This window comes from Manis javanica, chromosome 13 (assembly GCF_040802235.1).
Source record: "Manis javanica isolate MJ-LG chromosome 13, MJ_LKY, whole genome shotgun sequence".
NCBI classification, from domain to species: Eukaryota; Metazoa; Chordata; class Mammalia; order Pholidota; family Manidae; genus Manis; species Manis javanica.
In genome coordinates this window covers 97,494,566-97,565,175 of record NC_133168.1, presented here as the reverse complement: position 1 = coordinate 97,565,175, position 70,610 = coordinate 97,494,566, and the positions used below count along the sequence as shown (strand labels likewise).

The 70,610-nt window shown below is 54.0% G+C and overlaps 1 protein-coding gene and 1 long non-coding RNA gene across 3 annotated transcripts; one reads left to right on the top strand and one right to left on the bottom strand.

The window, feature by feature from the left end:
• Nucleotides 1-28,792: 28,792 nt before the first annotated feature.
• On the bottom strand, nt 28,793-34,559 carry LOC140845338 (uncharacterized). The gene is made up of 2 exons (XR_012124119.1): nt 34,269-34,559; nt 28,793-29,459 (listed from the first exon to the last, which is right to left on the bottom strand). It is a non-coding gene; the product is annotated as an uncharacterized lncRNA (long non-coding RNA).
• A 4,479-nt stretch (nt 34,560-39,038) lies between these two features.
• LOC140845715 (ral-GDS-related protein-like) lies at nt 39,039-53,033 on the top strand. 2 transcript variants are annotated; one of them, XM_073220539.1, is made up of 5 exons: nt 39,039-42,173; nt 42,924-43,136; nt 43,481-44,896; nt 45,238-46,088; nt 52,864-53,033. In XM_073220539.1, exons 1-3 carry the CDS (start codon nt 41,892-41,894, stop codon nt 43,637-43,639), a joined length of 654 nt encoding a protein of 217 aa, XP_073076640.1. In that variant the 5' UTR covers nt 39,039-41,891; the 3' UTR covers nt 43,640-44,896; nt 45,238-46,088; nt 52,864-53,033. The 2 variants fall into 2 exon arrangements, with proteins under 2 accessions (XP_073076640.1, XP_073076639.1); XM_073220538.1 differs by having other exon boundaries at nt 42,924-44,896.
• Nucleotides 53,034-70,610: the final 17,577 nt, after the last annotated feature.

The following is a 70,610-nucleotide window of genomic DNA, read 5'->3' as shown; positions in this document are numbered from 1 at the left end:
CTCTGAGGTTTCTTTACCTTCGTTTTTTGTGGCCTTTTTTCGGCCGCGCGCGCTCTCTGTTTCCCGTTCCGTTTCTGACATGCTCTCTTGGATATCTGTCAATGCTCTCTGACCTTCTTTTATTACCTTTTCACATCTCTCATCTTGCAGACAAGCTCTAATCAGTTTCCAGAGGGGCCTGGTGCCTCCCCTCAGGCTACCCTCCTCCTCCTCTCTATCAAGATCTTTCCCCAGTTTGTCCCAGCTCGGGATTGAGAGGGACCCTGAACAAATGAACCAGGGGGCCACACGGTCTATCTCCTTCACAAAAGATCCTAAGACTTTGCTGGAGACCTTCAAGTTTCGCTCTTTGAGAGCTGTCTGCAGCGCCGTGACTAATGACGGTGCATTCCCCATGGTGCCTCCTTATTTACAGAGAACCATCAACCATCATCCTAAAAAGCAGGGGCCTCTCGGAACTTACCCCTCCGGGCTTTCTTCTGACCTGCAGTTCTGAATCCTCTCCAGATGTCTGAAGGGTCCTCCCTGTGCCGGTGATGTTCTGGTTCCCGGGTTTCGGCACCACTTGTCGCGCGCCCCGTCCTCGCCGGCAAGAACAGCACGCAACAACAGCAGGATTCTTCTGCAGAAAGCTTTATTCTTCAGCTCTTTGTGAAACAAATGAGTTGGGCAGGACCCAAAGGGGAAGGAGAGGCTTGCTTATATAGTTCTCATGCTCTGACCTGGTTGGTGCGGCTCCATATGCCTTATTAGCATAACCATTTGGTGGGTCTCATTGGTCCTTATGCCAAGGCGCAATTAGCATGTAGTTTAGTGGTGTGGGATGATTTGTCATTAGGAAGTTCGGGGCCTTCCGGCTGCCCTGCATGGGGCGCTATTTTCTGAGCACGGCTGCCAACAACCTGTGTGGCCCTGCAGCTGCCGTCCTCTTCCTCCCCCTCCTCATCCTCAGCCTCTGCTGCGGCAGGTCCTCTGGCACCTCCTCCATCAGTCGGCAGACCCGGGCAGCTCCCCAGGCTGCCGCAGCACCCTCAAGGACCTGTACGTAGCTGCAGCCAATCTGGCCTCCTTCGTGCTGGGTCGTCCCCTCTGATCGTGGCCCGTTGGACAGAGGCGAGCTGCCCCACCACGCGGAGGGTGTTACCAATTGTGCACGTGGCCTCCCGTATTGTCAATACCACCTGCTGCCTGGGTGCCATCAGCCACCGAGTTGTAGCCACACGGTTCCAGGAAAAGTTGGGGCCGTCCTCACCAGGCCTGGACATTCCTGGGATGGACACAGACACGGCGCAGTGCTGCGCGGAACCACGACCTCCTGGGTGCCCAGAGGAGCCATCTGAGGATGCAGGGGTGGACAGCGGTCACAGGTTCCCAGGGGTGGCCCTGAGCAACTTCCACCCCTCATCCCTAAGAAACAGCCTCCCTGGGGATAAAAGACGGCGGGGTGAGAGGTGAGACAGAGACCTCCTCCCAAAACCACATATAATATGAAAATATAATTCATACAACACAGCCTGAAAGAATAACAGGAAAGAAGGCTACGCAGACTGCACACACCTAGAGAAAAGAGCAGACCTCGCGGAACAGGGTAAGGTTCCAGAGCTGTGACCCGGCGGGACTCGAGCCCTTCCCCAACCCCAGCGCATCGGCAGGAGTAAGAGACACACACCAGGGACGGGATGGACGCCTGGCACTGCTGAACACCCAGCTCTGGAGATCTGTTCGGAACACAAACCTACATTGCATGGTGCTCTGGTGATTAGCGGGGCTGGAATACCTGGAGAGATGGAGATTCCCGCTGCTTGTGGAGAACAGGGATTCATATCCGGCTGCTCTGGGCGGGCAGTCTCAAAAACTTCCTAAAACCAAGAGGGCTGCTGAAGGGGCAAGGATTGCACAGAGCTTACTGCTCAGGAGAAAGGACAGGTAGACAGAATTGGGTGGGTGCACTCTGCCCAGCAGGTTGGGAACTTAAAACGATCTTCAGGCGCTACATCCCTCTGGCTGGCCACGCAGCTCCGAGGACCCCCACGCTGATATGCAGCCTGCTGTGTCTTCCTCCTGGCTAGACTGTACCTGGCTCGCAAACCGCCTGCCCCTGCCCTGGCATCACGCCAACCAGACGGACGTCCCGCCTACTCCAGGTACAAACACAAAGCACAGAGGCTGACACCTGTGTGTGCGGCCACTGGTTCTGGCCGTGGAGAGAGGCACAGCAGCTGGGAAACAGGGAACAGCTCTGTCCTCCCCGAAGGCACCAGCACCACTCCCCTGCGACCCCCAGCACTTACAAACATGAAACCTCAAAAGAACCTCGTTCAAAGCAAACTCTAAACACCAGAGAAGGGATCGAGTGAGACTGAATTAATAAATCTTCCTGAAAGAGATTTCAAAGTAAAAATCATAAACATGTTCATGGAGGTACAGAAAAATATTCAAGAACTCAGCAATGAATTTAGGAAGGAGATCCAATCGCTCAAGAGCACAATAGAGGGTATTAAAAGCGGGTTGGATACGGTGGAGGAGATGATAAATCACAGAGAAATTAGGGAAGGGAAATACAAAGAAGCTGAACAACAGAGAGAAAAAAGGATCTTTAGTAATGAGAAAATACTGAGAGAAATGTCTGACCAATCCAAATGGAACAACATTCATATTACAGGGGTAGTAGAAGAAGAAGAGAGAAAAATGGGTGGAAAGTGCTTTCAGGAGGTAATTGCTGAAAGCTTCCCCAATCTCGGGAAGGACATAGTCTCTGAGGCCACGGAGGTGCACAGATCTCCCAACACAAGGGACCCAAGGAGGATAACACCAAGACATATAATAATTAAAATGGAAAAGATCAAGGATAACGACAGACTATTAAAAGCAGCCAGAGAGAGAAATTAGATCACATACAAAGGAAACCCCATCAGGCTGTCATCAGACTTCTCAGCACAAACCTCACAGGCCAGAAGGGTGTGGCATGGTACATTTAGTACAACGAAGCAGAAGGGCCTCGAACCAAGAATACTTTATTCAGCCAGACTATCATGTACATTTGAAGGAGGGATTAAACAATTTCCGGATAAGAAAAACCTGAGAGAATTTAGCTCCCACAAACCATCCCTACAGTGTATTTTGGAGGGACTGCTACAGATGGAAGTGTTCTCAGGGTTAAATAACTGTCACCAGAGGTAATAAAAAGGGATGGACAGAGAGTCCAGAATATGATACATAACATATAAAGAATGGAGAAGAAAAAAAGGGACGAAAAAAAGACCTTTATATTGTGTTTGTCATAGCACAATAAGTGAGGTAAGTTAGGCTCTTAGTAAGGAAGTTACCCTTGAACCTTTGGTAACCACGAATCAAAAGCTTGCAATGGCAATGAGGACATACCTACCGATAACCACCCTAAATGAAAATGGTCTCAATGCACCAATCAAAAGACACAGAGTCACTGAATGGATAAAAAAACAAGACCCAACTATATGCTGCCTACAAGAGACTCACTTCAAACCCAAAGACATACAAAGACTAAAAGTGAATGGATGGGAAAAGATATTTCAAGCAACCTATAGGGAGAAGAAAGCAGGGGTTGCAGTACTTTTATCAGACTGAATACACCTCAAAACAAAGAAAGCCACAAGAGACAAAGAGGGACATTGCGTGATGATAAAGGGGTCAATTCAACAAGAGGATATACGCATCATAAATATCTATGCACCCAACACAGTATCACTTACATATGTGAAACAAATACAGAATTCAAAGGGGAACTAGAATGCAATGCATTCACTATAGGAGACCTCAACAGTCCACTCACTCCAAGGAACAGATCCCCCAGACAGAATATAAGGAGACAGAGCCATGGAACAACACATTACAACAGATGGACCTACTGGACGTCTACAGAACTCTCCACCCAACAGCAACAGGATACACATTCTTCTCAAGTGCGGCACATGGAACATTTTCAAGAATAGATCATATACTCGGCCACAAAAAGAGCCTCAGGAAATTCAAAAAGATTGAAATTGTACCTCCCAGATTCTCACACAACAAGGGTATGAAACTAGAAATAAATTACGTAAAGAAAATGAAAAAGCCTACACACACATGGAGACTTAACAACATGCTTCTAAATAACCAACGGATCAATGACCAAATAAAAACAGAGATCAAGCAATATATGGAGACAAATGACAATAATTCAACAACACAAAACTTGTGGGACACAGACAAGGCGGTGTAAGAGGGAAGTACATGGCAATACAGGCCTACCTCAGGAAAAAAGAACAATCCAATATGAACAGCTGAAACTCACCATTAACCAAACTAGAAAAAGAAGAACAAATGAGGCCCAAAGTCAGTAGAGGGAGGGACATAATAAAGATTACAACAGAAATTAAATCGAGAAGAATAAAACAATAGAAAGAATCAATGAAAGCAGGAGCTGGCTCTTCGAGAACATAAGCAAACTAGATAAAACCCTAGCCAGACTTATCAAGAAAATAAGAGTCGACATGCATAAACAGAATCAAAAATGACAAAGGAAAAATCACTACGGACACCACAGAGATACAAAGAAGTACTAGAGAATACTATGAAAAATTATATGCTAACAAACTGGATAACCTAGGAGAAATGGACAACGTTCTCCAAAAGCACAACCTTCCAAGGCTGACCCAGAGAGAAACAGAAGATCTGAACAGACCAGTTACTGGCAACAAAACTGAATTTGTAATAATAAAAGTACCTCAGGACAAAACCCCCGGAATAGAGGGCTTCACCACTGAATTTTACCAAACATTTAGTGAAGAACTAATAATACCTATTTATTCTCCTCAAAGTCTTCCAAAATGTAGAAAAGGAAGGAATACTTCCAAACGCATTCTATGAGCCCAGCTGATGAACATAGATGCAAAAATTCTCAACGAAATACTAGCAAACCGACTGCAAAAATGCATCCAAAAGACCATCCATCATGATCAAGTAGGATTTATTGTGGGGAAGCAAGGATTGGTACAGTATTAGAAAACCCACCATCATCATCCATATCAACAGAAAGAAGGACAAAAACCAGATGATCATCTCCATGGATGCCAAGAAAGCATTTGACAAAATTCAACACCTATTCATGATAAAAACTCTCAACAAAATGTGCACAGAGGGCAAGCACCTCAACATAATAAAGGCCATAGATGACAAGCCCACAGCCAACATCATATTGACAGCGAGAAGCTGAGAGCCTTTCCTCTGAGATCTGAAACAAGACAGGGATGCCCACCCTCCCCACTTTTCATCAACACAGTACTGCAGGTCCTTGGCACAGCAATCAGAAAGCGCAAAGAAATAAAAGGCATGCAGATTGGTAAGGGAGTCAAACTGTCCCTGAATGCAGATGACATGATATAGTACATAAAAAACCCTAAAGAATCCGCTCCAACACTACGAGAACTAATACCTGAATTCAGCAAAGTAGCAGGATACAAAACTGGGAAGCACGGGGGAGGGCTGCTCTGGGCCCAGGCACGGGGCTCTGGGCACAGCCCGTCATCAGAACCCACAGAGAAGCCATGTGGCAGAAGCTGCCAGCACCATCCATGCCCGCAGCTGCTGCTCCAGGGGCAGGGACATCAGGAGCCTGTCCCATCCTCTGCTGCAGTGGGCAGATCCTCTGGGTGCCCAGTGTATGGACACAGCCCCGGCCCCTCCCTTCAGGGGAGGCCTGTTGCCCACCACTGAATTTTCATGTGAAACCTTCATAAGAGTGTATATCAATAATACCTTAATAATAATAAAAAAAAAAAGAAATAGCCTCCCTGAGGGCAGTGTGATGTGGATGTTGTTCCTGGGGGTCACCCCTGTGCAGGTGGGATGCAGTCAGTGAGAGGACTGCCCCCACACTGCTCTTTCTTCTCAAAGCTCTGCCCCACAGGCAGACATCGTGTGCCCCCCGACCCACCCCGGCCCTCAAACTCTCTGACGCAGGGGCGCCCTGACCTCCGCCAGGTTGCCCTTCATCCTCTGTCCTCCCCCATAAGGTGCTCAGGAAGAGCGGAGCGCTCTAAGCCCCAGGCGGGCACACCTTGGCAGCACTGGGGAGGGCTGCCCAAAAAGAACCTGGGCCTTACTGCCTGTCACCTATAGATTATGATCAGACATGAAAATCTATTGATTAGAAGCCCCGGGGTGTCTCCTCACGTCTGGGACACCAATGCCCATGTAACCCAAGTAGATCCCAGGGCTGCAGGCCACCAGTCTAGCTGTGTCCCATTGATGAGACACAGCTGCCCCACACGTTCCAGAAATTCTGTTGCCAAAAACATTGAACTTGGACTCTGAATGCACCTTCAGGAGGTGCGTGCCTTCCATTGGGGGGGCTTTCTCTGAGCCCAATTTCTCCACGCTTCACAACTCACAGCACCCCCCAAAACTCCCCGGTCCCCAGTCCTACCCCATGGTGCCCCTCAGCCGCCCATCCCCAGAGCAGGCTGATGTGAGGCCCCTGGTGTCCTGCTCCTGGGTCCTGGCTGAGTGGCCTGAAATCTGTGACAAATGGCTGGGGAGGCTGAGCAGAGGCACATGGCTCTGATTCTCCCCACACGCTCCCCCAGGGCTCTCAGGATGTGTTCACCCTCCCAGGAGGGGAGGCCTGGCCTGGAGGGGAGTTCCAGGATCAGCACAAGCACCCCTTTGGGGGACTCCAGGCTGGAGACAGTCTCCAGGCCTTATGCTGCAGGGGGAGCCACAGATTGGGCACTGCGGAAGCGGGCGTGGGCCCTACTGACAACCTCAGGTGACCAGGTGACAGGAGGTAAAATCGGGACACCCAGGCCAACTTCCTTTCCCTGGTCCTGCCCACAGCACCCTCAGAGCCATCTGCCTGCACGGTGGTCCCAGGGATGACCTCAGGCTCCCCAGCCACATAGGGAGGGAGGTTTGGGCAGGAGGACGGGAGACTGGCCCCTAGCAAGGCAGGCGCCCAGGTCAGACCTGTCATCCTGCACGGACCACCAGCCTCAACCTGACACAGAAGAGCTCTGGGCCCAGAAACAAAGCAGCAGCCCTGGGCCTGATGGTTGGTCACTGGGCCAGCGGTCCGTCCTGCCCAGGGTCTGTGCGTTACAGCCTAGACCGCTGGTGCAGGGACACCAGGATCACACGGCGGCGTGGCCACCCTGACTGTGGGCTGCAGCCCACCTTCTCCACCCGGCGTGTGCTGGGGAGGTGGCTGGGCCCTCTGGTCCCTGGTGCGCTCCTCTGCACCCAGGCACGGGCTCTGGGGGCTCCCCGTCTTTGGGCTCTTCCGAGAAGCTGATGCTGGTGTTCTTGTTCACAGGCTCAGAGAATGAACTTTGCAAGCACTCAAGGAAGGTGAGCATGGGCGAGGCTTCTATTTACAGATAACGCAGAGGACAGAGCTCCTGGCTTGCCCCTGCCCGAAGGGGACAAGAGAGCCCTGGGGTGATGCACTGTCTAGGGGATGTAGAGGCAGGTGAGAGACAAAGGGCCAGGGATGCAGACCTGCTGAACGGTCCCCAAATGCTTATCTTTGAAGAGACAGTTAACTTTCCTACTTGCCTACATTGCACATCATTTGGTTAGGGCTACAGGAAGAAAAGCAGCATCTGGGTAGTTAAAGAAAATGAGATGGGCCTTTGAGCAGCTACGGTACATTTTACAACAGCCTCATTGAATGGACACAGTGAAGACATGGGCGATGCTGCGGTCTTTTCGTATGTGGGGGATATTCAAACATTTCAGGCCAAGTCACTCCTGGCTTCTTAGTTTTATTTAATCTCACACAACAACGCTTATATTACTTCAGAGAATGAATGTGACTGACTTTGCTTAATTGTCTGATACGGAGTTTCAGTAGGGGTTTTATTCCGGAGGCCCTCACCCAGCTCTGTCTGCACCCACGGTCCCTGCCTCGCCAGCACTCATGCCCCGTGGCTTCCCTCCCCACCTGCAATTCCCTCCGAGTTCCTCCTCCAGGCTTCCCTTCCACACTCCCCAAGCTCTCTGCTCCCATGCTCGCACCCCTCTCCCCCCGCCCTACCAGCCTTCCCCTTCCCCCACCCCTCCCCTGGGCTGGGACTCCTGTTAGGAGGGCTTGTGTGTTCTCCTGGGTTCTTGTCCCCTTGCCCCGCTGCAGCAAAGAACTGAGCGGCAGAGACACAGTAGTGAAGGAGAGTAAAAGTTTCATTTAAAGAGAAAAAGTGTGCCCTCAGAGAGAGGGGACTGTGGGCTACCTCAGAGAGAGGCACACTGAAAGGGTGAGGGTTCCCCGTTTTAAGGATTTTTCAGGAATATGACAGAGGGCTAGGGGTGTGGACTTCTTAAGTGGTCTCAAGATGAGACATGAAGTTTCTTATCAGTCCTCCGGGTAATTCTGCAAAATTAACTTAACACAAGAAATGCACTGCTCGGATTCCCTCCACAATAGCAGCTTCCTGGTTGGGGAGCATATCAATTAAGACTGCCTTTCCTGCCTCCAAGGTGGGCTGAGTTACTGTATGTTCGCTGAAGAGTATGCTAAGTGTGGATAAAATGAAAATTCCTGGGGCCAGGATTCTCACCTGGGCCTAGTCGGCTAGCTCACTACTCATGTGGGCAATCGGTTGCTGCTGACTCTATATAAAAGTGCTCCCACCCAGTGCTCTGGGTGACACGGTGACACGGCTGCGAGGCTGCAGGAGAGCAGAGCAGAGGCTGGAGTGGTGGCAGCGCTGAGGTCAGAGGCCTAGAGGATGTCTGCAGGACGGCTGTGCAGGCAGAGAGGCCCAGGGGCAGAGACCGGCTTGCTGCATGCAGACTCGCTCTCATTGGATGGCATGTTAGGGATTGACCTGCCACGGTGGAAATAAAGTTGGGTATAGCCCTTCCACCCCGAGAACGGTTTACTGTCATTGCTTTGATCACATTGAATCCATAGCGAACTTGCCTGGGGTTGAAATCGATCAGCAGGACATTAAAACTCTTACTTCTTCACTTCCTGGGCTTTGAAATGCAATCTTAGCTTTACGATTGACTCTTTCCTGTCTTACTGTGCTGCGATGGCTGGGCTGGCGTGCTACGTGAACTGTCCAGTCCGCAAATTACTTGAATATACGGGGATGGAGGAGGAGAAAGAGCACATAGGTACAGGTAAAAAAATAAGCTGGGCCTTTAAGCAGGCTACGTGAGTCTCACCATGACATGATTCACTAAACACAATCAAGACAAGGGTGTGCCGAGAGACCTTCCTTTGTCTGGGGAATACTCAAGCATTCCAGGCCAGTTACTCCTGGCTTCTGGAACTTTAAGTGATCTCACTGAAGAATGCCTATATTCTTAGTTTGCTCTTTTTACCCTAGAGAAGGCACAAGCACAAGGTGCCAAAGAGCCCCGTGCACCTTATTAAGAAGTGCAGACTCTATTTCATTGGCCATACAGGGTCAGAGAAGGGTTCTGAGCAGTGAAATATGATCACTTTCTGATAGGTAGGTCATCTACACTAGTGAGGGGGAAGAATTTAAGTGGGAGGCACTGAAGGCTTGGGGGTCAAGTAGGAGGCCACTGCACAGCTTAGGGGAGAGACGGTGAGGGCTTGGAAACCCAGTGTGGTGGTGAGAACTGAGAGGAGACACAGACGTGAGAAAGAGCAAAGTCACTGGAACTGGGCCTGACTCGCTATGCGCAGGACGGAAGGGGAAGGCGTCCCCTGGCCCTGGGATGGCTGGGGGACAGGTACCGATACTGGTAAGAAAGTTGGGGCACAGGAAGATAATGGACTAACTTTGGAAGATTTTAGGTTTGAGATACTTGTGAGTAACCAAGGTCGGTAATGTGTAACAAGAATTTGAATTCATGAGTCTGAAGGTCAGAAGAGTCAGCACGGGCAGCTGACCACTCGAGCAGATGGCTCACCTACGCAGGCTGCAGGAAGAAAGGAGCAGCAGCCCGTGGGGACAACCTTGGGTTTTCCCAAAATTCAGGAAAATCTTGATGCTTTTTGGAATAAGCAAAAACAATTCTACACGAAAATGTAAAGCAGGTCTCATATCAAATCCTGAGAGCCAGCTAAATGTCAGAGAAAAACAGAATGGTTAACTTAATACGATATATCCACACCCGAGAATGTTGACTATTTTAAATGATGTGTAGGAAGAGTTGACAGAAAGATAACACGTTTATGATGAAATGTCAAAAGTTTTTTACCTTTATTTTTAAGACTGTGTGTTGTGTAAACCTTTAACAATATGCATAACAAAGCCTATAAATAAATATATAATTATATTAAAGTAACTTTTCAGATTATTCCAGATTGTCCGCATAATATTTTATAATGGGGAAACAACTGTTAAGAGTACACTTCCCCACTACGAGATGACAGCTCACATCGTAGGTGTCACCTATTGTAGGGTGGCTATATCAAAAAGAGACAGTGGCGAGGATAGGAGAAACTGTGACCCCCATAAATTGCTAGCAGAGACGTGAAATGGTGCAGCCACTTTGGAAAATGGCTTGACAGTTTCTTAAGGTTAAACGCAGAGCTACCATGTGACCCAGCAACTCCTAAGGATATACCCAAGAAAAATGAAAACATACATCCACACAAACACTTGCACAGGGCTGTTCATTCACAGTAGCCAAAGAGTCCAAACAGCCCAAACATTTATTCAAATGGTGACTTAAAATGCAGGACAGCCATACAATGTAATATTATTCAGCAATAAAAGGGAAGGAAGTACTGACATGTGCTCCAAGTTGGACGAACCTTGAAAGCATCATGTTAAGTGAAAGAAACCATGCTTCAAGGACCCCAGATTGTAAGGCTCCATTATATGAAATGTCGAGAGCAGCCGTATCTTATGGACACAGAGGACGTGGGGAGGTGGGGAGAGGAACTGGGGTAGACCAGTAAGCCGGATTGGATTTGTTTTGGGGGTGATGAAGTCCTAAAATTAGATATTGATGGTGACTGTGCAACTCTGTAAATACACCAATATCCATTGCACTGTATACTTTAAGCAAACCATCTGGTATATGAATTATAATATCTCAATAGAGCCTTAAAGAAATGTTTCCTCAACAACAAAATGAAAAGGTAACTTACTGTATGGAAGGACATATTTGCAAATGACAAAGGGCTAATATTTACCAATATGGAAGGAACTCATACAACTCAACACCAAAATAACAACAAATAATCCTATTGAAAAACGGCCAGGGGTCCGGAATAGACATTTTTCCAAAGAAGACATACAGATGGCCAACCGACGCTTGAAAGGATGTTGCACATGGCTCATCTTCAGGGGAACGCAAATCAAAGCTGCGCTGACGTATCACTTTCACACCAGTCAGAATGAATGGCCACCATCCAAAAGACAAGAAAATAACAAGTGTTGGTGAGGGTGTGGAGAAAAGGGAACCCTTGGGCGCTGCTGGTGGGAGCGTAAAGTGGCGCAGCCACTATGGGAAACAGTATTTAGATTCCTCAAAAATCTGGAATAGAAACACCACACAACTAGGTAATTCCACTTCAGGGAATTTACTCAAAAGAAAACAAAACCACTAATTCGTGAAATCGTATTTGCGCAACCGAGTGACAATGCGGCCCCCTGTGCCTCCACGCTGTATTCGTCTCCTCTGCTGCCTTAACCTTTGGGCCAAAAGGAGAAAGGACGAAGGGCTTCTGCTCAGGCTGCAGCCCTGCACACAGGCTTGTTGATCTTTCAAAGCAATTCGGCTGACAGGGTGAGATTTCTGTCAACAGCCCCTTACCTGAAGCTTGCCTCCCACAGGACATACGGAAATTATGTATCAAAATAATGACTGTCTTGTCAAGGAGTTTTAGGAACATCCGGCCAGATCTAAGTCGGCAAGAGTCACCTAAGCAAGGACACAGAGTTGCTCAGCTCTCCGTGGAGCCTCGCTGGCACCCAGATGTCTGCAGGCTTCTCACGCCCAAACCTGCTCCCCCTCCCGTTCCCCCTCCCGTGAGCACAGAAGCAGCTCGCAAACAACCCTTAGTTAAGGTGGGGCTTTAAGACACGAGTGCCCCGTCTTCTTGGTCGGCTGGCTCTCCGAACAAAGCTGCTTTCCTTGGCCCGCCGCTGCTCCCCGTCCGGCCCCGCTGCTGCGGCGCCTCCTCCTCCAGCCCCGCGGCCGCTGCTCAGTGTCGATGCTCCTCCTCCCCCTCCTGCCCCGCCGCTGCAGCCCCTCCTGCCCCGCCGCTGCAGCCCCTCCTGCCCCGCTGCAGCCCCTCCTGCCCCGCCGCTGCAGCCCCTCCTGCCCCGCTGCGCCTCCTCCTCCATCCTTTCAGCCGACAGGGGGAGAAAAGTATCTCAGCAGTGCATCGCATCTCCAGACCGAGGTTGTCATTCCGTCAGAAGGAACCTTCCTGTCCTTTCCCTTCCAGAAGCCGTCCCGCTGGCCCATCCCATTGACGGCACCACGACGCCTGCACCCAGGGATCAGGAAGCACACCCTGTCTGAGCCCCCTGATAGAGCGGTCACGGGTCAGAAGGTGGGAAATAAACGAACACAAATTCAGGGGCCTTTTTCTTTTCTTTCATTTACCATTTATTTTGGTATTATTAATCGACAGTTACATGAAGAACATTATGTTTACTAGGCTTCCTTCCCCCTTCACCAAGTCTCCCCCCCCCCACAAACCCCATTACACTCACTTTCCGTCAGCATAGTAAGATGCTGTAAAATCACTACTTGTCTTCTCTGTGTTGCACAGCCCTCCCCATGCCCCCCCCCATAGTATACATGCTAATCATTCTCCCCCCTTTCTTTTTCTCCACCCCTATACCTCCCTTCCCACCCGCCCTCCCCAGTCCCCTTCTCTTTGGTAACTGCTGGTCCATTCTTGGGTTCTGTGATTGTGCTGCTGTTTTGTTCCTTCAGTTTTTCCTGATTCTCATACTCCACATATGAGTGAAATGATTTGGTCCTTGTCTTTCTCCTCCTGCCTTAGTTCACTGAGCATAATACCCTCTAGCTCCATCCATGTTGCTGCAAATGGCAGGATATGTTGTCTTCTTACGGCTGAACAATATTGCATTGTGTATATGTCCCACTTCTTTATCCATTCACCAACTGATGGACATTTAGGTTGCTTCCATTTCTTGGCTATTGTGAGTAGTGCTGCGATAAACATAGGGGTGCATCTGTGTTTTTCACACTGGGCTACAGTATTCTTAGAGTAAATTCCTAGAAGTGGAATTCCTGGGTCAGATGGTGTTTCTATTTTGAGCTTTATGAGGAACCTCCATACTGCTTTCCACAATGCTTGAACTAATTTACATTCCCACCAGCAGTGCAGGAGGGTTCCCCTTTGTCCACACCCTCGCCAACATTTGTTGCTGTTTGTCTTTTGGATGCTGGCGATCCTTACTGGTGTGAGGTGACATCTCCTTGTGCTTTTAATTTGCATTTCTCTGATGACAAGCGATGTGGAGCATCTTTTCAGGTGTCTGTCGGCCATCTGAATTTCTTCTTTGGAGAACTGCCTCTTCAGCTCCCCTGCCCATTTTTTAATTGGATTATTTGCTTTGTGTTTGTTGAGGTGCGTGAGCTCTTTATATATTTTGGATGTCAACCCTTTATCGGGTTTGTCACTCATGAATATATTCTCCCATACTGTAGGATACCTTTTGTTCCATTGACGGTGTCCTTTGCTGTACAGAAGCTCTTCAGCTTAATAGAGTCTCACTTACTCATTTTTGCTTTTGTTTCCCTTACCGGGGAGATATGTTCATGAACAAGTCGCTCATGTTTATGTCCATGAGATTTTTGCCTATGTGTTTTTCTAAGAGTTTTATGGTTTTATGACTTACATTCAGGTCTTTGATCCATTTCGAATTTACTTTTGTGTATGGGGTTAGACAACGCTCCAGTTTCATTCTCTTACATGTGGCTGTCCAGCTTTGCCAGCACCAACTGTTGAAGAGGCTGTCTTTTCCCCATTGTATGTCCATGGCTCCTTTATCATCTATTAATTGACCATATATGTTTGGGTTAATGTCTGGACTCTCTATTCTGATCCACTGGTCTGTGGCTCTGTTCTTGTGCCAGTACCAAATTGTCCTGATTGCTGTGGCTTTTTAGTAGAGCTTGAAGTTGGGGAGCGAGATCTCCCCCACTTTGTTCTTCCTTCTCAGGATTGCTTTGGCTATTTGGGGTCTTTGGTGGTTCCATATGAATTTTTGAACTACTTTTTCCAGTTCGTTGAAGAATGCTGTTGGTAATTTGATAGGGACTGCATTGAGTCTGTATATTGCTTTGGGCAGGGTGGCCATTTTGACAATATTAATTCTTCCTAGCCAAGAGCATGGGATGAGTTTCCATTTGTTAGTGTCTTCTTTAATTTCTCTTAAGAGTGTCCTGTAGTTTTCAGGGTATACGTCTTTCACTTCCTTGGTTAGGTTTATTCCTAGGTATTTTATTCTTTTTGATGCCATTGTGAATGGAATTGTTTTCCTGATTTCTCTTTCTATTAGTTCATTGTTAGTGTATAGGAAATCCACAGATTTTTGTGTCTTAATTTTGTATCCTGCAACTTTGCAGAATTCTGGTATTAGTTCTAGTAGTTTTGGAGTGGAATCCTTAGGGTTTTTTATGTACAAGATCATGTCATCTGCAAATAGTGACAGTTTAGCTTCTTCTATACCAATCTGGGGTTCCTTGTATTTCTTTGCTTTGTCTGATTGCCGTGGCTAGGACCTCCAGTACTATGTTGAATAACAGTGGGGCGAGTGGGCATCCCTGTCTTGTCCCCGATCTCACAGGAAAAGCTTTCAGCGTCTCGCTGTTCAGTATGACGTTGGCCGTGGGTTTGTCACATATGGCCTTTATTATGTTGAGGTACTTGCCCTCTATACCCATTTTGTTCAGAGTTTTTATCATGAAAGGATGTTGAATTTTGTCGAATGCTTTTTCACCATCTATGGAGATGATCATGTGGTTTTTGTCCTTCTTTTTGGTGATGTGGTGGATGATGTTGATGGATTTTCGAATGTTGTACCATCCTTGCATCCCTGAGATGAATCCCACTTGGTCATGGTGTATGAGCCTTCTGATGTATTTCTGAATTCGGTTTGCTAATACTTTGTTGAGTATTTTTGCATCTACATTCATCAGGGATATTGGCCTGTAGTTTCCTTTTTTAGTGGGGTCTTTGCCTGGTTTTGGTATTAGGGTGATGTTGGCTTCATAGAATGAGTTTGGGAGTATTCCCTCCTCTTCTTTGTTTTGGAAAACTTTAAGGAGAATGGGTATTATGTCTTCTCTGTATGTCTGATAAAATTCCGAGGTAAATCCATCTGGCCCAGGGGTTTTGTTCTTGGGTAGCGTTTTGATTACCGCTTTAATTTCGTTGCTGGTAATTGGTCTGTTTAGATTTTCTGTTTCTTTCTGGGCCAGTCTCGGAAGGTTGTATTTTTCTAGGAAGTTGTCCATTTCTTCTAGGTTTTCCTGCTTCTTGGCATAGAGGTTTTCATAGTATTCTCTAATATTTCTTTGTATTTCTGTGGGGTCCGTCATGAGTTTTCCTTTCTCGTTTCTGATTCTGTTGATGTGTGTTGATTATCTATTTTGTTTATTTTCTCAAAGAACCAGCTCTTGGTTTCACTGAGTTTTTTCCTTTTGTTTCATTCTTCTCGATTTTATTTATTTCTTCTCTGATCTTTATCATGTCCCTCCTTCTGCTGACTTTAGGCCTCATTTGTTCTTTTTCCAATTTTGATAATTTTGACTTGAGACTATTCATTTGGGATTGTTCTTCCTTCTTTAAATATGCCTGGATTGCTATATACTTTCCTCTTGAGACTGCTTTCGCTGCGTCCCACAGCAGCTGGGGCTTTGTGTTCCTGTCATTTGTTTCCATATATTGCTTCATCTCTATTTTAACTTGGTCATTGATCCATTGATGATTTAGGAGCATGTTGTTAAGCCTCCATGTGTTACTGAGCCTTTTTGTTATCTTTGTACAATTTATTTCTAGTTTTATACCTCTGTGGCCTGAAAAGTTGGTTGGTAGAATTTCAATCTTTTGGAATTTACTGAGGCTCTTTTTGTGGCCTAGTATGTGGTCTATTCTGGAGAGTGTTCCATGTGCACTTGAGAAGAATGTGTATCCTATTGCTTTTGGACATAGAGTTCTGTAGATGTCTATTAGGTCCATCTGTTCTAGGGTGTTGTTCAGCACCTCTGTGTCCTTATTTATTTTCTGTCTGGTGGATCTATCCTTTGGAATGAGTGCTGTGTTGAAGTCTCCTAAAATGAATGCATTGCATTTTATTTCCTCCTTTAATTCCGTTAGTATTTGTTTCACATATGCTGGTGCTCCAGTATTGGGTGCATATACATTTGTAATGGTTATATCCTCTTGGTGGACTGACCCCTTTATCATTATGCAACGTCATTCTTTATCTCCTGTTACTTTTCAGGGGCCTTTTGTCTTAGAGAACGTTCTAGAAGTCTATCGTGTGGGCCTGCCAAGCTCTCCCTTCTAAGGTGGTGAATGAGGTGCTGCATCTGGTCTCTTCTCCCCGCCCCCGGCACACACACACATAAAAGGGCACAGCAGCCTGGTGGACCACCTCGGATTCCAGAGGCAGCACAGACCTCATTTCCAGTGGGCTACTCTGACCCATTCACTGATTGGTCTGAAAAGCACCTAGTTTGAGAGCAGCCTGGACCTTTGGTAGGTGGATGCCACTAGGAGACACAACCTGGAACTCCTCCCATTGCCATCCCTTCAAGGTGCACACCTGAAAATGGCCTACCGGGGGACTGACCTGCCCAAGATCACAAGGCCTGAACCAAGGCCTGACTTGCGTGGTGTTCCACGCTCCATGCCAAGCCTGGTTGGCATTCTGCCATCTCTGAGTCTGTGCATCAGACACATGTGACACCAGCCCCCAGGAGATGGAGGGGTCATCCATGTATTCCTGGGGACGTCCCTAGGGAGGAAGGTCTGGTGTGACCCTGCCTGTGCAGGTTGGGACATTGGGCAGCTCCTGGGGGGTACCGTGGCCTCAGAGGGACAGGGAACTGGGGAGAAAAAGAGGCCTGAGCTCAGCTCTTGTCTCCTCAGAGCTGGGACCCTGGTGTCATTGCCAAAGAGAGAGGGGAGGGCTCTGGTGGAGATCTGTGCACTCATGCATGGCAAGGGCCAGGAGGGTAGGCAGTCAGCAGCCCAGAGGAGCATGTGGGTGTGTCTGAATGCAGGGAGGGGCCCCGGAAATGGACCCTTGAAGAAGTGATGTCACTGAAGACACGCCCAGTAGAACCTGAATTGTGACCCGGACGGAACCCAGATCCTGGCCGCAGACCCCAGTCCTGCTCACTTGACCGGAGGCGCTCAACAGAGCAACATGCGGTCTTGTTTTGCGGAGCCTTCTGAAGGCGTGGGAGTCAGGGAAGCCGAGACGGAGAGTCCTACTGCTCGCTGTGGGCGCTGGCTCAGTGACCTCCTCCACCGCCTGTGTCCGTGTCTCCCGAGGAGCCCCGAGGTAACACAGGGCGGCCCAGAGCGGGCCCCTCCAGGGCCAGGTCACAGTGTGACCCATCCCGGGCTGAGCTTCCAACGGCCCTTCCTGTGTGTGTGTGTGTTGGGCGTGGGACATGGGTGGGACTGAACGCTGGGGATGAGGGGAGCTGTTGTTCCTGGGTGGCAGCACGTCCTGAGTTGGTGGAACCCTAGCGGGGCAGTCAGTGTCACAGCTCTGGTCTCAGCATTCAGGACGTGGAGGTGAGTGTTCAGACCCGGTACTTCCACCCACATGTTAGTCCTGAGCCCGGGAGTGTCCTCTCCTTCCCTCAGGGACTGGATGTCTAGGCAGATGGCCCCGTGTGCCTGATCTCGGGGGCACGGTTTGGGGCCCACACTTCCCCCTGCAGGGAGGTCCAAGCAGCCCCGGATGCCTCCTCCGCACCTACGAGGCGCCAGCTTTGCAGAGCTCCACCCTGGGGTGCGACGTGCAGCTGGTGGATGGATTCACCTACTCCATCTCCCAGGACCCGGGGCAGGCTGTCTACACCCAGGACCCCGTTCCAAACCTGGCAACCTGCCAGGGCCCTCCCAGGGCTGCCCCACGAGAGTGGCCGACAGGCCCACTCCAGAGGGTCTGCAACCTTGTCCCCGGGGGCACCCCGTGCCTCTCCTTGCTCGCACTGGAGGGGGCTGGAGGCTCTCCGGTGAGCTGCGAACCTCCCTCACCCTGGTGGTACCTGGGTTTCCCACTGACTATATCCCTGCTGCCCCCCTCAGCCTGAACATGAGCCAACTGTCCCTGGGACTGAGGTCCCCAGGCTCAGGGCTCCCCGGACTCGCGTGAGGAGGAAGTGGAGAAAGCGCTCGGCACGAGTGGGACAGGCTCCAAACACCAGCCGGAGCACTCCTGAGGTCACCCTCCCTCCCGAGGAAGCCGAGCAGCCGACCACGGGACAGCGGCTCCCCTGGTGAGCACCCAACCCCTCCTCGGCACAGTCGGGCCTCTGCCCACAGCCCGCGGTGTGTCTTCAGTGTGCCCACATGTGTCTGAGCCATGGTGTGTTCCTCTGATGGGTAGGGTGGCTGGTGATCAGCCTGTTAGGGTGCCCATGGGGAACACGGGAGGAGCCTCAGAGGGGCTCCCCAGGCACTGGGTGCTGCAGAAAGGACTCCCGGCCAAGCTGGGCCACTTTGGGGCTATTACTTCTCTGTACCTGATGAAAAGCCTTTGGCTTCACCCGTCAGTGGCCTCAGTTTGGAAAAGCACAAGGAAAGCAGCCTTGGCAGCAGAGGCTCACGATTCCCTGTGGCTGGGCCCGGTCCTTGTCCTCACTGAGGCCACATGAGGGGCCTCTGGGGGCAGCAGAGGGGTACCTGGACAGGTTCTGGGGGGACTTCCTTCAGCAACAATAGGTGTGCAGCACCCACTTGGTGCAGGCCCTTTGGGCACACTTAGCATAACTGCGTGAAGGAAGCAGGCACAATACTGGGACCCCGTCCCGGGGGGAGTCGGGCAGTCACCTCAGGCGTCATCCGCAGGTCATGGCCGGGGAGCGTCATGGGCGATGCCCTCACAGCCTCCTCATGTGATGGAGGGCATGACAAGCGGCCAGAGGAGGAAGTGAGAATGTGAGTTTTCACCAGGCCCAGAGGGGGCACTGCCCGTGTGCACAGAATGGGCAGGGGAGGCGTTTGGGGCTTGGGGCAGGGGGCGCCCAGCAGAGCCCAGCAGGTCACCCATCTTTGGATTCCCACGGGCGGGCTGACGACTGGGGACTTCCTACTCGGAGGACGGGAGAGGATGGGGACCCAGGACAGACACGCAGGGTCAGGAAGGGGGGTGGCAGGTGCCTCGGCAGGCAGGGGAGGGCAGAGCGGCTGGAATGACCAGGCTTCTCACTCTGCCACCCCCCGGTTATATCCTCTTGGTGGACTGACCCCTTTATCATTATGCAACCTTCCTAGGCGCCTTCCCTGGGAGCCCGAGAGTGTGTCCAGCGTCCTCCACTGCACCCAGCCTTCAATCACCCTGAAAGGCCAAGTCCTCCACCACTTGGGCCAGAAGGAGCACCTGCAGCCCACGGTGGCTGAGCTCAAAGGTGAGGGGCTGGACCCAGGGAACCGTCTAGGGTGTGCTTCCCGGACTGGGGTTCCCTTCACCCCAGTGAGGCGCGGGGAATCGGGCACGGGTTGACGCTTCCTCTGTGTCCTGCTCCAGCACAACGGCAGATGCAGCTGGGTCCAGAGACACAGAGAAGACCGTCCTCAAGGCTAGAGCCCATCCCGGAGCTCCCTGACACCCCTGAGCTGGAGCTACGACCGGTGTCACCTGCTTCAGCCCGTGGAGAGCCGGAGGATGTCCCAGCAGTGGCCTCAGCCCCGGCTCCAGGACCCAAGCTGGAGCCCCATGAGCCCTCAGGCGTGGGGCCCGGAGCACCTGTCGGAGTGGCACCGGGCCTGCCAGAGCCAGAGGTGGGCCTGGACCCCACCAGACACTGTGCCGTGAGCCCCTGGGACATCCCAGGAGGGGTCTCATGCCCCGAGCTGGAGCCCCGAGAGCCCTCGGGCCCGGGGCACGTAGCACCTACCGGAATGGCACCATGCACGGCAGAGCCAGAGGCAGGGCCAGTGCCCACCAGCCCCTGTGCCGCGAGCACCCCCTGTGCCATTAGGGAGGAACCGCTCACCATCCTGCAGTTCCCTCCCCACCTGGTGGCCAAGCAGCTGACCCTGATCTGTGCGGTGAGTGGAGCGGGCTCTCGGGGTCGGGGCTGGGCCTTCCCTGTGTCACGGGCTGCCCTCGACCTCCCCTCCCCTGACGTGAACTCCAATGATGTGCGCCCACGTCCCAGCTTCCCCACGGACTCAGCCTGTGCCCTGAGAGACCCTCCCCACGCCCAAGACTGCACTGAGCACAGGGGGACGGTAGGGCTGGCCCTTAGGGTTCCTTGCCGACCAACGAGGAGGAGTGGAGGGAAGGTGGGCAGGGCCTGGCCGGGCTGGGAGGGGCAGGGCAGGGGAGGGGTGCTCAGGGAGGTGTTGCCAGGGCCTGAGGTCCTCCAGCCATTGGCCTGGCAGTCCTCCACAGCCTCGGCACTTCAGAGGCCCCTGCCATGGACCTGATGGCGTGGGAGACACAGACACCACCAAAGGCCCAGGGTGGAATTGTTTTGGGGGAAACTGTACCTGACTGGGTACCAGCATCCACGGGGTGGCAGAATGGGAGGCAGATACCCCAGGATGGTAGGGTGAGCGGCCTTGTGCTGCAGGGAGGAGGTGAGCGAGGGTGCCTGCGAGCAGAGCCCCTCCGTTCCCCACCACTGTGGGGCCCTGTGCATCTGGTCCTGGGTGCCTCAGTGGACGGGCTGCAAAGCCCGGATGGCCACAAGGCTCACAGCACACCCCCAGCTGCCTGGGCTCCAGTTCCGACCGGTGGCTGCCTGGCACAGCGGCACCAGGGGCAGAGCTGGATGACACCCCTTGTCATCTCCAGGAGCTGATCACCAAGGTCACCCGTGATGAATGCGAGGCCTACGTTGCATACAAGCCACAGATGGGAAGAAGGTACCAGCCAGGGAAGGCAAGCATTGAGCACATGGCCCCCACCATCCATAAGGTCATGAAGAAGTTTGAAGCCACGGTTAGGTTGGTCACCACCTCCTGCCTCGGGACCCCGAGCATGACAGCCCAGGACAGGGCCCGAGTGGTGGAGTTCTGGATCCGGGTGGCCAAGGTGAGTCATGGGACGGCCCCCGGGGTCCATCCTGGCGTCTTGGGACCTGCTCCCCCCCTTTGCCAACTCTCATGATGAATGCCTGCGGTCTGCCCTGCACTGTCCCTGGGCCCTCCTGCCAGGGGAGTGCGGACCTGGACTCACAGGCCCCAGGGGGGGACAGCCATCCCTGCCCCTTCTTTGGGTTGAGCCACCCAGGAGGGCTGCTCACCAGGTACCAGGTGTGCTGGGCTTCAGGACAGGAGTTCATGGGGGGACAGAGCAGAGAAGCAGGCCACGCTCTCAGCTCTGTCTTCCCTCCCAGGACTGTGAGACCTTCCTGAATTTTGCATCCCTCCACGCGATTCTCTTGGCCCTGCAGTGCCCTCCTGTAGGTCGTCTTCAAACCACCTGGGGACATGTTTCCTGGTGGGTAGTCCTGTCCCCGGGACCAGGGCACCTGAGGGGACACGGATACCCCTAGGGCCTGGGAGTGTCCCCTCAGTCGGCTGGGACTTCCTGGGTGGCAGCAGAGCCTAGGGACAGGGGTGGTGGGCTCTTGAAGCCCCTGTGGGTTAGGGCAGCGATACCCCTGGAGGAATCAGTTTCCCGCAATGTCAGGTGTGGGGTGAAGCCAACGGGAGATCTCGAGCATGCGTTCTGCAGCAGGAGGTCTCTGCCCCAAGGACAGCGACCTGGCCCAAAGCAGATTCGCCCCCAGGACACCTGGGAATGGAGGCCCCGGGTGGAAACACGCAGCCCCCTCCCCAGGCCACGGAGTCCCCAGGGCTCAGGGCTGTGCTGGAAAGCCTCCTGCAGGCTAGTTGATATCTGGGGTCTCCAGGAAAACGGGTCTGCACCCAGACTCCCCACCTGCTGGCCACATGTCCCCTCCTCCTCTCCCCGCCCCTTAGGAAGAGCGCCTACATGTTTAAACAACTTAAAAAGATGGACAAGAAGGCTGACCGGCAGTGGTTCCACGCGGTAAATGGAGGCTAGAGGTCTGGAAGGGAGGGGTCCTTGGGGCAAGTCCTCTGCCGTACGGGGGCCCAGCCTTGGGGCAGACTTGAGGTGTGCAGGGTGAGAAGGGGGAGCTGATGGGGGAAGTAGGGTCCCCCAGGCCCCCAACGGCCTCGTCTGTCTCCTTCCCTGGCCCCAGTTGACTGGGTTCCTGGCATCCTGTGAGGACCCAGAGGACAGGTCCCTGGTCAGGACTGGGGCTGGCGCGGGGTCGGCAGCAGGGGTGGGGCCCGTGGCTGAGCAAGGTCGGCCTCTCCCTGGGTCCTCTGAGACCGTTACCCTGGGGTGCGGACCTGCCAGGTGAGCAGGGTTCAGGGAGCGCAAGACGTGCTTCAGCTTGGTGCCCATCCCACCTTATGGTGTGAGGGGAGCAGTGGTGATAGCCAGGTGACAGTGGGTGCTCAGGGCACCCTGGGACGCAGGGACCTCCCCACACACTGTGCAGGTGAGGAGCCTCTCATGGCGGCTGGCCGCGGCCCAAGGACACAAGAGAGGATGAGTGTGTGCCGGAGCTGGGGTCGCTCTAGGCTGAGAGCCTGCTGGAGGTGGGGACAGCATAGGTGCCAGGGGACGCGCGCAAGGCACCCATCAACCAAGGCCTGGTGGTGGGAGGCCGCGTGGGAGGGGAGCACGAGCACCTGAGTGTTCTGGACCTTGCAGGCGGGGAGATACCTGTTGCTGCGATGGCGGTGGGGTCGCACGGTATCCCACTACCAGGAGAACCAGGTGAGAGTTGTGTGGCACAGGTTATGGGCAGTGCGGGCGGGCCTGCACCTGCTCCTGGTACCAAGAGCCCTGAGCTGCCAGCACTGGGGTGACCAGGAGGGCGATAGCAGCTGCGTACAGGGAGAAGTTGGAGGACAGGTGCAGGGACCATAGGTCCTGGGATTGGCCAAAAGCCAGCCCTGGGAGGGACCGGGAGAGGAGCGCAGGGTGAAGGGAGGGGAGGAAGGCAGCACAGGGTGGTCCAAGGTAGCCGGGGCTGCGGGTGTGGGGTTAAAGAGAAGCTCTGTGGGCGCCCCTGAGGTAGGCGGGGACTCATCACCTCCGCACCCCCGTGGCATAGGGCATGGTCCCCTTCCTCGGATATATTCTCGATGACGTGCCCATGGAGCAACTCCCGGAATATAATGATGAAGTAAGTGAGCCCAGCGGGACACAGGGGGGCAGGATGGTGAGCTTTGGGGAGGAGAGAGCCCCAGTGAGCCCACACCTCTCAGCACCTGGCCACCCCGACTTCTGAGAGTCTCCCCTCCACACCAGGAGCTGGACCTCTAGGAGAGGACGCACGTAAGCCCCCCGGTCCTGGCCCCAGGGAAGGCGGGGCTGAGGGCTAGAGGGGCAGCATCTGGGCAGGACTGTCCTCCGCCTCAGGCCCTGCCCAGGGGGAGGCGTGTTGCTCCTTCAGGGCAGGAAGCACATCAGGGGGCTGGCAGTGCCTGCCCGCCTGAGGCCCCGTCTCCCTGTCTGCCATCACGGAGAGTTGCGTGGGAAGCTTGGCCTCAGCTCCCCAGTCCATTCCCCGCCTCTCGGTAGCCCCGATCCCGGGCCAGGTCCGGGTGCTGTTTCTGGGCAGGCCGCCCCATGGAGGGCCCTGGAGGTCCTCCACCTTGAGAAACGGTGGGGACGTTCCAGCATCGTTCTGGGCTCAGGGGGCTGCTTCCGATGCACTTTGGCTGCCTTGCTGCCTTGCAGGGTGATGGTATAAAATAAGAGTTGAGTGCCCAGCCATGAAAGGTGAGGGACAGAGTCAAGAAGCCCTGGGTGGGACCTTGTCCACCCCATCCCCTGGGTCTAACGTGTCTTGAGAGAGTTAAGCCACCCAGAGCTGAGGACACTGAAGGCGTTGTCAGCTGGGGGGTAGGGGCAGCATCAAGGCCGCCTTCCTGGAGGAGGAGCTGGAGAATCAACAGTGGGAACAGGCAGGCCTGGATGGCACTGGAGGGAAGGCGGGTTTCCGTGTGAGCAAAGATCCGGGACCATCCCAGTGCCCCCACTCCTCACCCCCCTCCTCGTCTGCATCCTGTCCTTCCTCTGCCCCAGGTCATCTCCATCCTAGACGAGATCTGGATTCAAAGGTACGCAGCCAGGAAGTACGACCTGGATCCCGATGAGCGCTTCCAGTCCTTTCTCAAGGCTGTGGAGCCCCTGGATGAGCAGCAGAGGTGAGGCCGGCCGGAGTCAGGCGTGGGCTGCAGCTGCCCGCAGGCTCTGGGAGAAGGGACCCTGACATGTGCCTCCAGGGGCTCACAGGTGTCCCTCTGTCCTGCAGCTACATCCTGTCCTGCCAGCTGGAGCCAGAGGGCCAGAGGGCCGGCAGAAAGGGGCTGTCGCAGCTCTTCAGGCGCCAGAAGATTTAAACTTCCTGGCCAGGGCCAGGTGAGTTTCCAGGCGGGGGCGATCGGCAGGGGGTGGGCTGCTCCACAGCCTCAGGGAGGCTTCGGGCCACATGGGGTGTGGGGGCGTCCTAAAGACAGGTGGGGCTGGGATCCCCCAGCTCCTTGGTGGACCAGTCCTGCCAGACTGAAGGGTGGTACCCCTCCCCCTCTGAGACCCAGCCTCCTCCTCTGTGACTAGGTGACGCTCAGGAGACTTCCCGTGACAGGGACGCCCCGGGTGCTTGTGATTGACAGGACCCTCCGTGCAGGGCCAGGGGCCCAGAGGGCAGTGGGGACGGGGTGCAAGCAGGATAACGGGGGGAACCCGGGATAACCTGCCTCTTCTGTGCACCTGTGTGGCCCTGCAGCTGCCGTCCTCGGGCTCGCAGCCCTGGTGGTGCCCTGGCTGCGTGCGGACGAGAGCTCCCCCTTCGGGCAGGCGGCACCCGGCACTCCCAGGCCCTAGCCTGCTTCCTGCTCCTCTTCCTGCCCCTGCTCATCCTCAGCCTCTGCTGCGGCAGGTGCTCTGGCACCTCCTCCGTCGGTCGGCAGACCCGGGCAGCTCCCCAGGCTGCCGCTGCACCCCAAGGACCCGTACGGAGCTGCGGCCAATCTGGCCTCCTTCGTGCTGGGTCGTCCCGTCTGATCGTGGCCCGTTGGACAGAGGCGAGCTGCCCCACCACGCGGAGGGTGTCACCACTTGGGCACGTGGCCTCCCGTGTTGTCAACACCACCTGCTGCCTGGGTGCCATCAGCCACCGAGTTGTAGCCACACGGTTCCAGGAAAAGGTGGGGCCGTCCTCACCAGGCCTGGACATTCCCGGGATGGACACAGACACGGCGCAGTGCTGCACGGAACCACCACCCCCTGGGTGGCCAGAGGAGCCATCTGAGGATGCAGGGGTGGCCGGCGGCCACAGGTTCCCAGGGAATGCTCCCAGGGGCGACCCTGTGCAACTTCCACCCCTCATCCCTGAGAAACAGCCTCCCTGGGGATTAAAGACGGCAGGGTGAGAGGTGACACAGAGACCTCCTCCCAAAACCACATATAATATGAAAATATAATTCACACAACTCAGCCTGAAAGAATAAAAGGAAAGAAGGCTACGCAGACTGCACACACCTAGAGAAAAGAGCAGACCTCGCGGAACAGGGTAAGGTACCACAGCTGTGACCCGGCGGGACTCGAGCCCTTCCCCCACCGCAGCGCATCGGCGGGAGGAAGAGACACAGACCAGGGACAGAGTGGACGCCTGGCACTGCTGAACACCCAGCTCTGGAGATCTGTTCGGAGCACAAACCTACATTGCATGGTGCTCTGGTGATTAGCAGGGCTGGAATACCTGGAGAGATGGAGATTCCCACTGCTTGTGGAGAACAGGGATTCATCTCCGGCTGCTCTGGGCGGGCAGTCTCAAAAACTTCCTAAAAGCAAGAGGGCTGCTGAAGGGGCAAGGATTGCACAGAGCTTACTGCTCAGGAGAAAGGCACAGGGCTCTGGGGACAGACCATCATCGGAACCCAGAGAGAAGCCATGTGGCCGAGGCTGCCAGCAGCATCGATGCCGGAAGCTGCTGCTCCAGGGGCAGGGATGTCAGGAGCCTGTCCCATCCTCCGCTGCGGTCGGCAGATCCTCTGGGTGCCAAGTGTATGGACACAGCCCCGGCCCCTCCCTTCAGGGGAGGCCTGCTGGCCATAGGGGCAGCTGGCCACCGGAGGAGGTGAGGCCCTGGCCCTTGCTGCCCCCCCCACTGTTTTTTCAGAAGATATATTTAACTTTAATAATAAAAATAAAGAAATAGCCTCCCTGAGGGCAGTGTGATGTGGATGTTGTCCCTGGGGGTCACCCCTGTGCAGGTGGGATGCAGTCAGTCAGAGGACTGCCCCCACCCTGCTCTTTCCTCTCATAGCTCTGCCCCACAGGCAGTCATCTTGTGCCCCCCGACCCACCCCGGCCCTCAAACCCTCTGACCCAGGGTGGTCCCGACCTGTGTATGCCAGGTTGCCCTCCATTCTCCGTCCTTGCTCATAAGGTGCTCAGGAAGAGCGGGGTGCTCTAAGCCCCAGGCGTGCACACCTTGGCAGCACTGGGAAGAGCTGCCCAAAAAGAACCTGGGCCTTACTGCCTGTCACCTATAGATTATGATCAGACATGAAAGTCTACTGATTAGAAGCCCCGGGGTGTCTCCTCATGTCTGGGACACCAATGCACATGTAACCCAAGTAGATCCCAGGGCTGCAGGCCACCAGTCTAGCACTGTCCCACTTGATGAGACACAGCTGCCCCACACATTTCAGAAATTCCATTGCAAAAAGGTGGAACTTGGTCTCTCAAAGCACCTCCAAGAGGTGCATGCCTTCCATTGGGGGGCTTTCTCTGAGCCCAATTTCTCCACACTTCACACCTCAAAGCTCCCAGGACCCCAGTCCTCCCCCATGGTGCCCCTCAGCCGCCCATCCCCAGGCCAGGCTGGTGTGAGGCCCCTGGTGTCCCGCTCCTGGGTCCTGGCTGAGTGGCCTGAAATCTGTGACAAATGGCTGGGGAGGCTGAGCGGAGGCACTTGGCTCTGATTCTCCCCACACGCTCCCCCAGGGCTCTCAGGATGTGTTCACCCTCCCAGGAGGGGAGGCCTGGGCTAGAGGGGAGTTCCAGGATCACCACAAACACCCCCTTGGGGGGCTCCAGGCTGGAGACAGTCTCCAGGCCTTATGCTGCACGTGGAGCCACAGACTGGGGACTGGGGAAGCAGACGTGGGCCCTCCTGACAGCCTCAGGTGACCAGGTGGCAGGAGGTAAAATCGGGATACCCAGGCCACCCTCCTTTCCCTGGTCCTGCCCACAGAACCCTCAGAGCCATCTGCCTGCATGGTGGTCCCAGGGATGACCTCAGGCTCCCCGGCCACATAGGGAGGGAGGTTTGGGCAGGAGGACGGCAGACGGGCCCCTAGCAAGGCAGGGGCCCAGGTCAGACCTGTCATCCTGCACGGCCCACCAGCCTCAACCTGACACAGAAGAGCTCTGGGCCCAGAAACAAAGCAGCAGCCCTGGGCCTGCTGGGTGGTCACTGGGCCAGCGGTCCGTCCTGCCCAGGGTCTGTGCGTTACAGCCTAGACCGCTGGTGCAGGGACACCAGGATCACACGGCGGCGTGGCCACCCTGACTGTGGGCTGCAGCCCACCTTCTCCACCCGGCGTGTGCTGGGGAGGTGGCTGGGCCCTCTGGTCCCTGGTGCGCTCCTCTGCACCCAGGCACGGGCTCTGGGGGCTCCCCGTCTTCGGGCTGTTCAGAGAAGCTGATGCTGGTGTTCTTGTTCGCAGGCTCAGAGAATGAACTTTGCAAACACTCAAGGAAGGAGAGCATGGGCGAGGCTTCTATTTACGGATAATGCAGAGGACAGAGCTCCTGGCTTGCCCCTGCCCGGAGGGGACAAGAGAGCCCCGGGGTGATGCACTGTCTAGGGGATGTAGAGGCAGGTGAGAGACAAAGGGCCAGGGATGCAGACCTGCTGAACGGTCCCCAAATGCTTATCTTCGAAGAGACACTAAGTTTCTGACCAGTCTTCCAGATTATTTTGCTTACTTGCCTGTATTACTTGCCTCCATTGCACATCATCTGATTAGGGCTAGAGGAAGAAAAGCAGCATCTGGGAAGTTAAAGAAAATGAGCCGGGCCTTTGAGCAGCTACGGTACATTTTACAACAGCCTCATTGAATGGACACAGTGAAGACATGGGCGATGCTGCAGTCTTTTCTTATGTGGGGGATATTCAAACATTTCAGGACAACTCACTCCTCCTGCCTTTTTAGTTTGAATTAATCTCACACAAGAACGCTTATGTTACTTTAGAGAATGAATGTGACTGACTTTGCTTAATTGTCTGATACGGAGTTTCAGTAAGGGTTTTATTCCGGAGGCCCTCACCCGGCTCTGTCTGCACCCACAGTCCCTGCCTCGCCAGCACTCAGGCCCCGTGGCTTCCCTCCCCAGCTGCCATCCCCTCCGAGTTCCTCCTCCAGGCTTCCCTTCCACACTCCCCAAGCTCTCTGCTCCCATGCTCGCACCCCTCTCCCCCCGCCCTCCCAGCCTTCTCCTACCCCCACCCCTCCCCTGGGCTGGGACTCCTGTTAGGAGGGCATTGTGCATTTTTCTCACTTCTTGTCCCCGCTGCAGCAAAGAACTGAAACGCAGAGACACAGTAGTGAAGTAGAATAAAAGTTTTATTTATGGAGAGAAAGTGCACACTCAGACAGAGGGGAGTGTGGGCTACCTCAGAGAGAAAGGCGCATGGAAATGTAGGGGGATCCCGCTTTTAAGGATTTTTCAGGAATGTGACAAAGGGCTAGGGGTGTGGACCTGTGAAGTGGTCTCAAGATGAGACGTGACGTTTCTTATCAGTCCTCCGGGTAATTCTGCAAAATTAGCTTAACACAAGAAATGCACTGCTCAGATTCCCTGCAGAATAGCAGCTTCGTGGTTGGAGAGCATATCATTTAAGACTGCCTTCCCTGCCTCCAAGGTGGGCTGAGTTACTGTATGTTTGCTCAAGAGCATGCTAAGTGTGGATAAAATGAAAATTCCTGGGTCCAGGATTCTCACCTGGGCCTAGTCGGCTAGCTCACCACTCATGTGGGCAATAGGTTGCTATTGACTCTATATAAAAAAGCTCCCACCCAGTGCTCTGGGTGACACGGTGACAGGGCTGCGAGGCTGCAGGAGAGCAGAGCAGAGGCTGGAGTGGTGGCAGCGCTGAGGTCAGAGGCCTAGAGGATGTCTGCAGGACGGCTGTGCAGGCAGAGAGGCCCAGGGGCAGAGACCGGCTTGCTGCATGCAGACTCGCTCTCATTGGATGGCATGTTAGGGATTGACCTGCCACGGTGGAAATAAAGTTGGGTATAGCCCTTCCACCCCGAGAGCGGTTTACTGTCATTGCTTTGATCACATTGAATCCATAGCGAACTTGCCTGGGGTTGAAATCGATCAGCAGGACATTAAAACTCTTACTTCTTCACTTCCTGGGCTTTGAAATGCAATCTTAGCTTTAAGATCGAATCTTTCCTGTCTTACTGTGCTGCGATGGCTGGGCTGGCGTGCTACGTGAACTGTCCAGTCCGCAAATTACTTGAATATACGGGGATGGAGGAGGAGAAAGAGCACATAGGTACAGGTAAAAAAATAAGCTGGGCCTTTAAGCAGGCTACGTGAGTCTCACCATGACATGATTCACTAAACACAATCAAGACAAGGGTGTGCCGAGAGACCTTCCTTTGTCTGGGGAATACTCAAGCATTCCAGGCCAGTTACTCCTGGCTTCTGGAACTTTAAGTGATCTCACTGAAGAATGCCTATATTCTTAGTTTGCTATTTTTACCCTAGAGAAGGGAGAAGCACAAGGTGCCAAAGAGCCCCGTGCACCTTATTAAGAAGTGCAGACTCTATTTCATTGGCCATACAGGGTCAGAGAAGGATTTTGAGCAGCGAAATATGATCACTTTCTTATAGGTAGGTGATCTACAGTAGTGAGGGGGAAGAATTTAAGTGGGAGGCAGTGAAGGCTTGGGGGTCAAGTAGGAGGCCACTGCACAGCTTAGGGGAGAGACGGTGAGGGCTTGGAAACCCAGTGTGGTGGTGAGAACTGAGAGGAGACACAGACGTGAGAAAGAGCAAAGTCACTGGAACCGGGCCTGACTCGCTATGCGCAGGATGGAAGGCGAAGCCGTCTCCCAGGTTTCTTCCTGGGATGGCTGGGGGACAGGTAGCGATACTGGTAATAAAGTTGTGGGCAGAGGAAGATAATGGACTAAGTTTGGAAGACTTTAGGTTTGGGATACTTGTGAGTAACCTAGGAAGAATTAATATTGTCAAAATGGTAATCCTACCTACGGCAATCTACAGATTCAAATGCAAACCCTATCAAAATACCAACAGCATTCTTCAACGAACCAGAACCAATCGTTCTAAACTTCATAGGGAACCACAAAAGACCCCGAATAGCCAAAGCAATCCTGAGAAGGAAGAATAAAGCCGGGGGCATGTCACTTCCAAAATTTCAACTCTTAGTAAATCTGCATAAAAAGTCAAGATCTACTACAAAGACACAGTAATCAAGACAATTTGGTACTGGCACAAGAACAGACCCACAGACCAGTGGAACACAATAGAGAGTCCAGATATTAACCCAAACATATGCGGTCAATTAATAGGCGATAAAGGAGCCATGGATTTATAATGGGGAAATGACAGCCTCTTCAACAGCTGGTGTTGGCAAAACCGGACAGCTACATGTTATAGAATGAAACTGGATCACTGTCTAACCCCACACACAAAAGGAAAGTCAAAATGGGTCGAAGACCTGAATGTAAGTCATGAAACCATAAAACACTTAGAAAAAAAACATAGGAAAAACTCTCCTGGACAGAAACAGGAGCAACTTCTTCATGAACATATCTCCCCAGGCAAGGGAAACAAAAGCAAAAATGAACAAGTGGGACTATATCAAGCTGAAAAGCTTCTGTACAGCAAAGGACACCGTCAACAGAACAAAAGGACATCCTACAGTATCGGAGAATATGTTCATAAATGACATATCCGATATGGGGTTGACATCCAAAATATATAAAGACCTCACGAACCTCAGCAGACAAAAAGCAAATAATCCATTTAGAAAATGGGCACAGGATTAGAACAGACACTTCTCCAACGAAGAAATTCAGATGGCCAACAGGCACATGAAAAGATGCTCCGCAATTGCTAATCATCAGAGAAATGCAAATTAAAACCTCAATGATACATCACCTCATACCAGTGAGGATGACCACCATCCAAAAGACAAACAACAAATGTTGGCGAGGATGTGGAGAAAGGGGAAGCGTCTTACACTGCTGGTGGGAATGTAAATTAGTTCAACCATTGTGGAAAGCAGTATGGAGGTGCCTCAAAAATCTCCAAAGAGAAATACCATTGACCCCGGAATTCCACTCCTAGGAATTTACCCTAAGAATGCAGCAGCCCAGTTTGAAAAAGACAGATGCACCCCTGTTTATTGCAGCACAAATTACGATAGTCAGGAAATGGAAGCAACCTAAGTGTCCCTCAGTAGATGAATGGATAAAGAAGATGTGGTACATATACACAATGGAATATTATACAGCCAGAAGAAGAAGAAAATCCTACCATTTGCAACAACATAGCTGGAGCTAGAGGGTATTATGCTCAGTGAAATAAGCCAGGCAGAGAAAGACAAGTATCAAATGATTTCACTCATCTGTGGAGTGTAACAACAAAGAAAAAAAACCTGAAGGAACAAAACAGCAGCAGACTCGCAGAACCCAAGAATGGACTGACAGTTACCAAAGGGAAAGGGACTGGGGAGGATGGGTGGGAAGGGAGGGATCAGTGGAATAAAAGGTGCATTACTATTAGCAGACATAATATAGGGGGGCCACGGGGAGGGCTGTACAACACAGAGAAAACAAGTAGGGATTCTATAGCATCTTACTATGCTGACGGACACTGATTGTAATCGGGTATGTGGGGGGTACTTGATGATGGGGGGAGTCTGGTAAACATAATGTTGCTCATGTAACTGTAGCTTGATACCAAAAAATAATCATAATAACAACTTAATAAAAAATTGAAAAAAAGATTATCATTTAAATTTGAAGGAGGGATTAAACAATTTCTAGATAAGCAAAAGCCGAGAGAATTTAGCTCCCACCAACCATCTCTACAGTGTATTTTTGAGGGACTGCTACAGATGGAAGTGTTCCTAACATTAAATAGCTGTCACCAGAAGTAACAAAAGGGGATAGACAAAGAGTACAGAATATGACACCTAATATATAAAGAATGAGGAGGGAAAATTAAAAAAACAGCCTCCCTTAGATTGTTTGTAATAGCATACTTAACTGAGTTAAGATAGATTCTTAGATAGTAAGGAAGGTAAGGCACCCTTGAACCTTTGGTCACCACGAACCTAAAGCCTGCAGTGGCAATAAAGACATACCTACTGCTAATCACCCTAAATGTAAATGCTCTGAATGCACCAATCAAAAGACACAGAGTCACTGAATGGATAAGAAAACAAGACCCATCTATATGCTGCCTACAAGAGACGACTCACTTCAAACCCAAGGACATACAAAGACTAAAAGTCAAGGGATGGAAAGAGATATTTCATGCAACTAATAGGGAGGAAAAAGCAGGTGTTGCAGTACTTGCATTAGACAAAATAGACTTGAAAACAAAGAAAGTCACAAGAGACAAAGACAGACGTTACATAATGATAAAGGGGTCAATCCAAAAAGAGGATATAAGCATTATAAATATCTATGCACCCTACACAGAAGCACCTACATACGTGAAACAAATACTCACAGGATTCAAAGGGGAAATAGAATCAATGCACTCATGTTAGGAGACTTCAACACTCCACTCACTCCAAAGAACAGATCAACCAGACAGAAAATAAGTAAGGAGACAGAGGCCCTGAACAACACATTGGAACAATGGACCCGACAGACATTTACAGAACTCTCCACTCAAAAGCAGCAGGACACACATTCTTCTCAAGTGCACATGGCACATTTTCAAGAACAGATCATATACTAGGCCACAAAAAGAGCCTCAGGAAATTCAAAAGGATTGAAATTGTACAAACCAGCTTCTCAGACCACAAGGGTATGAAACTAGAATTAAATTACACACAGACGAAAAAGCCTACAATCACATGGAGGCTTAACAACATGCTCCTAAATAACCACTGGCTCAATGACCAAATAAAAGCAGAGATCAAGCGATATATGGCGAGAAATGACAACAATAATTCAACAACAAAAAATCTGGGATGCAGCAAAGACACCGCCGAGAGGGAAGTATATTGCAGCACAGGCCTACCTCGGGGAAGAAGGGCAATCCCATATGGACACTGCAAACTCACAACTAACCAAGCCAGACAAAGAAGAAAAACTGAGGCCCAAAGTCAGTAGAGGGAGGGACATACTAAAGAGTAGAGCAGAAATAAATAAAATAGAGAAGAATAAAACAATAGAGGGAATCAATGAAAGCAGGCGCTGGTTCTTCGAGAAAATAAACAACATAGTAAACCCCTAGCCAGACTTATCAAGAAAAAAAGGGAGTCAACGCACATGGACAGAATCAGAAATGAGAAAGGAAAAATCAGTACTGACAGACGCCACAGAAATATGAAGAATTATGAGAGAATACTATGAAAAATTATTTGGAAAGAAACTGGATCACCTAGAAGAAATGGTCAACTTTCGAGAAAAACGCAACCTCCCACGGCTGAGCCAGGAAGAAACAAAACCTGAACAGACCAGGGGCCGCAGGGACGCTGACCCGGGGACCCCCGACGGCAAGGCCGACAGGCACCTCGGGAAACACTTCTGATTCCGAAGGCGCGGCCCCCGGCGGCCCGTCCCCCGCCGCCCCGACGCGGGCACCGCCGGGCCCCTCGGCGCGACCGGCCCTCGCCCTCGAGGCCGCCGCCGAGAACCTCCACACGCGGCAGGACGCCCTCCGGCCTCCCGCCTGCGCGGCCCCCGGCCGGGCCCAGCGAGGACCCACCACCCGCGCCGCCCGCCGAGCCCTCGCGCGGCCGCCCCCTCAGCGGCGCCCCCGCGCCGGCAGGCGGAGGCACAGGTCCACGCGGACACCTACCCTTCGGCCCGCAGAGCCGTCGCTGTCGCCTTCACCCCTGAAGCGCGGCCCGCCGGGACGCTCGGCCGCAGGTCCGCCGGGAGGAAGGCGCCGCCGAGCACAGCGCGGGTCCACCCTCACGCGGTCTCCGCGGGGCCCGCTGCGCGGACGGGGCGGCGGCCCGGAGCATGGACGGAGCCGCGGGAGCTGCCTGGGCCTACGGCGCCCGCGAGGCTACCGACTCTTGAATGCGGCGGCGGCGGCGCCTGCAGCTACTCAGCAGCCGCCGGGCTCACTGGTTCCGCGCGCTCGCCCAATGGCTGCCGGCTCCGCGGCGCCGCCTGGCTTATTGGCCGCGAGTGCCGTCAGTCGGAGGCGGGCCTTCTCGAGACCTGCGCGCTCATTGGCCGCCAGGGCAGTCCCGCGCCGGCTGTCATTTTCTTCGATAGACTTTCTGGTTTTTCATGAGATGACCCACGCGTTAGTTTTTTAAAAAATTAATCAATTAATTAATTTAGGTGTCCTTAATACACAATCACATGAGCAACAATGTGGTTACTAGATTCACCCATTAAGTCCCCCCCACCCCATTACAGTCACTGACGATCCGCGTAGTGAGACGCTGTAGAGTCACTACTTGTCGTGTCCGTGTTGTACCGCCCTCCCCGCGCCCCCCCTGCCTTCCGTGCGCTGACCCTGCTGCCCCTCATTGCCCTTGTCCCTCCCTCCCGAGTCCCTTTCCCGCTGGTAACTGTCAGTCCGCTCTTGGGTTCTGTGCGTCTGCGGCTGTTTCGTTCCTTCAGTGTTTGCTTTGTTCTTATGCTCCACACGAGTGAAATCATTTGGTGCTTGTCTTTCTCCGCCTGGCTTGTTTCACTGAGCGTAATACCCTCTAGCTCCGTCCATGGTGTTGCAAATGGTAGGAGTCGTTTTCTTCCTATGGCTGAATAATATTCCATTGTGTATATGCACCACATCTTCTTTATCCATTCATCTACTGAGGGACACTTAGGTTGCTTCCATTTCTTGGCTATTGTAAATAACTCACCTGTTATTAAGTTATTTAATTTTCAAGGGACTGGGGATTTTCTACATATCTTTGTATTACGGATTTGTAACTTAATGCACTACGGTCAGAGAACAAATATATTTTGTATGATTTCAATTCTTTGAAATTTAGTTCAGTTTTGTGATCTATGTGATCAATATGTTATATGCTCCTGAAAATTCTGTTGTTGTGGAGTGGGATGTTCTATTAGTGTTGACTAGATCTAGTTGGTGGATACCATTCAGTTTTTCTGCATCTTTGCTGAGTGTTTTATCTACTTGTCCTATCGGTTACTGAGAAAAAAAGTGTTGACATATCCAAGTAGATTGATGGACTTGTCTGTGCTTTCCCTTGAGTTACATTAGTTTTTCTTTTCTTTCTGTTAGCATTTTGGGATGCTTTTAGGAGGTGCTGTAATATATCCTCCTGGCGAGTTTATACTTTCCTCATGATGTTTGGAGATGGGTGTGAGCGCGCGGCCCGGTCCCGCTGCCTCTGCGTGTCTTCGGCGCGGGCGCCCAGGCACTTGCACAGCGCACCTGCTGTTGCGGGAGAGCAGCGCGGGACGCGCGGCAGCAGGGTGCCCAGGGCGGCACGTGGCCGGCGGCGGGCGACCCGGTCCGTGCCCAGGGTGGGGGGCGGGGCTCGAGGCCACTGACACCACCCTCGGGCGACGGGCGCGCCCAGGGACCCAGGGACGGTGGTCCCCTCCTGTGGGGCCGGGCCTGCCCTACCTCCCTACCGTGGCCAGGAGGGGAAAAGCCCTGCCTCCGGGAGCGCAGCACGGGCCCGGGGACGAGGGGTCTAAGGCCGGCGCTGGCCGGCTGGTGGGCGCGAGTGGAGGCGATCAGAGCGCAAGGCTTATGGGCTACCGCGCTGCGGAGGGAGCCCGGAGGGAGCCCAAGGCCTGCCTGCCTGCGGGGTGGGGTACCCGCCCGCCTGCCCGCGGGTTGGCCCTGCCTCTGGGCGGGGATGCCAGGCTGAAGGCGGGTGTGCCCACCGCCACCCCCAGTCCCGGACGCGTGTGGGGGTGGGGGACGAGGCCCGGCAGCCGCAGGTGGTCACGGTGGGGCGGGGAAGGGGCTGGGCGGGGGGGGGCACCCGCGGTCAGCGGGCAGGAGGGGCAGGTGGCCGCGGACTCTCTTGTCCCCCCCCCAACCCCCACTGGCCACAGGAGCTCTTTTCTCCGACTTTCTCTCTAAATAAAAGCCTCCCTGGCTTTCTTTCCTACCTTGATCAGTGTTTGCCAAGTTCAGTCTTTGACTCTGGGAACAAGAACCCCGGTATCATTTTAGTCTTTTAAAATTCCCCGTTCTGCCCCCTCATTGTTTCTGTGTCCCATCAAGTATTTTATCAGACCTGTCCTGTTTTATATTCCTGTGAATTACTTCCCTTTCCCCTTGAAGTCGCAGACCCTCACCCCTTCTCCTTGGTTCAGGATGACACACAGACCTCATTCTCCCCACGTAACCCCAGGGAGGGGAGATCCCAGGGCAAAACACATTTGCAAGCCAAATCAGGCAAAGGGAGAAATAGTGTTCAAAAGCCGTTTATTGCCTACAAGCAGTCGCCCTGCGTCTCCCTCCCTCTCTCTCCTGCTGCAGTGGAAGAGAGCCAATACTCCCACCAAGCTCTCCGGTCCAGGGAAGCCCTCGCTCGCCCATGGAGACGGAATACCTCTCTCCACCCCTTGGGAACCCCTGTGGATGCGGACACGCACTAAAGCCAGCCCAAGAGAGTCGGCAAATACTGCAATTTTACCCACACCCTGTCTGTGGAACAGATGTCTATGGCTTCCCTGGATGTACTTGACTAAATTTTGTTACTTTTCCTCCTGTTCATCTGTTTCCTGTCAATCTGTTTCTTACTCCAGCTAAGGGAACCTCAGGGAGAGGAGAAATTCTTCCTGCCACCACCGGTCAAGTAGCTGTTTACCAAGGGCTGAACCAGGACCTCCACCTTTTTGTTGGAAGGAGCAGGATCGTGTGGAGAAAATGGAAATTATAGCCAGGCTTCTTGCCTGGGTGTCACACGTTGTAGACCTGAAGGGCCTGTTAGCACGTCTATGGGATGTTCACAGAGAGGCTGGTCAGTCTTTGGAGTGTTAGGCAGAAAGTCAGCTATGAGCGGGATGAGAGGGAATTAAGGCCAGTAAAGCCCACTAAAAAAGGGACTCAAAGAGCATTCTGTCCCAGGGGCTGAGGAGGAGCAGAAAAGAAAAACAAAACGCTAGGGAAGTGGCGCAGGAATGTCTGCTTTGGACCCTTGCAAGCAGCTACTTCATGTGTCTGCACCCCAGCCTCTCTCCTACCATTTCCCCTTGAAAAGCCCTGACCCCTTGCGTGTCAGGAGGACGGCGGTTCTCTAAGGCAGGAGCCTGCCACTCCCTTATTTGCTAGCAAGTCAATAAACTATTCTTTCCTTTCCTCAAAACGTTGTCACTGTGTTTTGTGATTTGACCTCAGGGACGAGGACCGGGTCTTGGTATCACGAGCAGCACCCCCGACCCCGACCAAGTGCCCGCAGGGCCGCTCCCTCAGTGTCAGAGGCCACAGGGCCGAGCTGTCAGGGACGCAGAGCTCCCGGCTTCCTCCTTGCTAGCCACAGGGGACTGTGCCGGCCAGGAGTGCCTGCTGTGTGGTGGGTCAAGCACAAGCCTCTAGAACTCCCTGTAAAGTATACATTGAAAGCAGTACTGCCTTCCAGGAGAGCTTACAGACTGGAGTGACCACCAAGGCCTTGGAAGATGTCGGCGTGGTGATTTCCGCAGACCCTTATTGAAGTCACTCGTTTGGCCTACTCAGAAAAAGGATGAATCTTGGAGATGACAGTGCATGATGGTCACGGTGATCGGAGTGTCTCAGATTGCAGTCACTGCTGCACATGGGGCTTCATCACTTGGTCCCCAAGCACCCAGTGTGTAAGTATTGGTCAGGAAAATGCTCTTTGTTCTCCTCCTGTGAGTAAAGACCAGCAGGGCAGTTATCTTTGAGCCGGCAAGGAGAGAAAACTATGTCAGAGGTATGTCCAATCTCCAGACTTAGGTTGTCCCTTAGTTCGAAGGAACCTTCCTGTCCTTTTCCTTCCAGAAGCCGTCACACTGGCCAATCCCATTGATGGCACTACGCCCACTGGACCCAGGGATCAGGAAGTACAACTTGTCTAAGCACCCTGATAGAGCAGTCACGGGTCAGAAGGTGGGAAATAAATGCAACACAAATTCAGGGGCCTTTCGTCTTCGAGAAGTTTCTACAAGTCTATTGTGTGGGCATGCCTACCTCTCCTAAGGTGATGAATGAGGTGCTGTACCTGGACCCTCCTCCACCCCCCACACACAAAGGGCACAGCAGCCTGGTAGACCAACTTGCATTTCAGAGGCAGCACAGACCTCATTTCCAGTGTGCTACTCTGACCCATTTACTGATTGTTCTGAAAAGCATCTAGTCTGAGAGCAGCCTGGACCTTTGGAAGGTGGATGCCAGTAGATGGCAACACCTGGAACGCCTTTCATTGCTGCACCTTAGAGGTGCACACCTGAAAACGGCCTACCGGGGGACTGACCTGCCCAAGATCACAAGGCCTGAACCCAAGCCTGACTTGCGTGGTGTTCCACGCCCCGTGCCAAGCCTGGTTTGCATTCTGCCATCTCCGAGTCTGTGCATCAGACACACGTGACACCAGCCCCCAGGAGCTGGACGGTCATCCATATATCCCTGGGGATGTCCCTAGGGAGGAATGTCTGGCGTGACCCTGCCTGTGAAGGTTGGGACATTGGGCACCTCCTGGGAGATACTGTGGCCTCAGCGGGACAGGGAACTGGGGAGAAAAAGAGGCCTGAACTCAGCTGGACTCCTCAGAGCTGGGACCCTGGTGACACTGCCAAAGAGTGAGGGGAGGGCTCTTGTGGAGATCTGTGCAGTCGTGCTGGGCAAGGGCCAGGAGGGTGGGCAGTCAGCAGCCCAGAGGGGCATGTGGGCGTGTCTGAATGCAAGGAGGGGCCCCGGAAAAGGACCCTTGAAGAAGTGATGTCACTGAAGACACGCCCAGTAGAACCTGAATTGTGACCCGGACGGAACCCAGATCCTGGCCGCAGACCCCAGTCCTGCTCACTTGACCGGAGGCGCTCGACAGAGCAACATGCGGTCTTGTTGTGCGGAGCCTTCTGAAGGCGTGGGAGTCAGGGAAGCCGAGACGGAGAGTCCTGCTGCTCGCTGTGGGCGCTGGCTCAGTGACCTCCTCCACCGCCTCTGTCCGTGTCTCCCGAGGAGCCCCGAGGTAACATAGGGTGGCCCAGAGCGGGCCCCTCCAGGGCCAGGCCACAGCGTGACCCATCCCGGGCTGAGCTTCCAATGGCTCTTCCTGTGTATGTGTGTGTGTTGGGCGTGGGGCATGGGTGGGACTGAAGGTTGGGGATGAGAGGGGCCGTTCCTGGGTGGCAGCATGTTCTGAGTTGGTGGACCCCTAGCAGGGCAGTCAATATCACAGCTCTGGTCTCAGCATTCATGACATGGAGGTGAGTGTTGGGACCAGGTACTTCCACGCACATGTTAATCCTGAGCCCGGGGGTGTCCTCTCCTTCCCTCAGGGACTGGATGTCTAGGCAGATGGCCCCGTGTGCCTGATCTCGGGGGCATGGTTTGGGGCCCACACTGGCGCCTGCGGGGAGGTCCGCGCAGCCCCAGGTGCCTCCTCCGCAGCTATGAGGGGCCAGCTTTGCAGAGCTCCACTCTGGGGTGCGACGTGGAGCTGGTGGATGAATTCACCTACTCCATCTCCCTGGACCCGGGGCAGGCTGTCTACACCCAGGACCCTGTTCCAAACCTGGCAACCTGCCAGGGCCCTCCCAGGGCTGCCCCATGAGAGTGGCCGACAGGCCCACTCCAGAGGGCCTGGAACCTCGTCCCTGGGGGCACCCCGTGCTTCTCATTGCTCGCACCGCAGGGGGCTGGAGGCTCTCGGGTGAGCTGCGAACCTCCCTCATCCTGGTGGTGCCTGGGTTTCCCACTGACTATATCCCTGCTGCCCCCCTCAGCCTGAATATGAGTCAACTATTCATGGGACTAAGGTCCCCAAAGTCAGGGATCCCTGGACACGCGTGAGAAGGAAGTGGAGAAAGCGCTCGGCACGAGTGGGACCAGCTCCAAACACCAGCCAGAGTGCTCCCGAGGCTACACTCCTTCCCGACCATGCTGACCACCCTACCACAGGCCAGCGGCTCCCCTGGTGAGTACCCAACCCCCTCCTCAGCACAGTCTGGCCTCTGCCCACAGTCCGTTCTGTGTCTTGAGCGTGCCCACATGTGTCTGAGCCATGGTGTGTTCCTCTGACAGGTAGAGTGGCTGGTGATCAGCCTGTTAGGGTGCCCATGGGGAACATGGGAGGAGCGTTAGAGGGGCTCCCCAGGCACTAGGTGCTGCAGAAAGGACTGCCGGCCAAGCTGGGCCACTTCGGGGCTATTACTTCTCTGTACCTGACGAAAAGCTTTCGGCGTCACCCGTCAGTGGCCTCGATTTGGAAAAGCACAAGGAAAGCAGCCTTGGGAGCAGAGGCTCGCGATTCCCTCTGTCTGGGCCCGGTCTTGTCCTCACTGAGTTCACATGAGGGGCCTCTGGGGACAGCAGAGGGGTACCTGGACAGGTTCTGCGGGGACTTCCTTCAGCAACAATAGGTGTGCAGCACCCATTTGGTGCAGGCCCTTTGGGCACACTTAGCATAACTGTGTGAAGGAAGCAGACACAATACTGGGACCCTGTTCCGGGGGGAGTCGGGAAGTCACTTGAGGTGTAATCCGCAGGTCATGGCCGGGGAGCGCCATGGGCGATGCCCTCACGGATTCCTCATGTGATGGGGGGCATGACGAGGGCCCAGAGAATGAACTGAGAATGTGAGTTTTCACCACGCCCAGAGGGGGCACCGCCCGTGTGCACAGAATGGGGGGAGGAGGCGTTTGGGGCTTGGGGCAGGGGGCGCCCAGCAGAGCCCAGCAGGTCACCCATCTTTGGATTCCCACGGGCCGGCTGACGACTGGGGACTTCCTACTCGGGAGGACGGGAGAGGATGGGGACCCAGGACAGACACGCAGGGTCAGGAAGGGGGGTGGCAGGTGCCTGGGCAGGCAGGGGAGGGCAGAGCGGCTGGAAACACCAGCCTTCTCACTCTGCCACCCACCTGCCTTATCGCAGCCCGAGGACAGGACTGGCTAGGCGCCTTCCCTGGGAGCCCGAGAGTGCGCCCGCGGTCCACCATGACAGCCAGCCTTCATCCACCCTGGAGGGCCAAGTTCTCCACCATTTGGTCCAGGAGGAGCACCTGGGGCCCACAGTGGCAGAGCTGGAAGGTGAGGGGCTGCAGCCAGGGGACCTTCTAACGTGGGCTTCCCTTCAAAGCCATGAGGGCTTTTCTGTCATTGTGGGGCGTGGGGAATCAGGCCCGGAGTGACCCTTTCTCTGTGTCCTGCTCCAGCACTACGTCAGAATAAACAGAGATGGCGCTGCCGGTACCTGTCGTGCCAGCTGTATCTACAGCCACTTAAGGAGCTCCCTGAGACCCCTGTGCTGGAGCTACACCCGGCGTCACCTGCTTCGGTCCCTGCAGAGATGGAGGACGTCCCAGCAGTGTCCTCAGTCCCGGTGCTAGCTGTGAGCACCGGGGACATCCCAGGAGTGGTCTCAGGCCCCGAGCTGGAGCCCCTTGAGCCCTCAGGCCCGGGGCTCAGGGCACCTGCAGGAATGGCACCAGGCCTGATAGAGCCAGAGGCAGACCCGGAGCCCACCAGCCCCTGTGCCGCGAGCACCCCCTGTGCCGTGAGGGAGGAGCCGCCCACCATCCTGCAGTTCACCCCCCGCCTGGTGGCTGAGCAGCTGACCCTGATGTGTGCGGTGAGCAGAGCGGGCTCTCGGGGTCGGGGCTGGGCCTTCCCTGTGTCACGGGCTGCCCGAGACCTGCCCTCCCCTGACGTGGACTCCTGTGATCTGGGCCCACGTCCCAGCTTCCGCACGACTCACCCTGTGCCCTGAGAGACCCTCCCCACGCCCAAGACTGCACTGAGCACAGGGGGACGGTAGGGCTGGCCCGTAGGGGTCCTTGCCGACCAACGAGGAGTGGAGGGAAGGTGGGCAGGGCCTGGCTGGGCTGGGAGGGGCAGGGCAGGGGAGGGGTGTTCAGGGAGGTGCTGCCAGGGCCTGAGGTCCTCCGGCCATTGGCCTGGCAGTCCTCCACAGCCTCGGCACTTCAGAGGCCCCTGCCATGGACCTGACGGCGTGGGAGACACAGACACCACCAAAGGCCCTGGGTGCAATCGTTTTGGGGAAACTACACCTGAGTGGGTACCGGGATCCACGGGGTGGCAGAATGGGAGGTAGATCCCCCAGGATGGCAGGGTGAGCTGCCTTGTGCTGCAGGGAGGAGGTGAGCGAGGGTGCCTGCGAGCAGAGCCCCTCCGTTCCCCACCACTGTGGGGCCATGTGCATCCGGTCCTGGGCGACTCAGTGGACGGGCTGCAAAGCCCGGATGGCCACAAGGCTCACAGCACACCCCCAGCTGCCTGGGCTCCAGCTCTGAACGGTCACCCTGCCTGGGCATGGGGGCACGAGGGGCACACCTGGATGACACACACTTGTCATCCCTAGGAGCTGTTCACCAAGCTGACATATTCTGAATGGAAGGCCAACCTTTGGCACCAGGCACCGACAAGAACCATTGAGCACCTAGCCCCCACCATCCATCAGATCAGGCAATCTGGTGCCACAGCTAACGTGGTCACCTCCTCCTGCCTTGGGGCCCCGAGCATGACGGACCGGGACAGGGCCCGAGTGGTGGAGTTCTGGATCTGGGTGGCCAAGGTGAGTCATGGGACAGCCCCTGGGGTCCATCCTGGCATCTTGGGACCGGCTCCCCTCCTTGGTCTGCTGTCAGGATGGGTGCCTGGGGCTGCCTACACAGTATCTGGGCCCCTCCTGCCTGGGGAATGTGGACCTGGACCCACAGGCCCCAGGGGGCGGGGGGCAGGGACAGTCATCCCTGGCCCCTTCCTTGGGTTGAGCTACAGTCCTCCACCCAGGAGGGCTGCTCAGCAGGTACCAGGTGTGCTGCGCTCCCTGGGTGTCTGTCTCCTTAAGGACAGGAATTCATGGGGGGACAGAAGCAGAGAAGCAGGCCATGCGCTCAGCTCTGTCTTCCCTCCCAGGAGTGTCTGGCCCTCAGGAACTTTGCTGCCCTACATGCCATTCTCTTGGCCCTGCAGTGCCCTGCTATTCGTCGTCTGGAGAGCACCTGGAGACATGTGTCCTGGTGGGTAGTCCTGTACCAGGGACCAGGGTACCTGAGGGGACAGGGATACCCCTAGGTCTGGGAGTGTCCCCTCAGTCGGCTGGGACCTCCTGGGAGGCGGCAGAGCCTAGGGACAGGGATGGCGGGCACTTGGGGCCCCCTGTGGGTTAGGTCAGCGATACCCCTGGAGGAATCAGTTCCCCGCAATGTCAGGTGTGGGGTGAAGCCAACTGGAGACCTCGAGCATGCGTTCTGCAGCAGGAGGTCTCTGCCCCAAGGACAGCGACCTGGCCCAAAGCAGATTCGCCCCTGGGAGAACTGGGAATGGAGGCCCCGGGTGGAAACAGCAGCCCCCTCCCCAGGCCACGGAGTCCCCAGGGCTCAGGGCCGTGCTGGAAAGCCTCCTGCAGGCTAGTGGGTCTCGTGGATGCCCCAGGAAAAGGGGTCTGCCCCCAAACTCTCCTTCTGGCCATGTTTCTCCCTGCTCCTGTCCCCTCCCCGTAGGAAGAGCTCCTGGATCTACAAAAAACTTAAAAACACGGACAAGGGGGTTAACAGGAAGCAGCACCTCAAGGTAAGTGGGGGCTGGGGGTCTGGAAGGGACGGGTCCATGGGGCAAGTCCTCTGCCGTGCTGTGGCCCAGCCTTGGGGCAGACTTGAGGTGTGCGCGGTGGGAGGGGGAGCTGATGGGGGAAGTAGGGTCCCCCAGGCCCCTAAGGCCCTCGTCTTTCTCCCTCCCTGGCCCCACTTGACTGGGGTCCTGGCATCCAGTGAGGACCCAGAGGACAGGCCCCTGGTCAGGGCTGGGGCTGGCGCGGGGTCGGCAGCAGGGGTGGGGCCCGTGACTGAGCAAGGTCGGCCTCTCCCTGGATCCTCTGAGACCGTTATCCTGGGGTGCGGACCTGCCAGGTGGGCAGGGTCCAGGGAGCACAAGACGGGCTTCAGCTTTGTGCACCCCACCTGCTTGTGTGAGGGGAGTCATGCTGATAGCCAGGAGACACTGAGACCTAAGGGCACCCTGGGAGGCAGGGAACTCTCCTGACACTCGGCAGGTGAGGAAGCCCCTTGGGGCATCCAGACGCCTTCTGAGGACACCTGTGATTATGGGTAAGTTCTGGAGCTGCGATTGGCCTACACTGAGAGCCTGCTGGAGGTGGGGACAGCATAGCTGCCAGGGGGCTCAGGCAAAGCATCCACCCACCACGGTCTGCTTGTGGGAGGCATGTGGGAGGGGAGCACGAGCACCTGAGTGTCCGGGGCCTTGCAGGAGGCGACAGCCACCATGATGCAACAGCTGTGGGCCCCCAAGGGATCCCAGGATATGAAGAAGCAGGTGAGAGTGGCGTGGCGCGTGTCACGGGCGGTGGGGGTGACCCTGCACCTGCTCCTGGTCCCACCAGCTCTGAACTGCCAGCTCTGGTGTGACCAGGAGGGCGAGAGCAGCTGGGTACAGGGGGAAGGTGGAGGACAGGTGGAGGGACCACAGGTCCTGGGATTGGCCAAAAGCCAGCCCTGGGAGTGCCCGGGAGGGTACAGCAGGGTGAAGGGAGGGGAGGGAGGCAGCACAGGGTGGTCCACAGGAGATGGGGGCTGCGGGTATGGGGTTCAGGGGAGGCCCTGTGGGATTCCCTGGTGCAGGTGGGGACTCATCAACTCCCCACCCCGGTGGCACAGGGCATGGTCCCGTTCCTCGGAGTGTTTCTGGATGACCTGCTCGCAGACAAACTCCTGAAACATAGGGAAAACGTGAGTGAACCAGCAGGGCACAGGGGGTCAGGATAGTCAGCATTAGAGAGGAGACAGCGCCCACTGAGCCTGGACGTCACAGCACCAGCCTCACCAACCTCCTTAGTGCCCCCAACTCTACCCCAGGAGCTGGGCTTCTTGGAGAGGGATGGAGTCAAGAACCCATGGGCAGGACCCTGTCTGGCACATCCCCTGGGTTTAACGTATCTTCACACAGTTGAGACATGCAGAGCTGAGGACACTAAAGGCTTTGTCAGGTGGGGGGTGGGGGTGGCATCAAGGACACCTTCCTGGAGGAGGAGCTGGAGACCCAATACAAGGAACAGGCAGGGTTGGTTGGCATTGGAGTAAAGGCAGATTCCAGTGAGCAAAGATCCAGGACCATCCCAGTGACCACTCCTCACCCCCCTCCTTGTCTACATCCTGTACTTCCTCTGCCACAGGTCACTGACATCCTAGATGAGATCATGGCATACAAGGGTGTGGCCACGCTGTATGACCTGGATCCCGAGAAGCGCTTCCTGTCCTTTTTCCGGTCCGTGGAGCCCCTGGATGAGCAGCAGAGGTGAGGCCGGCAGGAGTCAGGCGTGGGCTGCAGCTGCCCGCAGGCTCTGGGAGAAGGTACCCTGACGTGTGCCTCCAGGGGCTCACAGGTGTCCTTCTGTTCCGCAGCTACAACCTGTCCTGCGAGCTGGAGCCAGAGGGCCAGAGGGCCGGCAGAAAGTGGCTGTTGCAGTTCTTCAAGTCCGACAAGATTTAACCTTCCTGACCAGGGCCAGGTGAGTTTCCGTGCAGGGGTGATCGGCAGGGGGTGGGCTGCTCCACAGCCTCAGGGAAGCTTCTGGCCACATGGGGTGTGGGGGCGTCCTAAAGACAGGTGGGCCTGTGATCCCAGCTGCACGACAGACCAGTCCTGTCAGACTGAAGGGTGGTTCCCCTCCCCCTCTGGGACTCAGCCTCCTCCTCTGTGAGTAGGGAACGCCCAGGACGCTTCCCGAGACACGGACACCCCGGAGGCTGGTGATTGACAGGACCCTTCGTACAGGGCCAGAAGCCCAGAGGGCAGTGGGGACGGGATGGAAGCAGGATAACGGGGGGAACCCGGGATAACCTGCCTCTTCTGTTCACCTGTGTGGCCCTGCAGCTGCCGTCCTCTTCCTCCCCCTCCTCATCCTCAGCCTCTGCTGCGGCAGGTCCTCTGGCACCTCCTCCATCAGTCGGCAGACCCGGGCAGCTCCCCAGGCTGCCGCAGCACCCTCAAGGACCTGTACGTAGCTGCAGCCAATCTGGCCTCCTTCGTGCTGGGTCGTCCCCTCTGATCGTGGCCCGTTGGACAGAGGCGAGCTGCCCCACCACGCGGAGGGTGTTACCAATTGTGCACGTGGCCTCCCGTATTGTCAATACCACCTGCTGCCTGGGTGCCATCAGCCACCGAGTTGTAGCCACACGGTTCCAGGAAAAGTTGGGGCCGTCCTCACCAGGCCTGGACATTCCTGGGATGGACACAGACACGGCGCAGTGCTGCGCGGAACCACGACCTCCTGGGTGCCCAGAGGAGCCATCTGAGGATGCAGGGGTGGACAGCGGTCACAGGTTCCCAGGGGTGGCCCTGAGCAACTTCCACCCCTCATCCCTAAGAAACAGCCTCCCTGGGGATAAAAGACGGCGGGGTGAGAGGTGAGACAGAGACCTCCTCCCAAAACCACATATAATATGAAAATATAATTCATACAACACAGCCTGAAAGAATAACAGGAAAGAAGGCTACGCAGACTGCACACACCTAGAGAAAAGAGCAGACCTCGCGGAACAGGGTAAGGTTCCAGAGCTGTGACCCGGCGGGACTCGAGCCCTTCCCCAACCCCAGCGCATCGGCAGGAGTAAGAGACACACACCAGGGACGGGATGGACGCCTGGCACTGCTGAACACCCAGCTCTGGAGATCTGTTCGGAACACAAACCTACATTGCATGGTGCTCTGGTGATTAGCGGGGCTGGAATACCTGGAGAGATGGAGATTCCCGCTGCTTGTGGAGAACAGGGATTCATATCCGGCTGCTCTGGGCGGGCAGTCTCAAAAACTTCCTAAAACCAAGAGGGCTGCTGAAGGGGCAAGGATTGCACAGAGCTTACTGCTCAGGAGAAAGGACAGGTAGACAGAATTGGGTGGGTGCACTCTGCCCAGCAGGTTGGGAACTTAAAACGATCTTCAGGCGCTACATCCCTCTGGCTGGCCACGCAGCTCCGAGGACCCCCACGCTGATATGCAGCCTGCTGTGTCTTCCTCCTGGCTAGACTGTACCTGGCTCGCAAACCGCCTGCCCCTGCCCTGGCATCACGCCAACCAGACGGACGTCCCGCCTACTCCAGGTACAAACACAAAGCACAGAGGCTGACACCTGTGTGTGCGGCCACTGGTTCTGGCCGTGGAGAGAGGCACAGCAGCTGGGAAACAGGGAACAGCTCTGTCCTCCCCGAAGGCACCAGCACCACTCCCCTGCGACCCCCAGCACTTACAAACATGAAACCTCAAAAGAACCTCGTTCAAAGCAAACTCTAAACACTAGAGAAAGGATGGAGTGAGACTGAATTAATAAATCTTCCTGAAAGAGATTTCAAAGTAAAAATCATAAACATGTTCATGGAGGTACAGAAAAATATTCAAGAACTCAGCAACGAATTTAGGAAGGAGATCCAATCGCTCAAGAGCACAATAGAGGGTATTAAAAGCAGGTTGGATACGGTGGAGGAGATGATAAATCAAAGAGAAATTAGGGAAGGGAAATACAAAGAAGCTGAACAACAGAGAGAAAAAAGGATCTTCAGTAATGAGAAAATACTGAGAGAAATGTGTGACCAATCCAAATGGAACAATATTCATATTACAGGGGTAGTAGAAGAAGAAGAGAGAAAAATGGGTGGAAAGTGTCTTTCAGGAGGTAATTGCTGAAAGCTTCCCCAATCTCAGGAAGGACATAGTCTCTGAGGCCACGGAGGTGCACAGATCTCCCAACACAAGGGACCCAAGGAGGATAACACCAAGACATATAATAATTAAAATGGAAAAGATCAAGGATAACGACAGACTATTAAAAGCAGCCAGAGAGAGAAATTAGATCACATACAAAGGAAACCCCATCACGCTGTCATCAGACTTCTCAGCACAAACCTCACAGGCCAGAAGGGTGTGGCATGGTACATTTACTACAACGAAGCAGAAGGGCCTCGAACCAAGAATACTTTATCCAGCCAGATTATCATGTAAATTTGAGGGAGGGATTAAACAATTTCCGGATAAGAAAAACCTGAGAGAATTTAGCTCCCACAAACCATCCCTACAGTGTATTTTGGAGGGACTGCTACAGATGGAAGTGTTCTCAGGGTTAAATAACTGTCACCAGAGGTAATAAAAAGGGATGGACAGAGAGTCCAGAATATGATACATAACATATAAAGAATGGAGAAGAAAAAAAGGGAGGAAAAAAAGACCTTTATATTGTGTTTGTCATAGCACAATAAGTGAGGTAAGTTAGGCTCTTAGTAAGGAAGTTACCCTTGAACCTTTGGTAACCACGAATCAAAAGCTTGCAATGGCAATGAGGACATACCTACCGATAACCACCCTAAATGAAAATGGTCTCAATGCACCAATCAAAAGACACAGAGTCACTGAATGGATAAAAAAACAAGACCCAACTATATGCTGCCTACAAGAGACTCACTTCAAACCCAAAGACATACAAAGACTAAAAGTGAATGGATGGGAAAAGATATTTCAAGCAACCTATAGGGAGAAGAAAGCAGGGGTTGCAGTACTTTTATCAGACTGAATACATCTCAAAACAAAGAAAGCCACAAGAGACAAAGAGGGACATTGCGTGATGATAAAGGGGTCAATTCAACAAGAGGATATACGCATCATAAATATCTATGCACCCAACACAGTATCACTTACATATGTGAAACAAATACAGAATTCAAAGGGGAACTAGAATGCAATGCATTCACTATAGGAGACCTCAACAGTCCACTCACTCCAAGGAACAGATCCCCCAGACAGAATATAAGGAGACAGAGCCATGGAACAACACATTACAACAGATGGACCTACTGGACGTCTACAGAACTCTCCACCCAACAGCAACAGGATACACATTCTTCTCAAGTGCGGCACATGGAACATTTTCAAGAATAGATCATATACTCGGCCACAAAAAGAGCCTCAGGAAATTCAAAAAGATTGAAATTGTACCTCCCAGATTCTCACACAACAAGGGTATGAAACTAGAAATAAATTACGTAAAGAAAATGAAAAAGCCTACACACACATGGAGACTTAACAACATGCTTCTAAATAACCAACGGATCAATGACCAAATAAAAACAGAGATCAAGCAATATATGGAGACAAATGACAATAATTCAACAACACAAAACTTGTGGGACACAGACAAGGCGGTGTAAGAGGGAAGTACATGGCAATACAGGCCTACCTCAGGAAAAAAGAACAGTCCAATATGAACAGCTGAAACTCACCGTTAACCAAACTAGAAAAAGAAGAACAAATGAGGCCCAAAGTCAGTAGAGGGAGGGACATAATAAAGATTACAACAGAAATTAAATCGAGAAGAATAAAACAATAGAAAGAATCAATGAAAGCAGGAGCTGGCTCTTCGAGAACATAAGCAAACTAGATAAAACCCTAGCCAGACTTATCAAGAAAATAAGAGTCGACATGCATAAACAGAATCAAAAATGACAAAGGAAAAATCACTACGGACACCACAGAGATACAAAGAAGTACTAGAGAATACTATGAAAAATTATATGCTAACAAACTGGATAACCTAGGAGAAATGGACAACGTTCTCCAAAAGCACAACCTTCCAAGGCTGACCCAGAGAGAAACAGAAGATCTGAACAGACCAGTTACTGGCAACAAAACTGAATTTGTAATAATAAAAGTACCTCAGGACAAAACCCCCGGAATAGAGGGCTTCACCACTGAATTTTACCAAACATTTAGTGAAGAACTAATAATACCTATTTATTCTCCTCAAAGTCTTCCAAAATGTAGAAAAGGAAGGAATACTTCCAAACGCATTCTATGAGCCCAGCTGATGAACATAGATGCAAAAATTCTCAACGAAATACTAGCAAACCGACTGCAAAAATGCATCCAAAAGACCATCCATCATGATCAAGTAGGATTTATTGTGGGGAAGCAAGGATTGGTACAGTATTAGAAAACCCACCATCATCATCCATATCAACAGAAAGAAGGACAAAAACCAGATGATCATCTCCATGGATGCCAAGAAAGCATTTGACAAAATTCAACACCTATTCATGATAAAAACTCTCAACAAAATGTGCACAGAGGGCAAGCACCTCAACATAATAAAGGCCATAGATGACAAGCCCACAGCCAACATCATATTGACAGCGAGAAGCTGAGAGCCTTTCCTCTGAGATCTGAAACAAGACAGGGATGCCCACCCTCCCCACTTTTCATCAACACAGTACTGCAGGTCCTTGGCACAGCAATCAGAAAGCGCAAAGAAATAAAAGGCATGCAGATTGGTAAGGGAGTCAAACTGTCCCTGAATGCAGATGACATGATATAGTACATAAAAAACCCTAAAGAATCCGCTCCAACACTACGAGAACTAATACCTGAATTCAGCAAAGTAGCAGGATACAAAACTGGGAAGCACGGGGGAGGGCTGCTCTGGGCCCAGGCACGGGGCTCTGGGCACAGCCCGTCATCAGAACCCACAGAGAAGCCATGTGGCCGAAGCTGCCAGCACCATCCATGCCCGCAGCTGCTGCTCCAGGGGCAGGGACATCAGGAGCCTGTCCCATCCTCTGCTGCAGTGGGCAGATCCTCTGGGTGCCCAGTGTATGGACACAGCCCCGGCCCCTCCCTTCAGGGGAGGCCTGTTGCCCACCACTGAATTTTCATGTGAAACCTTCATAAGAGTGTATATCAATAATACCTTAATAATAATAAAAAAAAAAAGAAATAGCCTCCCTGAGGGCAGTGTGATGTGGATGTTGTTCCTGGGGGTCACCCCTGTGCAGGTGGGATGCAGTCAGTGAGAGGACTGCCCCCACACTGCTCTTTCTTCTCAAAGCTCTGCCCCACAGGCAGACATCGTGTGCCCCCCGACCCACCCCGGCCCTCAAACTCTCTGACGCAGGGGCGCCCTGACCTCCGCCAGGTTGCCCTTCATCCTCTGTCCTCCCCCATAAGGTGCTCAGGAAGAGCGGAGCGCTCTAAGCCCCAGGCGGGCACACCTTGGCAGCACTGGGGAGGGCTGCCCAAAAAGAACCTGGGCCTTACTGCCTGTCACCTATAGATTATGATCAGACATGAAAATCTATTGATTAGAAGCCCCGGGGTGTCTCCTCACGTCTGGGACACCAATGCCCATGTAACCCAAGTAGATCCCAGGGCTGCAGGCCACCAGTCTAGCTGTGTCCCATTGATGAGACACAGCTGCCCCACACGTTCCAGAAATTCTGTTGCCAAAAACATTGAACTTGGACTCTGAATGCACCTTCAGGAGGTGCGTGCCTTCCATTGGGGGGGCTTTCTCTGAGCCCAATTTCTCCACGCTTCACAACTCACAGCACCCCCCAAAACTCCCCGGTCCCCAGTCCTACCCCATGGTGCCCCTCAGCCGCCCATCCCCAGAGCAGGCTGATGTGAGGCCCCTGGTGTCCTGCTCCTGGGTCCTGGCTGAGTGGCCTGAAATCTGTGACAAATGGCTGGGGAGGCTGAGCAGAGGCACATGGCTCTGATTCTCCCCACACGCTCCCCCAGGGCTCTCAGGATGTGTTCACCCTCCCAGGAGGGGAGGCCTGGCCTGGAGGGGAGTTCCAGGATCAGCACAAGCACCCCTTTGGGGGACTCCAGGCTGGAGACAGTCTCCAGGCCTTATGCTGCAGGGGGAGCCACAGATTGGGCACTGGGGAAGCGGGCGTGGGCCCTACTGACAACCTCAGGTGACCAGGTGACAGGAGGTAAAATCGGGACACCCAGGCCAACTTCCTTTCCCTGGTCCTGCCCACAGCACCCTCAGAGCCATCTGCCTGCACGGTGGTCCCAGGGATGACCTCAGGCTCCCCAGCCACATAGGGAGGGAGGTTTGGGCAGGAGGACGGGAGACGGGCCCCTAGCAAGGCAGGCGCCCAGGTCAGACCTGTCATCCTGCACGGACCACCAGCCTCAACCTGACACAGAAGAGCTCTGGGCCCAGAAACAAAGCAGCAGCCCTGGGCCTGCTGGTTGGTCACTGGGCCAGCGGTCCGTCCTGCCCAGGGTCTGTGCGTTACAGCCTAGACCGCTGGTGCAGGGACACCAGGATCACACGGCGGCGTGGCCACCCTGACTGTGGGCTGCAGCCCACCTTCTCCACCCGGCGTGTGCTGGGGAGGTGGCTGGGCCCTCTGGTCCCTGGTGCGCTCCTCTGCACCCAGGCACGGGCTCTGGGGGCTCCCCGTCTTTGGGCTCTTCCGAGAAGCTGATGCTGGTGTTCTTGTTCACAGGCTCAGAGAATGAACTTTGCAAGCACTCAAGGAAGGTGAGCATGGGCGAGGCTTCTATTTACAGATAACGCAGAGGACAGAGCTCCTGGCTTGCCCCTGCCCGAAGGGGACAAGAGAGCCCTGGGGTGATGCACTGTCTAGGGGATGTAGAGGCAGGTGAGAGACAAAGGGCCAGGGATGCAGACCTGCTGAACGGTCCCCAAATGCTTATCTTTGAAGAGACACTTAACTTTCCTACTTGCCTACATTGCACATCATTTGGTTAGGGCTAGAGGAAGAAAAGCAGCATCTGGGTAGTTAAAGAAAATGAGCTGGGCCTTTGAGCAGCTACGGTACATTTTACAACAGCCTCATTGAATGGACACAGTGAAGACATGGGCGATGCTGCGGTCTTTTCGTATGTGGGGGATATTCAAACATTTCAGGCCAAGTCACTCCTGGCTTCTTAGTTTTATTTCATCTCACACAACAACGCTTATATTACTTCAGAGAATGAATGTGACTGACTTTGCTTAATTGTCTGATACGGAGTTTCAGTAGGGGTTTTATTCCGGAGGCCCTCACCCAGCTCTGTCTGCACCCACGGTCCCTGCCTCGCCAGCACTCATGCCCCGTGGCTTCCCTCCCCACCTGCAATTCCCTCCGAGTTCCTCCTCCAGGCTTCCCTTCCACACTCCCCAAGCTCTCTGCTCCCATGCTCGCACCCCTCTCCCCCCGCCCTACCAGCCTTCCCCTTCCCCCACCCCTCCCCTGGGCTGGGACTCCTGTTAGGAGGGCTTGTGTGTTCTCCTGGGTTCTTGTCCCCTTGCCCCGCTGCAGCAAAGAACTGAGCGGCAGAGACACAGTAGTGAAGGAGAGTAAAAGTTTCATTTAAAGAGAAAAAGTGTGCCCTCAGAGAGAGGGGACTGTGGGCTACCTCAGAGAGAGGCACACTGAAAGGGTGAGGGTTCCCCGTTTTAAGGATTTTTCAGGAATATGACAGAGGGCTAGGGGTGTGGACTTCTTAAGTGGTCTCAAGATGAGACATGAAGTTTCTTATCAGTCCTCCGGGTAATTCTGCAAAATTAACTTAACACAAGAAATGCACTGCTCGGATTCCCTCCACAATAGCAGCTTCCTGGTTGGGGAGCATATCAATTAAGACTGCCTTTCCTGCCTCCAAGGTGGGCTGAGTTACTGTATGTTCGCTGAAGAGTATGCTAAGTGTGGATAAAATGAAAATTCCTGGGGCCAGGATTCTCACCTGGGCCTAGTCGGCTAGCTCACTACTCATGTGGGCAATCGGTTGCTGCTGACTCTATATAAAAGTGCTCCCACCCAGTGCTCTGGGTGACACGGTGACACGGCTGCGAGGCTGCAGGAGAGCAGAGCAGAGGCTGGAGTGGTGGCAGCGCTGAGGTCAGAGGCCTAGAGGATGTCTGCAGGACGGCTGTGCAGGCAGAGAGGCCCAGGGGCAGAGACCGGCTTGCTGCATGCAGACTCGCTCTCATTGGATGGCATGTTAGGGATTGACCTGCCACGGTGGAAATAAAGTTGGGTATAGCCCTTCCACCCCGAGAGCGGTTTACTGTCATTGCTTTGATCACATTGAATCCATAGCGAACTTGCCTGGGGTTGAAATCGATCAGCAGGACATTAAAACTCTTACTTCTTCACTTCCTGGGCTTTGAAATGCAATCTTAGCTTTAAGATCGAATCTTTCCTGTCTTACTGTGCTGCGATGGCTGGGCTGGCGTGCTACGTGAACTGTCCAGTCCGCAAATTACTTGCATATACGGGGATGGAGGAGGAGAAAGAGCACATAGGTACAGGTAAGAAAATAAGCTGGGCCTTTAAGCAGGCTACGTGAGTCTCACCATGACATGATTCACTAAACACAATCAAGACAAGGGTGTGCCGAGAGACCTTCCTTTGTCTGGGGAATACTCAAGCATTCCAGGCCAGTTACTCCTGGCTTCTGGAACTTTAAGTGATCTCACTGAAGAATGCCTATATTCTTAGTTTGCTCTTTTTACCCTAGAGAAGGGAGAAGCACAAGGTGCCAAAGAGCCCCGTGCACCTTATTAAGAAGTGCAGACTCTATTTCATTGGCCATACAGGGTCAGAGAAGGGTTCTGAGCAGCGAAATATGATCACTTTCTGATAGGTAGGTCATCTACACTAGTGAGGGGGAAGAATTTAAGTGGGAGGCACTGAAGGCTTGGGGGTCAAGTAGGAGGCCACTGCACAGCTTAGGGGAGAGACGGTGAGGGCTTGGAAACCCAGTGTGGTGGTGAGAACTGAGAGGAGACACAGACGTGAGAAAGAGCAAAGTCACTGGAACTGGGCCTGACTCGCTATGCGCAGGACGGAAGGGGAAGGCGTCCCCTGGCCCTGGGATGGCTGGGGGACAGGTACCGATACTGGTAAGAAAGTTGGGGCACAGGAAGATAATGGACTAACTTTGGAAGATTTTAGGTTTGAGATACTTGTGAGTAACCAAGGTCGGTAATGTGTAACAAGAATTTGAATTCATGAGTCTGAAGGTCAGAAGAGTCAGCACGGGCAGCTGACCACTCGAGCAGATGGCTCACCTACGCAGGCTGCAGGAAGAAAGGAGCAGCAGCCCGTGGGGACAACCTTGGGTTTTCCCAAAATTCAGGAAAATCTTGATCCTTTTTGGAATAAGCAAAAACAATTCTACACGAAAATGTAAAGCAGGTCTCATATCAAATCCTGAGAGCCAGCTAAATGTCAGAGAAAAACAGAATGGTTAACTTAATACGATATATCCACACCCGAGAATGTTGACTATTTTAAATGATGTGTAGGAAGAGTTGACAGAAAGATAACACGTTTATGATGAAATGTCAAAAGTTTTTTACCTTTATTTTTAAGACTGTGTGTTGTGTAAACCTTTAACAATATGCATAACAAAGCCTATAAATAAATATATAATTATATTAAAGTAACTTTTCAGATTATTCCAGATTGTCCGCATAATATTTTATAATGGGGAAACAACTGTTAAGAGTACACTTCCCCACTACGAGATGACAGCTCACATCGTAGGTGTCACCTATTGTAGGGTGGCTATATCAAAAAGAGACAGTGGCGAGGATAGGAGAAACTGTGACCCCCATAAATTGCTAGCAGAGACGTGAAATGGTGCAGCCACTTTGGAAAATGGCTTGACAGTTTCTTAAGGTTAAACGCAGAGCTACCATGTGACCCAGCAACTCCTAAGGATATACCCAAGAAAAATGAAAACATACATCCACACAAACACTTGCACAGGGCTGTTCATTCACAGTAGCCAAAGAGTCCAAACAGCCCAAACATTTATTCAAATGGTGACTTAAAATGCAGGACAGCCATACAATGTAATATTATTCAGCAATAAAAGGGAAGGAAGTACTGACATGTGCTCCAAGTTGGACGAACCTTGAAAGCATCATGTTAAGTGAAAGAAACCATGCTTCAAGGACCCCAGATTGTAAGGCTCCATTATATGAAATGTCGAGAGCAGCCGTATCTTATGGACACAGAGGACGTGGGGAGGTGGGGAGAGGAACTGGGGTAGACCAGTAAGCCGGATTGGATTTGTTTTGGGGGTGATGAAGTCCTAAAATTAGATATTGATGGTGACTGTGCAACTCTGTAAATACACCAATATCCATTGCACTGTATACTTTAAGCAAACCATCTGGTATATGAATTATAATATCTCAATAGAGCCTTAAAGAAATGTTTCCTCAACAACAAAATGAAAAGGTAACTTACTGTATGGAAGGACATATTTGCAAATGACAAAGGGCTAATATTTACCAATATGGAAGGAACTCATACAACTCAACACCAAAATAACAACAAATAATCCTATTGAAAAACGGCCAGGGGTCCGGAATAGACATTTTTCCAAAGAAGACATACAGATGGCCAACCGACGCTTGAAAGGATGTTGCACATGGCTCATCTTCAGGGGAACGCAAATCAAAGCTGCGCTGACGTATCACTTTCACACCAGTCAGAATGAATGGCCACCATCCAAAAGACAAGAAAATAACAAGTGTTGGTGAGGGTGTGGAGAAAAGGGAACCCTTGGGCGCTGCTGGTGGGAGCGTAAAGTGGCGCAGCCACTATGGGAAACAGTATTTAGATTCCTCAAAAATCTGGAATAGAAACACCACACAACTAGGTAATTCCACTTCAGGGAATTTACTCAAAAGAAAACAAAACCACTAATTCGTGAAATCGTATTTGCGCAACCGAGTGACAATGCGGCCCCCTGTGCCTCCACGCTGTATTCGTCTCCTCTGCTGCCTTAACCTTTGGGCCAAAAGGAGAAAGGACGAAGGGCTTCTGCTCAGGCTGCAGCCCTGCACACAGGCTTGTTGATCTTTCAAAGCAATTCGGCTGACAGGGTGAGATTTCTGTCAACAGCCCCTTACCTGAAGCTTGCCTCCCACAGGACATACGGAAATTATGTATCAAAATAATGACTGTCTTGTCAAGGAGTTTTAGGAACATCCGGCCAGATCTAAGTCGGCAAGAGTCACCTAAGCAAGGACACAGAGTTGCTCAGCTCTCCGTGGAGCCTCGCTGGCACCCAGATGTCTGCAGGCTTCTCACGCCCAAACCTGCTCCCCCTCCCGTTCCCCCTCCCGTGAGCACAGAAGCAGCTCGCAAACAACCCTTAGTTAAGGTGGGGCTTTAAGACACGAGTGCCCCGTCTTCTTGGTCGGCTGGCTCTCCGAACGAAGCTGCTTTCCTTGGCCCGCCGCTGCTCCCCGTCCAGCCCCGCTGCTGCGGCGCCTCCTCCTCCAGCCCCGCGGCCGCTGCTCAGTGTCGATGCTCCTCCTCCCCCTCCTGCCCCGCCGCTACTCCCCCTCCTGCCCCGCCGCTGCAGCCCCTCCTGCCCCGCCGCTGCAGCCCCTCCTGCCCCGCTGCGCCTCCTCCTCCATCCTTTCAGCCGACAGGGGGAGAAAAGTATCTCAGCAGTGCATCGCATCTCCAGACCGAGGTTGTCATTCCGTCAGAAGGAACCTTCCTGTCCTTTCCCTTCCAGAAGCCGTCCCGCTGGCCCATCCCATTGACGGCACCACGACGCCTGCACCCAGGGATCAGGAAGCACACCCTGTCTGAGCCCCCTGATAGAGCGGTCACGGGTCAGAAGGTGGGAAATAAACGAACACAAATTCAGGGGCCTTTTTCTTTTCTTTCATTTACCATTCATTTTGGTATTATTAATCGACAGTTACATGAAGAACATTATCTTTACTAGGCTTCCTTCCCCCTTCACCAAGTCTCCCCCCCCCCACAAACCCCATTACACTCAGTTTCCGTCAGCATAGTAAGATGCTGTAAAATCACTACTTGTCTTCTCTGTGTTGCACAGCCCTCCCCATGCTCCCCCCCCATAGTATACATGCTAATCATGCTGCCCCCTTTCTTTTTCTCCACCCTTATACCTCCCTTCCAACCCGTCCTCCCCAGTCCCCTTCTCTTTGGTAACTGCTGGTCCATTCTTGGGTTCTGTGATTGTGCTGCTGTTTTGTTCCTTCAGTTTTTCCTGATTCTCATACTCCACATATGAGTGAAATGATTTGGTCCTTGTCTTTCTCCTCCTGCCTTATTTCACTCAGCATAATACCCTCTAGCTCCATCCATGTTGCTGCAAATGGCAGGATATGTTGTCTTCTTACGGCTGAACAATATTGCATTGTGTATATGTCCCACTTCTTTATCCATTCACCAACTGATGGACATTTAGGTTGCTTCCATTTCTTGGCTATTGTGACTAGTGCTGCGATAAACATAGAGGTGCATCTGTGTTTTTCACACTGGGCTACAGTATTCTTAGGGTAAATTCCTAGAAGTGGAATTCCTGGGTCAGATGGTGTTTCTATTTTGAGCTTTATGAGGAACCTCCATATTGCTTTCCACAATGCTTGAACTAATTTACATTCCCACCAGCAGTGCAGGAGGGTTCCCCTTTGTCCACAACCTCGCCAACATGTGTTGCTGTTTGTCTTTTGGATGGTGGCGATCCTTACTGGTGTGAGGTGACATCTCCTTGTGCTTTTAATTTGCACTTCTCTGATGACAAGCGATGTGGAGCGTCTTTTCAGGTGTCTGTTGGCCATCTGAATTTCTTCTTTGGAGAACTGTCTCTTCAGCTCCCCTGCCCATTTTTTAATTGGATTATTTGCTTTGTGTTTGTTGAGGTGCGTGAGCTCTTTATATATTTTGGATGTCAACCCTTTATCGGGTTTGTCACTCATGAATATATTCTCCCATACTGTAGGATACCTTTTGTTCCATTGACGGTGTCCTTTGCTGTACAGAAGCTCTTCAGCTTAATAGAGTCTCACTTACTCATTTTTGCTTTTGTTTCCCTTACCGGGGAGATATGTTCATGAACAAGTCGCTCATGTTTATGTCCATGAGATTTTTGCCTATGTGTTTTTCTAAGAGTTTTATGGTTTTATGACTTACATTCAGGTCTTTGATCCATTTCGAATTTACTTTTGTGTATGGGGTTAGACAACGCTCCAGTTTCATTCTCTTACATGTGGCTGTCCAGCTTTGCCAGCACCAACTGTTGAAGAGGCTGTCTTTTCCCCATTGTATGTCCATGGCTCCTTTATCATCTATTAATTGACCATATATGTTTGGGTTAATGTCTGGACTCTCTATTCTGATCCACTGGTCTGTGGCTCTGTTCTTGTGCCAGTACCAAATTGTCCTGATTGCTGTGGCTTTTTAGTAGAGCTTGAAGTTGGGGAGCGAGATCTCCCCCACTTTGTTCTTCCTTCTCAGGATTGCTTTGGCTATTTGGGGTCTTTGGTGGTTCCATATGAATTTTTGAACTACTTTTTCCAGTTCGTTGAAGAATGCTGTTGGTAATTTGATAGGGACTGCATTGAGTCTGTATATTGCTTTGGGCAGGGTGGCCATTTTGACAATATTAATTCTTCCTAGCCAAGAGCATGGGATGAGTTTCCATTTGTTAGTGTCTTCTTTAATTTCTCTTAAGAGTGTCCTGTAGTTTTCAGGGTATACGTCTTTCACTTCCTTGGTTAGGTTTATTCCTAGGTATTTTATTCTTTTTGATGCCATTGTGAATGGAATTGTTTTCCTGATTTCTCTTTCTATTAGTTCATTGTTAGTGTATAGGAAATCCACAGATTTTTGGTGTCTTAATTTTGTATCCTGCAACTTTGCAGAATTCTGGTATTAGTTCTAGTAGTTTTGGAGTGGAATCCTTAGGGTTTTTTATGTACAAGATCATGTCATCTGCAAATAGTGACAGTTTAGCTTCTTCTATACCAATCTGGGGTTCCTTGTATTTCTTTGCTTTGTCTGATTGCCGTGGCTAGGACCTCCAGTACTATGTTGAATAACAGTGGGGCGAGTGGGCATCCCTGTCTTGTCCCCGATCTCACAGGAAAAGCTTTCAGCGTCTCGCTGTTCAGTATGACGTTGGCCGTGGGTTTGTCACATATGGCCTTTATTATGTTGAGGTACTTGCCCTCTATACCCATTTTGTTCAGAGTTTTTATCATGAAAGGATGTTGAATTTTGTCGAATGCTTGTTTCACCATCTATGGAGATGATCATGTGTTTTTGTCCTTCTTTTTGGTGATGTGGTGGATGATGTTGATGGATTTTCGAATGTTGTACCATCCCTTGCATCCCTGAGATGAATCCCACTTGGTCATGGTGTATGAGCCTTCTGATGTATTTCTGAATTCGGTTTGCTAATACTTTGTTGAGTATTTTTGCATCTACATTCATCAGGGATATTGGCCTGTAGTTTCCTTTTTTAGTGGGGTCTTTGCCTGGTTTTGGTATTAGGGTGATGTTGGCTTCATAGAATGAGTTTGGGAGTATTCCCTCCTCTTCTTTGTTTTGGAAAACTTTAAGGAGAATGGGTATTATGTCTTCTCTGTATGTCTGATAAAATTCCGAGGTAAATCCATCTGGCCCAGGGGTTTTGTTCTTGGGTAGCGTTTTGATTACCGCTTTAATTTTCGTTGCTGGTAATTGGTCTGTTTAGATTTTCTGTTTCTTTCTGGGCCAGTCTCGGAAGGTTGTATTTTTCTAGGAAGTTGTCCATTTCTTCTAGGGTTTTCCTGCTTCTTTGCATAGAGGTTTTCATAGTATTCTCTAATATTTCTTTGTATTTCTGTGGGGTCCGTCATGAGTTTTCCTTTCTCGTTTCTGATTCTGTTGATGTGTGTTGATTATCTATTTTGTTTATTTTCTCAAAGAACCAGCTCTTGGTTTCACTGAGTTTTTTCCTTTTGTTTCATTCTTCTCGATTTTATTTATTTCTTCTCTGATCTTTATCATGTCCCTCCTTCTGCTGACTTTAGGCCTCATTTGTTCTTTTTCCAATTTTGATAATTTTGACTTGAGACTATTCATTTGGGATTGTTCTTCCTTCTTTAAATATGCCTGGATTGCTATATACTTTCCTCTTGAGACTGCTTTCGCTGCGTCCCACAGCAGCTGGGGCTTTGTGTTCCTGTCATTTGTTTCCATATATTGCTTCATCTCTATTTTAACTTGGTCATTGATCCATTGATGATTTAGGAGCATGTTGTTAAGCCTCCATGTGTTACTGAGCCTTTTTGTTATCTTTGTACAATTTATTTCTAGTTTTATACCTCTGTGGCCTGAAAAGTTGGTTGGTAGAATTTCAATCTTTTGGAATTTACTGAGGCTCTTTTTGTGGCCTAGTATGTGGTCTATTCTGGAGAGTGTTCCATGTGCACTTGAGAAGAATGTGTATCCTATTGCTTTTGGACATAGAGTTCTGTAGATGTCTATTAGGTCCATCTGTTCTAGGGTGTTGTTCAGCACCTCTGTGTCCTTATTTATTTTCTGTCTGGTGGATCTATCCTTTGGAATGAGTGCTGTGTTGAAGTCTCCTAAAATGAATGCATTGCATTTTATTTCCTCCTTTAATTCCGTTAGTATTTGTTTCACATATGCTGGTGCTCCAGTATTGGGTGCATATACATTTGTAATGGTTATATCCTCTTGGTGGACTGACCCCTTTATCATTATGCAACGTCATTCTTTATCTCCTGTTACTTTTCAGGGGCCTTTTGTCTTAGAGAACGTTCTAGAAGTCTATCGTGTGGGCCTGCCAAGCTCTCCCTTCTAAGGTGGTGAATGAGGTGCTGCATCTGGTCTCTTCTCCCCGCCCCCGGCACACACACACATAAAAGGGCACAGCAGCCTGGTGGACCACCTCGGATTCCAGAGGCAGCACAGACCTCATTTCCAGTGGGCTACTCTGACCCATTCACTGATTGGTCTGAAAAGCACCTAGTTTGAGAGCAGCCTGGACCTTTGGTAGGTGGATGCCACTAGGAGACACAACCTGGAACTCCTCCCATTGCCATCCCTTCAAGGTGCACACCTGAAAATGGCCTACCGGGGGACTGACCTGCCCAAGATCACAAGGCCTGAACCAAGGCCTGACTTGCGTGGTGTTCCACGCTCCATGCCAAGCCTGGTTGGCATTCTGCCATCTCTGAGTCTGTGCATCAGACACATGTGACACCAGCCCCCAGGAGATGGAGGGGTCATCCATGTATTCCTGGGGACGTCCCTAGGGAGGAAGGTCTGGTGTGACCCTGCCTGTGCAGGTTGGGACATTGGGCAGCTCCTGGGGGGTACCGTGGCCTCAGAGGGACAGGGAACTGGGGAGAAAAAGAGGCCTGAGCTCAGCTCTTGTCTCCTCAGAGCTGGGACCCTGGTGTCATTGCCAAAGAGAGAGGGGAGGGCTCTGGTGGAGATCTGTGCACTCATGCATGGCAAGGGCCAGGAGGGTAGGCAGTCAGCAGCCCAGAGGAGCATGTGGGTGTGTCTGAATGCAGGGAGGGGCCCCGGAAATGGACCCTTGAAGAAGTGATGTCACTGAAGACACGCCCAGTAGAACCTGAATTGTGACCCGGACGGAACCCAGATCCTGGCCGCAGACCCCAGTCCTGCTCACTTGACCGGAGGCGCTCAACAGAGCAACATGCGGTCTTGTTTTGCGGAGCCTTCTGAAGGCGTGGGAGTCAGGGAAGCCGAGACGGAGAGTCCTGCTGCTCGCTGTGGGCGCTGGCTCAGTGACCTCCTCCACCGCCTGTGTCCGTGTCTCCCGAGGAGCCCCGAGGTAACACAGGGCGGCCCAGAGCGGGCCCCTCCAGGGCCAGGTCACAGTGTGACCCATCCCGGGCTGAGCTTCCAACGGCCCTTCCTGTGTGTGTGTGTGTTGGGCGTGGGACATGGGTGGGACTGAACGCTGGGGATGAGGGGAGCTGTTGTTCCTGGGTGGCAGCACGTCCTGAGTTGGTGGAACCCTAGCGGGGCAGTCAGTGTCACAGCTCTGGTCTCAGCATTCAGGACGTGGAGGTGAGTGTTCAGACCCGGTACTTCCACCCACATGTTAGTCCTGAGCCCGGGAGTGTCCTCTCCTTCCCTCAGGGACTGGATGTCTAGGCAGATGGCCCCGTGTGCCTGATCTCGGGGGCACGGTTTGGGGCCCACACTTCCCCCTGCAGGGAGGTCCAAGCAGCCCCGGATGCCTCCTCCGCACCTACGAGGCGCCAGCTTTGCAGAGCTCCACCCTGGGGTGCGACGTGCAGCTGGTGGATGGATTCACCTACTCCATCTCCCAGGACCCGGGGCAGGCTGTCTACACCCAGGACCCCGTTCCAAACCTGGCAACCTGCCAGGGCCCTCCCAGGGCTGCCCCACGAGAGTGGCCGACAGGCCCACTCCAGAGGGTCTGCAACCTTGTCCCCGGGGGCACCCCGTGCCTCTCCTTGCTCGCACTGGAGGGGGCTGGAGGCTCTCCGGTGAGCTGCGAACCTCCCTCACCCTGGTGGTACCTGGGTTTCCCACTGACTATATCCCTGCTGCCCCCCTCAGCCTGAACATGAGCCAACTGTCCCTGGGACTGAGGTCCCCAGGCTCAGGGCTCCCCGGACTCGCGTGAGGAGGAAGTGGAGAAAGCGCTCGGCACGAGTGGGACAGGCTCCAAACACCAGCCGGAGCACTCCTGAGGTCACCCTCCCTCCCGAGGAAGCCGAGCAGCCGACCACGGGACAGCGGCTCCCCTGGTGAGCACCCAACCCCTCCTCGGCACAGTCGGGCCTCTGCCCACAGCCCGCGGTGTGTCTTCAGTGTGCCCACATGTGTCTGAGCCATGGTGTGTTCCTCTGATGGGTAGGGTGGCTGGTGATCAGCCTGTTAGGGTGCCCATGGGGAACACGGGAGGAGCCTCAGAGGGGCTCCCCAGGCACTGGGTGCTGCAGAAAGGACTCCCGGCCAAGCTGGGCCACTTTGGGGCTATTACTTCTCTGTACCTGATGAAAAGCCTTTGGCTTCACCCGTCAGTGGCCTCAGTTTGGAAAAGCACAAGGAAAGCAGCCTTGGCAGCAGAGGCTCACGATTCCCTGTGGCTGGGCCCGGTCCTTGTCCTCACTGAGGCCACATGAGGGGCCTCTGGGGGCAGCAGAGGGGTACCTGGACAGGTTCTGGGGGGACTTCCTTCAGCAACAATAGGTGTGCAGCACCCACTTGGTGCAGGCCCTTTGGGCACACTTAGCATAACTGCGTGAAGGAAGCAGGCACAATACTGGGACCCCGTCCCGGGGGGAGTCGGGCAGTCACCTCAGGCGTCATCCGCAGGTCATGGCCGGGGAGCGTCATGGGCGATGCCCTCACAGCCTCCTCATGTGATGGAGGGCATGACAAGCGGCCAGAGGAGGAAGTGAGAATGTGAGTTTTCACCAGGCCCAGAGGGGGCACTGCCCGTGTGCACAGAATGGGCAGGGGAGGCGTTTGGGGCTTGGGGCAGGGGGCGCCCAGCAGAGCCCAGCAGGTCACCCATCTTTGGATTCCCACGGGCGGGCTGACGACTGGGGACTTCCTACTCGGAGGACGGGAGAGGATGGGGACCCAGGACAGACACGCAGGGTCAGGAAGGGGGGTGGCAGGTGCCTCGGCAGGCAGGGGAGGGCAGAGCGGCTGGAATGACCAGGCTTCTCACTCTGCCACCCCCCGGTTATATCCTCTTGGTGGACTGACCCCTTTATCATTATGCAACCTTCCTAGGCGCCTTCCCTGGGAGCCCGAGAGTGTGTCCAGCGTCCTCCACTGCACCCAGCCTTCAATCACCCTGAAAGGCCAAGTCCTCCACCACTTGGGCCAGAAGGAGCACCTGCAGCCCACGGTGGCTGAGCTCAAAGGTGAGGGGCTGGACCCAGGGAACCGTCTAGGGTGTGCTTCCCGGACTGGGGTTCCCTTCACCCCAGTGAGGCGCGGGGAATCGGGCACGGGTTGACGCTTCCTCTGTGTCCTGCTCCAGCACAACGGCAGATGCAGCTGGGTCCAGAGACACAGAGAAGACCGTCCTCAAGGCTAGAGCCCATCCCGGAGCTCCCTGACACCCCTGAGCTGGAGCTACGACCGGTGTCACCTGCTTCAGCCCGTGGAGAGCCGGAGGATGTCCCAGCAGTGGCCTCAGCCCCGGCTCCAGGACCCAAGCTGGAGCCCCATGAGCCCTCAGGCGTGGGGCCCGGAGCACCTGTCGGAGTGGCACCGGGCCTGCCAGAGCCAGAGGTGGGCCTGGACCCCACCAGACACTGTGCCGTGAGCCCCTGGGACATCCCAGGAGGGGTCTCATGCCCCGAGCTGGAGCCCCGAGAGCCCTCGGGCCCGGGGCACGTAGCACCTACCGGAATGGCACCATGCACGGCAGAGCCAGAGGCAGGGCCAGTGCCCACCAGCCCCTGTGCCGCGAGCACCCCCTGTGCCATTAGGGAGGAACCGCTCACCATCCTGCAGTTCCCTCCCCACCTGGTGGCCAAGCAGCTGACCCTGATCTGTGCGGTGAGTGGAGCGGGCTCTCGGGGTCGGGGCTGGGCCTTCCCTGTGTCACGGGCTGCCCTCGACCTCCCCTCCCCTGACGTGAACTCCAATGATGTGCGCCCACGTCCCAGCTTCCCCACGGACTCAGCCTGTGCCCTGAGAGACCCTCCCCACGCCCAAGACTGCACTGAGCACAGGGGGACGGTAGGGCTGGCCCTTAGGGTTCCTTGCCGACCAACGAGGAGGAGTGGAGGGAAGGTGGGCAGGGCCTGGCCGGGCTGGGAGGGGCAGGGCAGGGGAGGGGTGCTCAGGGAGGTGTTGCCAGGGCCTGAGGTCCTCCAGCCATTGGCCTGGCAGTCCTCCACAGCCTCGGCACTTCAGAGGCCCCTGCCATGGACCTGATGGCGTGGGAGACACAGACACCACCAAAGGCCCAGGGTGGAATTGTTTTGGGGGAAACTGTACCTGACTGGGTACCAGCATCCACGGGGTGGCAGAATGGGAGGCAGATACCCCAGGATGGTAGGGTGAGCGGCCTTGTGCTGCAGGGAGGAGGTGAGCGAGGGTGCCTGCGAGCAGAGCCCCTCCGTTCCCCACCACTGTGGGGCCCTGTGCATCTGGTCCTGGGTGCCTCAGTGGACGGGCTGCAAAGCCCGGATGGCCACAAGGCTCACAGCACACCCCCAGCTGCCTGGGCTCCAGTTCCGACCGGTGGCTGCCTGGCACAGCGGCACCAGGGGCAGAGCTGGATGACACCCCTTGTCATCTCCAGGAGCTGATCACCAAGGTCACCCGTGATGAATGCGAGGCCTACGTTGCATACAAGCCACAGATGGGAAGAAGGTACCAGCCAGGGAAGGCAAGCATTGAGCACATGGCCCCCACCATCCATAAGGTCATGAAGAAGTTTGAAGCCACGGTTAGGTTGGTCACCACCTCCTGCCTCGGGACCCCGAGCATGACAGCCCAGGACAGGGCCCGAGTGGTGGAGTTCTGGATCCGGGTGGCCAAGGTGAGTCATGGGACGGCCCCCGGGGTCCATCCTGGCGTCTTGGGACCTGCTCCCCCCCTTTGCCAACTCTCATGATGAATGCCTGCGGTCTGCCCTGCACTGTCCCTGGGCCCTCCTGCCAGGGGAGTGCGGACCTGGACTCACAGGCCCCAGGGGGGGACAGCCATCCCTGCCCCTTCTTTGGGTTGAGCCACCCAGGAGGGCTGCTCACCAGGTACCAGGTGTGCTGGGCTTCAGGACAGGAGTTCATGGGGGGACAGAGCAGAGAAGCAGGCCACGCTCTCAGCTCTGTCTTCCCTCCCAGGACTGTGAGACCTTCCTGAATTTTGCATCCCTCCACGCGATTCTCTTGGCCCTGCAGTGCCCTCCTGTAGGTCGTCTTCAAACCACCTGGGGACATGTTTCCTGGTGGGTAGTCCTGTCCCCGGGACCAGGGCACCTGAGGGGACACGGATACCCCTAGGGCCTGGGAGTGTCCCCTCAGTCGGCTGGGACTTCCTGGGTGGCAGCAGAGCCTAGGGACAGGGGTGGTGGGCTCTTGAAGCCCCTGTGGGTTAGGGCAGCGATACCCCTGGAGGAATCAGTTTCCCGCAATGTCAGGTGTGGGGTGAAGCCAACGGGAGATCTCGAGCATGCGTTCTGCAGCAGGAGGTCTCTGCCCCAAGGACAGCGACCTGGCCCAAAGCAGATTCGCCCCCAGGACACCTGGGAATGGAGGCCCCGGGTGGAAACACGCAGCCCCCTCCCCAGGCCACGGAGTCCCCAGGGCTCAGGGCTGTGCTGGAAAGCCTCCTGCAGGCTAGTTGATATCTGGGGTCTCCAGGAAAACGGGTCTGCACCCAGACTCCCCACCTGCTGGCCACATGTCCCCTCCTCCTCTCCCCGCCCCTTAGGAAGAGCGCCTACATGTTTAAACAACTTAAAAAGATGGACAAGAAGGCTGACCGGCAGTGGTTCCACGCGGTAAATGGAGGCTAGAGGTCTGGAAGGGAGGGGTCCTTGGGGCAAGTCCTCTGCCGTACGGGGGCCCAGCCTTGGGGCAGACTTGAGGTGTGCAGGGTGAGAAGGGGGAGCTGATGGGGGAAGTAGGGTCCCCCAGGCCCCCAACGGCCTCGTCTGTCTCCTTCCCTGGCCCCAGTTGACTGGGTTCCTGGCATCCTGTGAGGACCCAGAGGACAGGTCCCTGGTCAGGACTGGGGCTGGCGCGGGGTCGGCAGCAGGGGTGGGGCCCGTGGCTGAGCAAGGTCGGCCTCTCCCTGGGTCCTCTGAGACCGTTACCCTGGGGTGCGGACCTGCCAGGTGAGCAGGGTTCAGGGAGCGCAAGACGTGCTTCAGCTTGGTGCCCATCCCACCTTATGGTGTGAGGGGAGCAGTGGTGATAGCCAGGTGACAGTGGGTGCTCAGGGCACCCTGGGACGCAGGGACCTCCCCACACACTGTGCAGGTGAGGAGCCTCTCATGGCGGCTGGCCGCGGCCCAAGGACACAAGAGAGGATGAGTGTGTGCCGGAGCTGGGGTCGCTCTAGGCTGAGAGCCTGCTGGAGGTGGGGACAGCATAGGTGCCAGGGGACGCGCGCAAGGCACCCATCAACCAAGGCCTGGTGGTGGGAGGCCGCGTGGGAGGGGAGCACGAGCACCTGAGTGTTCTGGACCTTGCAGGCGGGGAGATACCTGTTGCTGCGATGGCGGTGGGGTCGCACGGTATCCCACTACCAGGAGAACCAGGTGAGAGTTGTGTGGCACAGGTTATGGGCAGTGCGGGCGGGCCTGCACCTGCTCCTGGTACCAAGAGCCCTGAGCTGCCAGCACTGGGGTGACCAGGAGGGCGATAGCAGCTGCGTACAGGGAGAAGTTGGAGGACAGGTGCAGGGACCATAGGTCCTGGGATTGGCCAAAAGCCAGCCCTGGGAGGGACCGGGAGAGGAGCGCAGGGTGAAGGGAGGGGAGGAAGGCAGCACAGGGTGGTCCAAGGTAGCCGGGGCTGCGGGTGTGGGGTTAAAGAGAAGCTCTGTGGGCGCCCCTGAGGTAGGCGGGGACTCATCACCTCCGCACCCCCGTGGCATAGGGCATGGTCCCCTTCCTCGGATATATTCTCGATGACGTGCCCATGGAGCAACTCCCGGAATATAATGATGAAGTAAGTGAGCCCAGCGGGACACAGGGGGGCAGGATGGTGAGCTTTGGGGAGGAGAGAGCCCCAGTGAGCCCACACCTCTCAGCACCTGGCCACCCCGACTTCTGAGAGTCTCCCCTCCACACCAGGAGCTGGACCTCTAGGAGAGGACGCACGTAAGCCCCCCGGTCCTGGCCCCAGGGAAGGCGGGGCTGAGGGCTAGAGGGGCAGCATCTGGGCAGGACTGTCCTCCGCCTCAGGCCCTGCCCAGGGGGAGGCGTGTTGCTCCTTCAGGGCAGGAAGCACATCAGGGGGCTGGCAGTGCCTGCCCGCCTGAGGCCCCGTCTCCCTGTCTGCCATCACGGAGAGTTGCGTGGGAAGCTTGGCCTCAGCTCCCCAGTCCATTCCCCGCCTCTCGGTAGCCCCGATCCCGGGCCAGGTCCGGGTGCTGTTTCTGGGCAGGCCGCCCCATGGAGGGCCCTGGAGGTCCTCCACCTTGAGAAACGGTGGGGACGTTCCAGCATCGTTCTGGGCTCAGGGGGCTGCTTCCGATGCACTTTGGCTGCCTTGCTGCCTTGCAGGGTGATGGTATAAAATAAGAGTTGAGTGCCCAGCCATGAAAGGTGAGGGACAGAGTCAAGAAGCCCTGGGTGGGACCTTGTCCACCCCATCCCCTGGGTCTAACGTGTCTTGAGAGAGTTAAGCCACCCAGAGCTGAGGACACTGAAGGCGTTGTCAGCTGGGGGGTGGGGGCAGCATCAAGGCCGCCTTCCTGGAGGAGGAGCTGGAGAATCAACAGTGGGAACAGGCAGGCCTGGATGGCACTGGAGGGAAGGCGGGTCCCCGTGTGAGCAAAGATCCGGGACCATCCCAGTGCCCCCACTCCTCACCCCCCTCCTCGTCTGCATCCTGTCCTTCCTCTGCCCCAGGTCATCTCCATCCTAGACGAGATCTGGATTCAAAGGCGTGTGGCCAGGCAGTACGACCTGGAGCCCGATGAGCGCTTCCAGTCCTTTCTCCAGGCCGTGGAGCCCCTGGATGAGCAGCAGAGGTGAGGCCGGCCGGAGTCAGGCGTGGGCTGCAGCTGCCCGCAGGCTCTGGGAGAAGGGACCCTGACGTGTGCCTCCAGGGGCTCACAGGTGTCCCTCTGTCCTGCAGCTACATCCTGTCCTGCCAGCTGGAGCCAGAGGGCCAGAGGGCCGGCAGAAAGGGGCTGTCGCAGCTCTTCAGGCGCCACAACATTTAAACTTCCTGGCCAGGGCCAGGTGAGTATTCTGGGCGGGGGCGATCGGCAGGGGGTGGGCTGCTCCACAGCCTCAGGGAGGCTTCGGGCCACATGGGGTGTGGGGGCGTCCTAAAGACAGGTGGGGCTGGGATCCCCCAGCTCCTTGGTGGACCAGTCCTGCCAGACTGAAGGGTGGTACCCCTCCCCCTCTGAGACCCAGCCTCCTCCTCTGTGACTAGGTGACGCTCAGGAGACTTCCCGTGACAGGGACGACCCGGGTGCTTGTGATTGACAGGACCCTCCGTGCTGGACCAGGGGCCCAGAGGGCAGTGGGGACGGGGTGCAAGCAGGATAACGGGGGGAACTCGGGATAACCTGCCTCTTCTGTGCACCTGTGTGGCCCTGCAGCTGCCGTCATCGGGCCCGCAGCCCTGGTGGTGCCCTGGCTGCGTGCGGACGAGAGCTCCCCCTTCGGGCAGGCGGCACCTGGCACTCCCAGGCCCTAGCCTGCTTCCTGCTCCTCTTCCTGCCCCTGC

What these genes read in the sequence shown, in the direction of transcription:
- LOC140845715 (XM_073220538.1), top strand. Translation starts at nt 41,892, where the DNA reads ATGGAGGACGTCCCAGCAGTGTCCTCAGTCCCGGTGCTAGCTGTGAGC. An exon ending in AGCTGACCCTGATGTGTGCG is followed by an intron (nt 42,174 to 42,923) that starts GTGAGCAGAGCG and finishes TGTCATCCCTAG; the next exon opens with GAGCTGTTCACCAAGCTGAC.